Consider the following 72089-nt stretch of genomic DNA (forward strand, 5'->3'; position numbering starts at 1 on the left):
CAGAACAAGGGCATTAGGCAGAAAGTGTTGCAAAGGAAGAATCGCATAATCTGTATTTAAAATTCCTTATTAAGCAAGCATTTAAGACTTCATTGTACATTAGGAATGCCACACAAAACCAGCCATAAAAATCAGGGATTATTACAGGTTGTGATCTGAGTCCAGACCATAGTAAGATTATTGTAAAATATATTTTTTAATTAAAACATGGAAATTATATAAGGTTTCAGGTTTGCAGTAAATATGGCTTGATTTATCAATTCTCAGCTTAGTGTTGTGCAAGCTTATGTTTATAAACCACATTATTTTAAAGGACCAACCAAATGTTAGTCTGTGGTATGATGTACAGCCTTATAAAGCCAGAGTATTTAAAACAAGTTTATCTCTATAGCTATTGAGCAAGGAAAAAAAAAGCTACTTACTGATGCTTTGTAATGTTCCTCAAGAACCATGATTACACCTTTGCACCTGCTGAGCCCTGGATTACCTTCTGATACATGACTTTTTAAAATAGAAATAGAATTTCAGTTCCTGCCAAACTAATTTAAAATTATGTTATGTTACTACTGTTTTATTTTGAGCATCATTGCTTTGTGTGAAATATTTATTATTGTTAATGACACATTTTTGTGAATAAATGTTTTATTTAGTAAATGTATATTGAGTATGTACTATGCCAGGTGTACGCTAGGGATGTCAAAATAATATACTAAACTGTCTCCGCTATTAAAGCTCTTGTAGTCTGGTTGAGGAGATCCATGAACATAACCAATGTGGCAAATGCTGAGAGAGAAGCATGCGGAAGAGTCCACAGAAACACAGAGAGCATTAAGAGGGAGTGGGAACACTTCCAACATTTTTGGAGGAGCATAGAAGGACCAGCAGGAAAGTCTAAAACAAGGAAGAAGCATTTAGCAGCAGCAGAAGGACGCGGGGAAACAGAACTGGTAGAGGGAGGCTCTTAGGCCATGGGAATAGTTTGTACAAGGGAGACTTTGTGAACCACCGTGATACTTTTAGGGAACTCTCAGTCTCAGATTATGAAGTGTGAAATGTGTGTGTACATGTGGCGTGTCTTTCAGGGTGAGTGTGATATATGGTAAAAATAAAGCTAGAAGTCCATAGTGGTTAAATGATTAAAAATGACAAGAAACAAAGAACTCATGGGCTTCTTTAATCCGTAGCTAAAGAATTTAGGCTTATTCTTTGGGTGACAGGAAGCCACTGATAATATTTAATCAGGGGAATGATCATATGGCACTTAAGAAATGAGGGTAAGTGAATGAAAGGAACAGGTGAGTTTGAGGATCTTTCAACAATTTTCTTGCTCAGTGAGAACATTGCTGAGGTTTTTAGAGTTAATAGAGCCTGTTAAGATATTTAAAGTCACTTTTTAAGGGCAGAATATTCAATCATCAAATCAATATGTTAAAAACTTTTGTCCTTTATGCTGTCATTTATTTATTTTGTGTTATACACTGAAAGTTTGTGTCCCTTCAGAATTCATATGCTGAAACCTAATCCCCAACGCTACGGTATTTGAAGGAAGGGCGTTTGGGAGATGATTAGGTCATGAGGGCAGAGCCTGTATAAAAGAGACTCCAGAGATGTCCTTCATTTCTCCTGCTATGTGAGAAGACAGTGGGAAGATGGTCCTCACCAGACATTGACTCTGTCAAGGCCTTGATCTTGAACCCCCCAGACTCCAGAATGTGAGCAATACATTTCTGTTGTTTATAAGCTTCCCAGTCTATGGCATTTTGTCAGAGCAGCCTGAACAGACCAAGCTATTCAATAATTAAAACTCAGTTTTATTTCCCTGCTAGACTATAAGGAATATGCAGGTTGGGTCCATATATTCTCAGGAATCAGTATAGTACCTATTTATTGAAATAACAAATATTTCTTGAGATGATTGGAACTGATTTATATTTTGGTCCCCAGATTTTCATTGAAAGGTATTGTTAGGTCACCTTCAAGAAAAACAGAATTAAATGGTATATATTTTTATCCCATGTAGTTATTACACAATTCATACTGAGAATAATTGGGAGGTTCTCTTCCTGGATATCTTTAAAAAAACTTAGCAGCAAACCAGTATAGATAAAACATCATTCACTTCCTTGGAAGTGGGACCCATTGATCTCTTCAGTTCACTTTGAGGTTCTTCAAAGAGTAAACTGTTCACAGTACTCATGCTGGGAAACAAAGTGTCACTGATTTATGTGCTGAGCAGTGTTCCATAAGGCAATGGGACATTTTAGGGCAGCAAGCCAGGAGTGAGAGAGCCAAGGAAAACTTGGAAATACAAATTAGAGGCATATAAGAAATATGCTGATTATGGGAAGTTTCCAGAAGTTGGTGGTTAGACAACAAGGGAACATTGTGTTAAAAGTCAAAATTAGGCATTTACTCTTTTTTTTTTTTCTCTCTCTCTCCTTAGAAGCCCACTCTCACTATGAGCTCTTGACTGATGAGCTATAATTTTTCCTAATTGTGTGTGCTTAAGTTCTTCTTCATGTACAATTACTATCATTAGGTATATATGAGATAAGTCTCTTCCAATCAACTTCTCTCATTTCTAATCGAAAGGCTGTGAAGTGTGATCTAGAAGCATCCACAGTGTGCCAAATACTGTTTCCATTTAAAAAGAGATGTAGCATCCTTGCTTCCAAGAGCCCATGTTTTTTTGTTAAGAAAATAAATAAGTAGACCGGCCATCTAGGGTATTAAATGAAATGCATGACAGAGGATTGTACAGTGTGTTATCAGATGACAGTAGCACAGCTGCATTTTAGGCAGGTGAGCAGGTAGGCAAGAGTGAGTGTGAGTAGAGGTTAGTCAGGAAGAAGAGAGAAAATAGGTGCTTCATCCAGGCTGATAGAATCACAATTTGAAAAAGCAGGAAGAGATATTAAGCCATTACACTAGTCCTGTTTTCAGTATCTCCGTAGGTTTTATTTCACTTCTTCTGGGTTACTGATTTTCAAACCATTTGTTTCTGACCTCTTTGTATTTGATGATGTAATTTGTATCTGTTGTTCTACTTCTGCCTCTCTGTTTTTTGGCTGCTCCTCATTTCCGCTTCCACTCCTTACTTGTAAGATTACCCAAGGAATCTGCCTTTAATGTTCTTGTATTCTTGACCTGCTATGTCTCTGTGGGTTGTCTCATCTGCTTCCATGATTTCAGGTAGCATAAAGTATTGAGTCCCAAATTTATATAATAGGTCTGAGCATTTCCAAGCTCAGTATATCAACTGCCTCCTAGATATATCCAACAAGGTGTTCTACATGCTTTCCAAATTTAACAGAAATTTTATTTCTGTTACAAAATACAGTCTCCATCCAAAATAGTCTGTTCAGCTTCCTATAGTCTTAGTTTGCATTGACAACATCATTTAAATAACCTTATAATCTATAAATCTCTGTACCCTTTTTAATCCTCTCTTTGTCTCACTTCTACCATATCATTCACTAAAATCTTTTTCAGGTGATCCAGCTTCCTTTTTTCACTACTAATCTTAAGTTAGATTTTTGTCTCGTTCTTCCTTGCGTTTCTGGAATAGCTTTCTAAAATGAACTCCCTGACACTAGGGATTGTTCTTACTTCTTGTAGAATTATCTCCTACCCCTCACCCTCAAAAAACAACACTAAGACCGCTGCTAACAAACTTGATTACGTTCCTGCTACAGCATTAAGTAGCATTGCCTCAGTAAGTATTTGTTTGCAATTTTCTTTCAATACCTTGATTACAGCAAAGAGAACCAGTATATTTACTGTTTGTATATTTATGCTTGTGTGACACTTGATACTCCCCCTTCTTTTTGGTAAAGAAAGCACAAGCAGATATCAGTGGCAAAGCTTATGCAGGTAAAAATATTTAGCCATAATTAAGAAACATTACTTTGTTTTTATAATTATTTTAGGACATGCCAAAACCAGATTTGACTACCTTCTCTGAGATGAGCCCTGCCTTTATTATTTTAATTTCAATGAGATGGACATAGAGGAGAAGAGATACCGAGTAGTCAAAGACATTTGTGTTTTTAATACCCTCCTGCCCTGCTCCTTGGGTTTTACTACCTATACTGCCTTGGTTCCTTAGTCAAAGTGGGATAACTTCAATTGTAGGCAGGGCCGCTAAAGTAGGGAAAAGCACACACTCAATCCATAGCTTTGCTAAATGAGAAGGATCAGACAATTGCTATAAAGGGGTCCTTACTACTCCCCTGGAGGCAGAATCCCTGAGCCTGGGTAACATTCCATCCTACCTTTCAGTCTTCATTTTAGTCACGGTGTCATCCAGTCTTGACTTTTGGGAATGAGTTACTCTCAATTGACTAATATAAATATTAAAAACAGCAAGTTGGGCCAGGTGTGGTGGTTCACGCCTGTAATCCCAGCATTTTGGGAGACCAAGGTGGGTGGATCACTTGAGGTTAGGAGTTCGAGACCAGCCTGGCAACATAGTAAAACCCTGTTTCTACTAAAAAAACAAAAAATCAGCCAGGCATGGTGGCGCACGCCTGTAATCCCAGCTACATGGGAAGCTGAGGCAGGAGAATCGCTTGAACCCCAGAGGTGGAGGTTGCAGGGAGCTGAGATCGTGCCATTGCACTCCAGCCTGGGCGAGAGAGCGAGACTCCATATCAAATGATAATAATAATAATATTAAAAATAAAAATAAAAACAACAAAGTGTAATTTCTGACCTGAAAAGATTTTTCAGATATTTTTCCCCAAAGTACATATTTTCTTTCCTGTTGTAGTATGTATAATTTATCTTTCAGAATGGAGGAATAAATCTTGGTGTAACTTTAATTCCACTTTTTTTTTTTTTTTTTTTTCTCTTGCAAAAAAGAAAAAAGTCTTTTTCTGTATGGAGCTTCAGGAATCTCTAGGCCTTTTTGACTCAGGGTTTACATTGATACATTCTATTTTATTGAGTGATTCACACTTTCCATTGTGACCAGGTTGTAGATTTTTATTGCAATATAAAATTATTCATTTAAAATAATGAATATATTCAAAGACAAAATATTAAGAAAGAAATTCTGTGAGTAATACATGAATTCGATGAAAATCTTTAGGACGGTACATGAAAAATCCACAGTACAGAAAACACTGACTTAGAAGGGAAAGTATGACTTTTGTAGCGTATCCTTGACTTTGAATCACAGCTCCAGATCCAACATGAGCAATCATCAAATCTTATTTATTAGTTGTTATTCTGCAGTTACTCTTTCAGCTATTTTTTCCTCTGCTATTTGTTTTTCTTCTCCAAGTTTCTACAGAAAACAAGTATGTACCTCACTCCAGCTTATTTTTCCATTCTTATCTTCCACCAAATAATCCAGTTAGAGAAGAGATGTGCTTTTGACTATGTTCTCTGTCTCTCCACACCTAGGTATTGGTTACTAGCACTTGTCTGGCATCCTCGGTTGCCCAGTGTCACCTCAGTGTCACTGACATTACTTCTGCCTTAATGCAGAAGTGAAGCCACCAAATATATATCCCAGAATTCTCTTCCCCGCATGGATCTAATTTAGAGTTTGCCAAGAAGAAGTACAAATACAAGATTTGGAAGGCTTAAGAGAAAGCAAAGTTATTACTCTTCAAGCACAGTTGTAGCCAAACATGTGAATGGCATACTTGTGAGAATTCTCCCCACCTCAATCTAATGCCAGTGGCTTCTTTATTCTTTGATTCCAGGTCTTCCATTGGCTGCAAAAGCCGTGTTTCCTATATTAGACATTTCACACTTGATACATGGAAAGTGGCTTTTGTTTTTTTAGCTGACAGCTAACTGACTCATCTGGGATGTCTTTTCTCTTACAACTCTATCTAAGAATCACCCACTATTCAAGTCACACCCGCTATTCACTCTTCCCCTTCCTGCTTTTCTAACTTATTTTATTTCCTTGCCTTCTTTCCTTATTCCTTCCTTCATCTTTTCTTTCTTTCTCTTTCTTTCTTTCCTTCTTTCTCTTTCTTTCTTTCTTTTTTTTCTTTTTTCTTTCTTTCTCTCTTCTCTTTCTCTCTCTTCTTTCTTTCTTTCTCTCTTTCTTCTTTTCTTTCTTTGTCTCTGTTTCTGTCATTCTATCCTCTCTGCCTCTGAATTTGTGTCTCTTGCTCTTTCTCACATTTTGTCTTCCTTCTCTTCTTTCTCTCTCTCCTCCCTCCCTACCTTTGTTCTTCTTTTCATCCCTTCCATTGTTTCTAACTTTCTTCCTCAAATACTTATCAAGGGTCTACCTTTTTTTTTCTGGTTGTCTATTACTCTGTACCAAACCACCTCAAAGTCAGCAATACAAAACAGTATCTATTGCACTCATGGATTTTGTGAGTCAGGAATTTGGACAGGGCATAGATGTCTCTTATCACAAATACTGGAGCCTCATCTGGGAAGATTCAAATGTCTGAGTATTCTGGAGACTTCCGTAATCAAATGTCTTGTCTCAGCTTGGACACTGTCCATGTGTTTAAATTTCCTGACACATGGCTGTAGAGTTATGAGAGTGAGCATCCTAAGAATGAAAGTTAAGAGGCTGAGTTTTCCAAGAGAACTAACAGGTAGACGATGACCCTTTATGACTTAGCCTCAGCATGTACATAGTATCACTTCTGCCATATCTTACTGGTTAAATCAGGCACTAGTCTGTTTAGATTCAAGGTGTGGGGATAATGACCCTATTTCTTGATGAAAATAGGTCAAAGAACTCTAGAATTATGTTTTAAAACTGCCACATATATACCAATTCTCAGTGAGATACCATGTTTAAAAAATATGAATAATAGACTTGCCTTCCTCAAGGTCTTTTTCTTGCTACCATGAAACAACAACACCTTCATTAACATTTTAAACAGGTTCAGTTATTACTGAAACTGGTAATTTCTTTACTTAAATGGGGTGAATGGCTGTAGTGCAGAGTAATGTCATCACTGGATATTGTGAAAACAAGGCTGAAGAATTGACAGCTATCCCTCAGATGCAGGACCAGGTGCAGGGTTGACTCTTTCTGCATGTCATAATCAGGAAAATATGGCCACTTCTATCTGCTTGTCTTCAGAAATAAACCTCTGTTAGTCAGGGGCAATGCCTTGTTTTCCTGGGTTTTTGATCTTTACATTCTTAATGGTAAAACTGGGCTTCATTCCCAGACTAATTGTCTTGCTGGTCTGGATTATTAAGTGGCTAAGTGCAGTAACATGTTACAATAATTTTCTCTTTTCTGTAGTTGTATATTTTTATGGATTTTCTCATAGCAGGCACCTCATTGTCTATTGCACTGCTATTTATATGTAGCATTTTTCTTACTAGTTCTTTCAGGGAACTTAAGGGAATTTATACATTTGAGGGTAGCTTACACAGTGTTTTCTACCTACTATGATTTTCACAAACATTAATTGAATTGGATTTCCTTTATGCATAATTAACATTTAAAATTTTGTTTCATGAGAATGGCTCCACATCAAATGGCTTATAGAATGTTAATCAATATTGTTAAAATTCACATTTAAAGTTAGCGAGTCTCTTAGAAGTTCTACAGTTTATTGCAAATCCATTTCTTCAACAAGACATATTGAGCCCTTTTACCACACTGTGCTAGCCACAGGAATTAAACTGTGAGGTTGGCAGAGGTGGCTCCTACCCTTCAGAGCATATGATATTGAGGGGAAGTATAAATAACAGACTTGCAAGTGCTTTATAATGTTAAATGTGTAAAGTTCTTGGTGCAGTAGGAACAAAGATGAGGTGGCTACTAGTCTGAACACAGAAAAGAGGACGGCTTCTAAAAGTAGATGATATCAAAGATGAGGCATGTAGGACAGGTAGGAGTCATCTCTGTGAAGTACAGATTCAGATAGGACAGAGAGCTCCAGGCAGAAGAATAACTTACAATCAGTGATCTGGAGCTGGGAGAGCTCTAGTTCACTAAGGAAATGGGAAAAAGGCATTTTGTAGCAATGAATAAGGTTTAAGAGGAAGCAGAATAAACTTGTAATATAAGAAAATAAGTTTGATTTTATGTTACGGGAAATAGACAATAAGGGAATTGATAGATTTTGAGCCGTTAACTGATGAATAAAATTATGTTTAGAAATACAGAACAGATAATGAGAGGCAACTTTTAGGAAGATCTGTTGAAAGGTTAAAATGTGATCACGTCCTTATTTTTATAAGCGACAGTGAAGGTATAGAAAGATGGATTAGTTTGAAAAATATTTGGAATATAGAATCAGTAGAACTTGGAGATTGAATATGTAGAGAAAGAGGGTGAAGAAAATAATCAAGGATGACCCCAGCAAGTTTATATGTTGAACAACCACTATATGACATTATAACTCATTATGAATAAATACTGGAGAAAGAAAAGTCTTAAGGGGAAAAAAGGGGGTTCACCTTTGCACATTATGGTCAACAGAATAGTGGTACTCCAAAGATGTGCATGCTCTGATTGCCCCAAAAGAGTTTGCAGATGCAATTAAATTAAGGACCTTGAGATGAGAGAAATTATCTTGGGCAATTCAGGTCAGCCCTACATAATCATAAGAAAGTGGAGGTAGAACAATGAAAGTCTGAAAAGGATATGTGGCAACAGAAGCAGAGGTTAGAGTGATATGAGGAAAAAACTGAAAGCTGGAAAAGGCAAGAAAATGAGTTTTCTCCTACAGCCCCAGAAAAATTAGCTGGGCTAACACTTTGTTTTTAGTACTTCTGGCATCCAGAAAGATAAGATAATAAATACATTTGTATTATTTCAAGCTCCTATATTTGTGTCTAACAGCAATAAAAGGCAACATACACATAAGGCTTGCTTAAAATGTATATATTTAATTAACACATTATTATTGTACATATTTATGGAGTACAATTTGATGTTTTGATACATATCTATGCTATATAATGATGCAATCAGGATAGGTAGTATGTGTCACCTCATGCAATTATCATGTCTTTGTGGTGAAAAACTTCAAAATTCTCTCTTCTAGCTATGTTGTAATATACAATATTTTACTGTTAACCAAGTCACCCTACTGTGCAATAGAACTCTACTCTGCAATAGAACATCAGAATGTATCCCTCTTGTCTAATTGTGACTTTGTACACATCGATCAACCTTCTCTTTATTTTCCCTTTTTCCCTTGCCCAGCATTTTTCCTGCACTGTCTTCTGGTAGTTTCATAGTTTTAGGTTATTACAGTCATGTCTTCAATCCACTTTGAGTTGATTTTTGTATATGGTGAGAGGCAGAGGACTAGTCTCATTCTTCTGCATGTGTATATCCTAATTCCCATCACCATTTATGGAAGTTATTACTTACCAAATGTGTATTCTTAGCACCTTGGCCAAAAAATCAGCTGGCTGTAGGTGTGTGAATTTGTTTCTTGGCTCTCTATTCTGTTCCATTGGTCTATGTATGTGTCTGATCTTATGCCAATAATATGCTATCTTAGTTTCTATAGCTTTCATTATGTGTTTTTAGGTTAGGTAGTGTGATGCTTTCACTTTTGTTCTTTTTGCTGATGGTTGCTTTGGCTATTTGGGATCTTTCCTTGTTCCATACAAATTTTAAGACTTTGTTTCCTATTTTTCTAAAGAGTGTCATTGGTACTTTGATGGGGATTGTATTAAATTTGTAGATGACTTTGGGTCATATGACCATTTAGCAATATTCATTCTTCTGTGAATATGTGATATCTTTATTATTTGTGTCCTCTTCAATTTCTTTCAACAAGTTTATAATTTTCAGAGTAGATCTTTTTAACTCCTTAGGTTTATTTCTAGATATTTTATTTTTTACAGCTATTGTAAATAGAAATGTTTTTGTGATGTCTTTTTTCAGAGTTCATTATTAGTGTATGTAAATGCTATTGATTTTTATGTTAGTTCTGTGTCCTGCAGCTTCACTGAATTTGCTTACTAGTTCTAACAGGATTTTTTTTTTTGGTGGAGTCTTTTGGATTTTCTGTATATAAAATTATGTCATCTGCAAGAACGGACAATTTCACTTTTTCCTTTCCAATCTGGATTCTTTTTATTTCTTTCTCTTGCTGAATTGCTTTGGCTATAACTTCTAGTACTGTGTTAAATACAAGAGTTGAAAATGTGCATTCTTGTCTTTTCCTGATCTCAGATAAAAGGTTTTAAGCTTTTCCTTGTTGGGTATGATATTAACTGTGGGTCTGTCAAGTATAGCTTTTATTGTGTTGAGGTATATACCTTCTGCACCTAATTTGCTTAGAGTTTTTATCATGAGGGGATGTTAAATTTTGTCAAATCTTTTTTCTGCATCTAGTTAAATGATTGTATGGTTTTTGTCTTTCTGTGGTATATCAAATGTATTGACTTGTGCATGTTAAAACAAACCTGGGATGAATCCCACTTGAATCACAGTGAATGATCCTTTTAATGTGATTTTGAATTTGGCTTGATAGCACCTTTGTGAGAATTTTGGCATCTATGTTCAATTAGGAATATTGGCCTGTGGTTCCTTTTTTTGTTATGTCCTTGTCCAGTTTTGAAATCAGGGTAAAGTTGGCTTTGTAAAAATGAGTTTAGAAGTGTTCTACCTTCCTACATTTTTTGAAATAGTTTGATGAAAATTAGTTTTCTTGATCTTTTGAATTTTTTTAATCTCTATTTTGTTTATTTTTGCATTAAGCTTTATTTTTTCCTTCCTTGTACCAATTTCAGGTTTAATTTGTTCTTGTTTTTTAGTTCCTTGAAGTACAGAGTGAGATCCTTTATTAGAAATCCTTTTTTGATGTAGATTTTTATTAATATAAACCTCTTTAACATCAGTTTTTGATGGTTTTGGCATGATGTGTTTCCATTTTTGTTTCCTCAAGAACGTTTTTATTGTTTCAAATTTTTTCATTTCTTTATTTGTTGTTTAGGGGCATGTTGTTTAATTTCTATGTACTTGTAAAATTGTCAGAGTTTGTCTTATTAATTTCTAGTTTTATGCCATTGTCATCCGAGAAAAAATACTTGATGTGATTTATATCCTTTAAAATTTATTAAACTTGTTTTGTGGCCTAATGTGTGATCTATCTTGGAAAATGTTTCATGTGCGGTTGAGAAAAACGTGTATTCTGCAGCTGTTGGATGAAATATTCTGTAAACATCTGTTAAGTCTATTTGGTCTGTGGTATAGTTTAACTCCACTGTTTTTGTTGTTGCTGTTGATTTTTGTCTAGATTATGTGTCTTGTTGAAGACAAAAGGTATTAAGGTGTTAAAGTCTGCTACTATTTTTGTTTTGCAGTATATCTCTCCCTTTCGGTCTAATAATATTTGCTTTATATATCCAGGTGTTCTAGTGTTGGGTGCATGTATATTTATAATTGTTGTATTTGGTGGCATTGATTCTTGTTTTATTATATAATGACCTTGTTTGTCTCTTTTTAGAGTTTTTGACTAAAAGTCTATTTTATCTAATATAAAAATGGTCACTTCTGCTCACTTTTGGCTTTTGCTTTCATAGAATATCTTTTTCCATCCCATTACTTTCAGTTTATGTTTGTTTTTAATGGGGAGGTGAGTCTCTTGTAGTAAGCACACAGTTGACTCTTGACTTCATTTTTTAAAAAAGTCATTCAGCCACTGTATATCTTTTAATTGAATAATTCAATCTATTTACATTCAAGGTTATTATTCATAGGTAAGAACTTACTATTGCCATTTTATTGTTGTTGTTGTTTTCTGGTTGTTTTGCAGATTGCTTGTTACATTTTTCCTCCCTTGTGATTTACCTCTGTGGTTTGATGGTTTTCTGTGATGCTAAGTTTTGTTTATTTCTTCTTCATCATTTATTTATCTGCAGTAGTTTCTTTATTTTTGGTTACTATGATGCTAAAATAAAGAGTTATGTAGTTATATTATAGTACTTTAAGCTGAGAGGAACTTGTTTGTCACATAAAAATACTATAGACTTTTTCCCTCACCTACACAATTTATATTTTTCTTGCCTTAATTTGCTTCTTTATCTATTATGTGTTTCTTAGTCACTAATTGTAGCTGTAGTTTTTACTGACTATTTTGACTTTAAACCTTCATACTAGTAGATTGAGATATTTACATAACACCATTACATCATGGGAGTGTTCTGAGATTGATTTATGGATTTCCCTCCACTAGTTAGTTTTGTACTTTCACAAGTTTTCATGATAGTCATGATCATCTTTCTGTTTCCAATTGTAGCACTCTCTTAAGCATTTCTTGTAAGGCTGGTCTAAGGATGATAAATTCCCTCAGTTTTTGCTTGTCTGGGAAGGTAATTATTTCTTGCTCATTTCTGAAGCAAAGCTTTGCTAGGTATAGTATTTTTGACTGACAGATTTTTTTCTTCAGCACTTTGACTGTATCATTCCATTCTTCCATGGCTGGAAACGTTACTGCTGGAAAAATTTGCTGAATATTTATTTATTTATGTATTTATTTATTTTTGAGACAGAGTCTAACTCCATCACTCAGGCTGAAGTACAGTGATGTGATCTTGGCCCACTGCAACCTCTGCCTCCTGGGTTCAGGTGAGTAGCTGGAATTACAGGTGCACCATCACACCCAACAAATTTTTTAATTTTTATAAGAGAGAAGGTTTTGCCATGTTGGCCAGGCTGGTCTCAAACTCCTGAACTCAAGTGATCCACCCTCGTTGGCCTCCCAAAGTGCAGGGATTGCAGGCGTGAGCTACTGCCCCCAGCCTCTGCTGATAGTTTAATGAGGATTCCCTTATATGTGACTTGATAGTTTTCTCTTGTAGCTTTAAAAATCTCTTGTTGTCTTCAACTTTTGACAGTTTGATTATAATGTATCCTATAAAGTGTCTTCATGGGATGAAATCAGTTGGGAACTCTTGAATTTTCTGAATCTGGATGTCCATACCTCTCTCAACGCTTAAGACTTTTTCAGTTGTTATTTTATTAAATACATTTTCTGTGCCTCTCTTTATATCTTTCCCTCAGCCACTCCTATAAAGCAAATATTTGTTAGTTTAATGATGTCCAATAAGTTCCATAGCATTTCTTCATTTGTTTTTATTTGCCTGACTGGGTTATTACAAAAGACCTGTCTTCAAGTTCAGAAATCATTTCTTCTGCTTGATGTACACTATTGTTGAAATTCTCAATTACATTTTTTGTTTCATGCGTTGAATTCTTCAGCTTGAGTTTTTCCGTTTGGTTCTTTTAAAAGAAATCTATCTCTTTTGGACTTATCATTCACATGATACATTGTTTTTCTGATTTCATTGAATAATTTCTGTTCTCTTGTTTCTTGCTGCATTTCCTTAACATTATTATTTTGAACTCCTTTTCAAGCATTTTGTTAATATCCTTTCCTTTCAGGTCTGTCACTGGAGACTTACTGTGTTCCTTTGGAGGTGTCATGTTTCCTTACTTTTCTATGTTTCAAGTGTTCCCATGTTGATATCTATGCACCTAGTGGAATTCTTGTTTATTCTCCAATTTAAAGAAGTAGTTTTCACAGGAGGAGACAGTTTCCTGTATATAATGGCTTAGATTATCTGTCGAGTATTATGCATTGGCTTTGTTGCTGGGTGGACTCAGTGGCATGGTCTCCATATAGTTTTTTCAGCTGAAATCCTTGTCAGTGATGTCTGTGATTATTTCAGTGGGCTAGGCTATAGGAAGTTGTAATGGTGGTGGCATGGTTTTCCTAAGGGTACGAGTGCTGGGCTGGTTGTCTAGCCAGGTGCACTTAGGCATAAAGGATCAATAGGCAATCTGGCAGGATCTCCCAGGAGGTGATGTCCACCACTGGACTCGCTCTTATGGCAAGATTAGGTGTGTGTGGGGACAGCCCAACAGGTGGCTATGTAACTGTCTATTTGAGGAAGTACTGCTGCTATCAAACTGTCAGCTCTGCTGTGCAAACAGGCACAGTGGTGCCAGGCAACCCTGTGGCAGTCTGATTATGCTGCCAGGGCCACCACTGGACTGGCTGTTGGGCTGAGCTTGGGTATATGTGGGCTTGATGGACCAGCCAGCTGTGCAGCACATGTGCAGGCAGTTGAGGTGGCTGGGGAGCTCTTTGGTGGGTTCCCTACCATGCAAGTTAACCTGGTGTGGGGATGCTGTATGGGTTTGAACACTGAGGTCTCAGTAGTTCTTTCTGACCTATTTTCTATGCAGCCTCATGTGGTGCAGCAGGCACTCATGTGAACATGATGGGATTACGGCAGGGCCTCAGAAATGGAGAAAGTCAGTTGCCAGCAGCCCCCAGGGCTAGACAAACTGTAGTAGTGGGTCCAATTTCAAAATGGCACTGAGCCATAGCAGCTAAGGTTGTGAGAGTGAAGGTTGATGAAGATGGGCTCCTACTTTGAAGCAATTCAGCTGTGTAAACTCACACTTAACCTCCAAACTGGAATTGGGATCTGTGAGGACTGGGGAACTATCCTGTAGCAAGGGTTGTTGGCATTTGTGGTAGCAATGGGGACTGTAATGGATCTCTAGTTTACCTTTTCTCCATACAAAGAAGTCCCTGCTGACTTCTTCAGCATACTTCCTCAGTCTGTCTAGTTGAAATATATGGAGGGATGATTGCCAGGTAACTCTACTTGACAATTTTGCTGATATCTTATGATGAATTATTATATCTATGGGATATTCATATCAGAGGTCTGGTAGGTTATTGGATACCTGGTTTTCATGCTCAGGAGAGAGAGTGGCCTGGTAAACAAGTTTAAATCAAATAAGTATTGAAAGATGCCTAATGGATTGAAAGGAACCACTAGGGAAAAGTTAAAAGTAGAAGATAAAGAAAACACATCAAATGAGCAAGTCCCTTGAAAAAGAGGAGAAAACTGTATCTTAAGTGGAATTGGAGAGGTTGGGATCACTCCTGAGGCAGCGCACCACTGCTTTTTTTTGTTAGGATGGAGGAAGATGTGCATACAATAGCAAAGTGGAATACAGAACAATGTCTTAGAAATGGAAGAAAATTCATTCCTCACTCTGCTATAATTTTTAAATCCTTATTGTGACAGCTAGTGATTATGTAAGGTTTAATGCATATAATAATGAGTAAGTGATTTATGGAGGTTTCAAATTTAAATATTCAAAGAAAAACATGTTACTTTATAAGAAAAGAAAATTGACAAAAGAGTTGTAAGTAAAGGTCTCAAAACAATAGAACAGTTGAAAATACTTGATTAGATTCTAAATGAGGTTAAAAATGCAAACAAAATCATTAATACAAAAAAAAAGCCAAAACAAAACAAAACTAGTGTTATACTAATTGTAAGAGAAAAAAATTAAACAAGAATATAATTCTGGGTGAACTAGTAAATGATGAAAGGTTTTAGTTCAACACTGAAGACAAAAGATAAGGTAATGTTTTAGAAAGTTTAGATTTTTCTATTTATTCAGTTCATTATCAATATATATCAATAACCTACTATGTACCAGGAACTTTGGCAAATAAGAAAGGATAAAACATTAAGAAACAGAGGATATATTTATTATTTAGCTCCCACCAAAGTCATGTTGACTTTGTAACAACATCCTCACCACATTCTTGGTAATACAATTTTTTTTTTTTTTTTTGAAACAGAGCCTTGCTCTGTTGCCCAGGCTGGGGTGCAATGGCACAATCTTGACTCACTGCAACCTCCTCCTCCCTGGTTCAAGTGATTCTCCTGACTCAGCCTCCCAAGTAGCTGGGATTACAGGCATGAGCCCCATGCCCGGCTAATTTTTGTGTTTTTAGTAGAGATGGGGTTTCGCTATGTTGGCCAGGCTGGTCTCAAACTCCTGACCTCAGGTGATCCACCCGCCTTGGCCTCCCAAAGTTCTGAGATTACAGACATGGGCCACCACACCTGGCCCCGGTAATACAAATTTTAAGAATTGGTTTAAATGATAGGATATTTTACCTATTGAGCATAAACCAAAATACATTATATGATAAGAACAGAAAGGTACACACACACAGGCACACAAAATAGCTTAGATTACTCGAAAAATAGGTAAGCAAATGACTGAAATATAGGTAATTTTACTTACGTGCAACCAGCTGAGATGGCAAATGCTTATCTATGTATCTGAATACAGATAAGGACATATAGATATGGATATAGGAAAGTATACATGAACTATATGTTATCATCAATAAAATCGAAGTTTATCTTATTAGTCTAAGGTTTTCTAAATATTATATATTTGATCAATCCACATGTACAAGTATTCCATGAGAGAGAAACCAACCTGTGAATTACACTGTCAAGCATCAGAGATTAAATTGATTTGCTCTGTAATTCTAGTAAGGTATACACAGGAGAAATAATATGAAAGTATTTAGGGAGGCGAATGATAATGGGAAGGTCTTGACAGTTTGCTCTTGAAAGCAGTGAAGCAAAGCTAAGGGGAAGATTCATATGCTCTCTAGCATAAAAAAATTTCTTTTAAGTAATCAAAAGTTTAATTTTTCCCTCTGGCAAAGTAAGCAACTTCACAGAATCCTTTCTGAAATAATGATGAATTATAAATAGGTGAACTTCAATAATGATAATCAATTAAATGAAAAGTCTATGACCAATAAAAATGTGTAAATGGATATAATTCATTGCATTTAGCTAGTTTCTGAAACCGAATCAAAGCTCATGATGTGAATTTAAAAAACACATAACAAAGATTAGTCACTTTAAAATGAGAATTGGATGTATGCATAGACATAAATATACATTCTATAAATATATAAACATATTTCTATAAAAGTTGATAATGTCTTTTTCTTCAGAGGCAGTTTTATAAATATAATAGCACTCTCATATTAATATTATATAACTGGAGCACTTAAAATAGAATTTTTTTCATTATTTACAAATCCACCCCACAAAAACTTTTAATAAATAAACCTAATCATGCCGTCAGTCTTGGAATTTTATTTAGCAAATAATACTCATCAGAAATTTATTTTGTCAATTTTTATAGAATACCTTTACTGACAATATTTCCTAGATGTAGAAGTTCTTAAAAAGTAAAGTTCTTTTCAGCATTAGTCTGACTGTCCCACCAATGGCCTCTTGCCTAGGAAGAGGAAATGAGTAAGAGTTAGGAAGGTTACGCTTAAAATCAAATGCCATTTTGAAAAAAATAACTAAAAAAAAAAAATCCCTTTTCTTTGAGAAATAATGACCACATTACCCGACTAGGCTAATGCCTGGAGGGGATAATGAGCTGTGCTTGAAGAGTATCTGCTCAGTTCACGTCAAGGAGGTAAGTGATAAGATAGGAAGCCTTTAGCCTACTTGTATGCAAGTTCTGTACTTCAAACTAGGTCAGATATTATTTCAATTTAAAATAAGGAGTGCTCAAGAACCAGAAATTTTCTGGAAGAATGCTTAGAAATGTGTGACATGCAGACACACTCCTGATGAATGTTGTGACGCCTTTTTGCTTTAACCTTCATTAGCAGTAGCCACATGATGATACTAGAGGTTACTCTTTTAGAATTATCTCTTTCATACCACTCCTATTTTTGCTTATCATTTTGAGATTATAATAATAATTATCACCTTCTATGTTCTGGGAGATGTAAATACTATTATAAATACTTGTACCCTATTTTATCAAGTGTTAAAAAATAAATAATAGGATGGGAAGTAAATGTTTAAGAATGTTACCTGCACTTATCTCAGCTTTCCACTCTATGTTGTATAATGGTTTATTCCTAATTATTTAAATTCAGGTGTAGGTGAATAGAATTCATTCTTTCTAAGATTTTTTATACTACATTTACCACATACTTTCCATTTCAATAATTTTTATCTATCTGAGCCTAAAAATATGAATATTTTTCTTATGTGTAAAAAATTACTACCCTGTAGGCTAATTAGGATGGTTTTCTGTATTTTTTTTCTATGAGTTTAGAAAAAAATAAGAGTCACAATGACAAATATAAACTCAGAAATAGTTTAATTCAAAGTGAAATTCTTATGGAAATGATGTCTTAAAAAGGAAGCATTGCTTAGAAACAGATTCTCATATAAGTCTGTCTTTGTGATAATGACAATTATATGCATTCTATAGTGGAATCTTTTTTTCTTTTTCTATGATATTCGTTAAGATTTGTTTAAAGAAATTATTCCCTACCTTCAACTAATTTGTTAAGAATAACACATTGATTTACTGGTGCTTATATTAACTCTTACAATTCCATTGCAAAACAGCAAAAAGCATAAGTTCTGTTTTACCTTAATAGGGTTTGCAAAGTCTTAGGTATCCATGGGGTTTTGAAATGTTTTTTCTGGCAATATGTGCAACACTTTTTGTTATATGGAGGTGCCGAAGATTGAAAATTCATTAAAGAAATTGGAGTGGAGATTAAAAAATTGAGAGGATTGGTAAATAAATTTTTAAATAAAAATATAAGCTATTATGGGAGTGATATGATTATGGAAATAGTAATAGTAATAATAATAAGAAGAATGTCTACTTTGGACATATATTTCAACAGAATTAGTAAAGCGTTTGAAAAAGAAACTCATGGGGCTGTAAGTCAAGAAGATTTTTTTGATCTGAAGTTGAGCAAGGTGTTCTAATATTTTGCCTTGGTATTGAAAACAGCAGGGTTGACTACATGCTGGATAAAAATATTTCACTATTTTCCTTTAGACAGGCTTCACCAGGGCACTATCAAAGACAAGTTCAACACTTTGTGGTCAAGCTTGAAAGGCAGCATTGCAAAATGACAAAAATCTTTTCATAAATTCCAAGTGAATCATGGTTTAACCATTTACCAAGTGGCCTTCTATAATATCATACATTATTCATATCAAACAGAGAAAGTAATTCATAGCTAGTCCTGTTTTTTACTTTGTCAGTTGAAATGCTTGGTTTGATTTAATTGATCTCACTATTTTTTGATGGGAGGCTAGGGAGAGCTGGAGGAAACTGCTTGGTGCGTTATTAATTCTCTATATCTTTATTGTAGTGCCAACACTGTTTATTCCATTTTGAATTCTTTAGGTCTCCATCTCTGGCAGTGACAGTGATCATGGCTTTTGTGGCTACTTTTTCAATTTCTTTTTCTCCTGACTCAAAGGGCAGGGTGCAGCTGCTGTTCTTTTCAAGGCTGAGTAAGGGATCAGTTTTTGGAGGAACTCCAGTGGCTGAGAAAATGTCCCTCTCTCCTTTATCATCAGATGTCTCTCCTTGAGGAAGTGATCAAGATCTAGTCACTCAAGAAGCTGAGATTTTGAGATTGTTCTTTGGCCTGACGATCTAAAATCCTTTGCCGCCTTCCTGGACAAGCCAGTCATGACCTATTTTTAAAGTCAAAACTTTAACTCTTGCTTAAATCATTCAAGCACAGCTTCTGGGTTGTAGCTTTTGGGCAATAGTAGGGTTTTGTTTGTTTGTATAGAATTCTGTGGATGTTAATGCCCATTTTTTTTTGCTCTGTCATATTGCATTTCTGCAAATTTCCATGGTGTGTATTTTTATACAAATTTAAAGGTATAAAAGATCACTTTCAGGTAATCATGAGTAGTCAAGTTATTACATGACATTTTCATACCTAGAATAATCATTTTTCTTTTAATCCCAATAAAAATCAGCTATTCTTTTATATAAGTAAATATTCTTTTATATAAGCATGTTTTCATGCTTCTTACATTTTTATTCTATTGATTTCCAGTGCCAGATTTCCTTTTTATCAAGAGATACTCCCCATCAATTGCAAACTGTCACCCAAGTTTACAAAATATTACGTCCTTTCCATCACTGAGTTTCATTCAATTAAATATATCACACATCAGAAGTAGGAAGCATACCACAGAAAAATAATACAGAAGCAGGGATTTTGTTTTTATTGCCTGCCTTGAGAGTTAATCCAAATGAGCTAGATTAAAATGACTTTGCTGAGACATGTCTTTTCAAAAATAATCTCTGCAACTGGATGAGTATAATTCACACTTTTGGTAGAGTTGCACTTAAATATTTATTTTGTCAAAACGTATGATTCAAAGTTTTGTAGTGCTTTCTTGAAATACATTTCATCATTATTTCTGACTCCTTCAGCTTATTTGCATAGTTCTTTGTACCATAAATCATTATAGAAGTAAATCTTTTGAATCCTCGTATTAAGGCTGAATTAACCAAGCCTCATAACTGTCAAATAACTTGCTCATGGAATCATATAACCTGCAAGGGACAGAGCTGGAATTTCTATTTGGACTTCTAAATAAGCATAGTATTTTTTTTTCCTACCGTATTCTGACTTGTTTGCTCTAATAAAAGGATCATATATCTCATGATGTTTTTTTAAATGGTTAAAAAGGAAAATGAGTAACAAGAATGGGTTCTGTTGTGGCCCTAGGGTTAAAAATAATTTATGTAATTTTTCCCAACAAGATAAAAAGTTTCATTTATCAGCTTTAAGATTTCCACATTAAACAGTCTGGAGAAATAGGTAAGCATTATGGTGAGACTTCTGATATCTTTGTCTCATAAAGAAAACTATGAAGTTGAGATGTTTAATTAGCAGAACAGAAGACAAAGAAGAGATATATTTGTTTTAAAGCATTCAAAGGGCTACAATGTGTGAGAAAGTGTTATATTTTGTTTTTGTTGGAGAAATAGAACAGGATCATTGTGTAGAAGCCACAGAAGGTGAATCTGAGTTCAAATATCTGTACCAATATAAATGATAGATGATAAATACATGGATAGATAAATAGATAGGAGTTACACATTACAGTGAGTGTAAGTTTGAATAAGCTTCTTTTCTACCCTAATTTTCTATTATTTTATTGCTTATTGATTTTTTTGGCAAAGCAAGCCACCTAGTCACATCTGAGTTCACAGAATAATGAATTAAAACGCTTCTTCAGAGAGGAGGAGGAAATATAATATGAACGATTATATGTTCTAAACAAGCTTATTGTAGAATTTTCTTTTAAAGTTTTTATTCCATTTATTTTATTTGATACTAATGTTATTCACTTTAATATTAGTGTTTTTCACATGTTTTGAAATTTTGGTATACAGACTCCCACCTTAAGTTTTTTTCTTTTCTCTTTTTTTCAGGCTCAGTCCGATATTAATCTGCGCAAGAGTTTTCAGTTGCCTGCACCTAAACACCTGGGATCTCTAGGTCAGAACTGGCTCATTTTGCTTCTGTTTCATAGTGTTATTGGGGATATTGCATATTCCACTGATAAGCCGATGTTCAAGTCTTGGTAATGTGAATAAGTTTGTATTTGTCGTATCTTAAGTATCAGAGAACATTTGGTAATTAAAATTATTTTCCAAAAATGCTCCCAATTTTCCACACATCGATAATGTTTGAGAATACATGTCACAAACTCTACAAAATAAAATTTTTCTAAATTTCCTATTAAGAGATTAGAAAACATACAGAGATTCCAATCAGTTCTTCTCTTCAGGTCATTGTCTACTCACATTGCTCCATGAAGGACTCTCGTTTTACTTGTTTCCCACTTCACCAATGCCACTCTTTTTCCTTCTCCTCTCCTTTACCATAAACGACTTTTCAAATTGATTTGAAATATATCCTTCTGCCTCCTTAAATATGCACTTACCCTTTACAGTGTTGTTTTATGTGTATAAATTTGTAAATAATATATATAATTTGCAGGGACAGGGAGGAAGCGGGAAACCATCATTCTCAGCAAACTAACACGGGAAACCATCATTCTCAGCAAACTAACACAGGAACAGAAAACCAAACACCGCATGTTCTCACTCATAAGTGGGAGTTGAACAATAAGAACACATGGACACAGGGAGGAACATCACACATCGGGGCCTGTTAGGGGGTGGGGGGCTAGGGGAGGGATAGCATTAGGAGAAATACCTAATGTAGATGGTGGGTTGATGGATTCAGCAAACCATCATGGAATGTGCATACCTATGTAACAAACCTGCACGTTCTGCACATGTACCCCAGAACTTACAGTATAATATATATATGTATACATATATATTATATATACAAAGTTATCTTTGTATATACATATATATACACATACATATGTGTAGTTATATATATATATATATAGATCTAGTTATCTTTGTTTAAAAGGCCAACACTGTATTTTTAAGATATTCAAGTTGCTGCATTGACTTCTTGTTCATTACTGCTGTGGAGTATTTCAGGGTATGCAACCACTGCAAGGGAAACACTGCCCTGACTACCACAAGAGTAGAATTAACGAGTTTTAGTATGTACTGTATTTAATTTAATTTCATTAGGTCTTCTCAGATTTATTTCCAGAATGGCTAGACCTGAATATTTCTATCAGTAGTATGTGAAGTTTTTATCTCCTCATATTCTAACATGTGATATTATCTGATATTCTATTTTTGTTATTTTTTAATAAGTTTAGGGGATACCACTTGTGTTTCACATGTATTTTAATTTGTCTTCTGTAACAATCATTCTAATTGGCCTATTCCTAGTCTTTGTCCATTTTTATATTGGGTTTTGATATAATTATTTCTGTTTTTCTGGAGTTCCACTTAAATTCCAGGTGTTAATATATTTTAAATTTTAGACTGCAATTATATTCTTCCAATGTACTATTTGTTTGTTTGCAATACTTACAATAACTTGCATTAAACACAAAATTTTATTTTGTTGTTATCAAATAAATCTGTGTTGTTGTCTTGTTGTTGCTATGTATTTTGTGGGTTTTTTTAATATTAAAAGATACTTTTCCATCAGAAGGTTACAGACATATTCTGAAATTTCTTCTATTACTTTTATTTTTTTCTACAGTCAAAATTTTAATCTATCTGCACTTTATTTATGTAAAAATCTGTTTGATTTGTTTTCTCTATAAAAACAAAACAATGAAGATTTCCCCCACACAAATTAAGTAACTCTCAATTTTCAATTTCTCATTACAGTTCTGTCATCGTTTTACTGGATATCTTCTGGGGATATGGAGTTGGGTTCATAAGTATGTTTGAATCTCGTATTACATAGGTTATTTCTTTTACCAGTACCCTACATTCTTCTTTCTTTGTGTGTATGTGTGTACCTTTGAGTTATATTTATTTTCTCATATTAAAATGGTTACCTTTGTTTTGGTTCGTAACTGTGTGGTATATTTTTTCCTTTCTCTTTAATTTCAACCTATGACATTCTAGTTTTAATCCATAACATATATGATGTATAGTAGATACTAGTTTTATTATTCAGTATGATAGTTCATAATTTTTAATTGGTGAATTAAAAAATTATTTTAATTATTGTTATATTTGTCTCTCTTGCCATACGCCTTTTTTGTTTCTTTTTTCTCCTTTACTGCATATTTTCTATTGATTTATCTGCTGCTATGGAAGGTACACATTCTATTTGTATTCTTGCATTAAATAAATCTCTCTCTCTATATATATATGTTAATATCTTCATCCCAAATAAGACATCCTGTTTTCTCATTCCCTTTGCATTTTCTCCATGTTACTCTGTTTTCCACTATTCTTTCTAAAACAATTCTGAGTTGTTCTTTTTGTCTTTAGTGTTCTTAAATATTTTGCTATAATATATCTAGGCTCCATCTAGTATAAATCATTGAATTGTGTTTTTATTGCAGATTTTTCTTTTCTCAGTTATCTAGTTTTTTCTTGTTTTGTAGGAATAGTATGTAATAGCTACATTGGCTGGTGATGTGTAAATCAGGTCAAAAAGTCAAAACTCAAGACTTAGCTTATACATCTCTTGGTAAATTTAGATTGTGTGGGTCAAAGGAAGATGTAACATGATGTACAGAGTTTGTGCTCAATCACTTTATATTTACTCCTCCCCTATCCCCAGGAATTACATTCTCTAATCATTTTCTCTTAAGGGTATATTTGCTTACTTAGCCCTCATTGGTAGAGGGAGTGAAGGATAGCAGAGGGAATGCTCAGGGGCTTACTATTTTTAATTACTTACTATTTTTTCTCCTTTCTAGCTAGGCTTATTGTGCTATGTCTATGGTTGTATATGGCTGGTGTCATAATTTTTCTACCTCTACTGGTGATGGGAGTGAGGGAAGAGAAAACAATAATCTATACAGGATAGTTTGCAGACAGAAAAATAATAAAACTAAAATGTTACCCTATAACCCTTTCTCGTCTGTAGCACTTTCAAGGTTGGGCCGTGGTGGGAGTGAGGAGCTTGTGTTTATTTATCATCTTGCCAGGAACTAAAATTGTGCCACTCAATCTGGCACACTATTATATGCTGAGAAAGTCCTCTGGGAGCCAAGTAGGTCTTATGGTTTGTGAACTTCATATTTTTCACTTAGATTTAATTTGCTTAAGCAAACAAAGTGTATGCAAATTCTGACTTTTGAACCAGTTAAATTAGTGAGTAGTTATTTATCTTGCAAAACAATTTGCCATAATATTCCTATAAATAGTAAATCTCCCTAATGTATTTAAATGTCATACGATTCAAAAATTTCAACGTATATTTAGTTTTGAGGAATGCAGGTATTAGAGTGCATTATACAGAAATCCGGAAAGCAGAGAACTTTGATTCTAACTCAGCCACCAAGTAAATCAATATTTCACTTCTTCATTCTTTTCTCTGTTTCTTTATTCTTTCAATCAGTCTACCATTTATATATTTGATCCAGTTGTGAATCTGTGGCATCAGCTCTAAATCCACCCTTTTATTCTCTGCTTTGTTATGCTAGTGCTGGAACTCTTCATATCCCATTTCTACTCTGCTAGCTGACTCTGTGTTAGACTAAGCTAATATGGAATGTGAAAAAACGACTGGAAAGCTGGAGAAAGAAGAGATATGCTCTGCCTCCTCAAAGGTCTGGACCCCGTACCCCCTTTCATCCACCTGCAAGGCTTGCAGATTCCAACATCAGTCAAGGAGCTTCTCATCCTCAGAAGTCCGAATGTCAGATTCATGTGCTTCTTCTCTACTCATCCTCAGAAGTCCGAATGTCAGATTCATGTGCTTCTTCTCTAGCATCTGAGTTTAAGTAGTTCTAACCTATTCCCTTTGAATGATGGCTACTTTTGCAATGATATTTTACCTTTACCTCTGTGACACCTTAATGTTTACTTTCTGCACTTTTAATTCTTCACTATAACTCTGTTAAGATAACTAGTGTGGTTTATATCTCCTGACTGGAGTCTGACAGATAAAATATTCAACACATTTTTATTTAAAAAAAAATCAGATATGTATAAATATCTGCATTGTGCTGGTCACTATTAATGCTGGTCAGGTCACTCATGTTCTTTGCATTAAGATTTTTAGTATATATTAATTGTATTTCTGCAAACTATTTTAGAGCTTTGTATTTTTGTGTATAAGGGAAAATGTTATATGAGGCAATGTGATTATACTATGAAAATAGGAATATTAGACATTCATATGGTATTCTACAGATTGAAAAGTACCTTTATGTTCATTATACCTTGTAAAAGTACAAGGCAGCTATTATCTACATTTAGAGATGACAAAATTTGATGTTCAGAATTTTCCTCAAACATTTTTTGAAACTTGTTTCTTTTCATTATCAAAAATATTTAAAATCTTTAAAGTTTTAAAATGCAAAAGCAATATAATACTAAAATCATGCCCAGTCTCAAATTCCAGAATTTATTTTCTTCTACAATATGGGAAAATGGAAGTCATATATTTAAGAAAAAATATACATGAAAAAAAGTGGTAGGAGGTTGGAATAATTTTGGTGAGCCAGTGATATTTGTGTGTGTGAGAGAGTGTATGTAATTTTAAAAAAGACATTCAGGAGAAAAACCTGTAAATTTCAGCTCTAAAAACACACCAGTCTTGATGATTATGAGAATACCATAATTTATGGTATTTCCTTTAATTCAGTGCAGTGTTAATATCATGGGCCTTTTCACAACACACAAGCACAAAATTTGACAATCATTTACTGCCCATAAAAACTTCTACTTTCTAGGCTTCCACCCAAAAACTAATTTTGGTTGTAAGTGGGTGTGACAAAACCTCTTAAGAATAAAAACAAAAAAAGAAAGAAAAAAACTTTTCCCCAAAATTATTCAGTTAAATTTCTTCTATATGGTGATGCAGTAGATTTATATCCCTGGCTATCCTTTTTCCCTGATATATTGCTGCAAATCTCTTGGTGGGGCCCAGATTAAAAATGACATCCTTAATGCATTTTTTAAAAATTAGGACTCAGAAAAATTGCAAAGAACCATACTATTTGTTTATTGTCAAAATTTTATTTCAAAGAGACACTTTATAGTTTTAGTAGGGAGAAAGGCAGTAGGAGTAAGGGTTCAGCATACTTGTAACACTGGCTTTCTTTGTTAAGCCATTTGTTAATTATGAAGATTATTCATTTAAGAACTGAATATCTCTAAACATGTCAAGTGTTTTTTGCATGTTTTCTCTAACAGGTGAATCAGGGTGTCAGTGTCCCATAGAGCCTCAAAGAGTGCACTGAGGACATTTGAAACACTTTACCTCACTAGCTCTTATGAATGTAGCTTTTCAAATGACTTTGACTGACTATGGCAAACTAAGATAGGGAGAGATACTAAGCTGTTTTCCACCTTCTTTTTTCTCAGATTATGTTCTGTAAGTGATTTTTCTTTTAAATTGGCCAAAATATTTTCGATATTCTACATGAAAGTGGATTTTTACTTTCCCAGTCCCCTTTGCTGTTTTGAACATTTTTCCTTCTTCATTGTTTAAGCCAGACTCTGACTTCAAAGGAGGACATTACTTTGACATAAATTACAGCATGCTAGAATGCTTAATCTTCTTGGTCTCATTTTATTGCTGTCCTGTATAAATAACACATAATAATTTTGTTTCATTAATACAGTGATCCATCTTTATTGCCCTGTGCTTGTTAATGAAGATTGAAAATGAAAGTCCCTAACTATAAATTAGAAGTGTTTAAACAACTACAAAAAAAATTCAAGTTTTCAGGTATTAGAGTATATTGACTTTAAAGCTTTTGTTTATTGGCTATCTATACACATAGAATTTTGAATCCTCTTTGTTTGAAGAGAATTATGTTGTCATATGTCGGTCTGCTTAGAAATACGGTATCCATTAGTTGTATTAATCAATCAGAACATATTAATTTCAGATGAAAGGTCTAAGGTGAGCTTCGCTGAGCCACTAGGATTTGATTAATTCAGTTTCATGGGTCAAGAATACTTCAGACTAAACTGTTCAGCATGGAGAGTAATCAAGAGTTTGAATGGATTCCTTAGGGTTAGCATCTAAAAGAAAGAAATAAAAAGATCCTGAGAAACATTTCCTCCTTATTTGTCTGTTACCATTGACCTTCTTTTACTTTTCTGTATGATGACAATGAACAACCTAAAGTTTCTGAAATTTACCAAACTTTCTTTTGCGTCACATTTTTTGCATATGCCTTTACCTTTGACTATGACGTTCTCTCAAGTCCATCTTCCTCTAGACACCTCAGTACTGTGAGTCCATCAACCTTAACTTGTTTGCAAGAGCTCTTTCAGACTTCAGCTTAGATGCTATTTCCTCTGGAAAGTCTTTTCAGTCCCAAGACTATGATAAGTTTCCTTCCTATGTGCTCCCATAATATCCTCTTCTTGTCCCTATTGTAATATTAATACTTATCAATATATTTGGTTATATGTTCATTTATTTTTCTGGATTCTACCTTATAATATAGGCTTCTTGAAAGCACAGATGGAGTTTTATTCTGGGGTTATAGTCCTAGTACATATTACGATAGCTGACACATAATAAATATTGAATATCTATTGATTGTATTGACATCAGTAACTGGGAAAAGCGTGCAATATGTCTGAAATGCAGAATCGATGAGGCAGTACATTGTGATGGTTTTATGGTGGTTCAGATTACAGGCTGTGGAGCCAGATTGCTTGGGTTTGATTCTCAGCTCTGCTATGTACTTAGTCTATGACCTCGGGCAAGTTATTTTACTGCTGCGTGCCTTAGTTTCCTCATCTATAATATGAAGACAGTAAAGGGATTCTACTTCACACATTTTCATGTTAAAATAACTAGTATGTGTATAGAAGACTCACTAGATCATAGCAAGTATTAGATCAGTGTTTAGTAAAAAGTAAAAGTCTAGACAGGAGCTTTAATTGTAGGATTGTCAAGTGAGGACTTGGAGACATTGTAGTTAGTAAGAGATGGAGAGGCTGAGAGTCCAAAATTCCAGACTATAATTTACAGGAAGTGGGAGATTACCTGAATGTCTGGCTGCAGCCTGTGTTTCTCTTCTTCCTGCTCAGTGTTAGTTCCCAGGACATGCAGTTTTGTTACTTTATCCCTAGAGCAATATTTCTCACAAGATTGTCCTGCAATCTTCTGAATAAGACTCACTGGATTGACTTGGTAAAAGGTAGCTGCCCAAGCATCACTACAGAATCCTTGCAGGAGGAGTCTCAGGAGCTGCATTTAAACAGCATCACCGATGTATGAAGTCTGAGAACTACATATGGAGGTTCACAACACTTGTCATATATCTGGAAGTATGGATGGGTAGAAGAGGTGTGAAAAAGACTTCCTTTGCATGCTTTTTATCCCCCTACTGCTTTTGGTCATAACATTTATGGCTTTTATAGCATTTCTTATTTATTACCTATGCTTTGATGTTTGCAAAAAATGTAAGATATAATTTTTACCTCAGGTAGTTTATGGTATAGTAAGTTGAGAGATTGGTGTCAAACATATTAATAAAACCATGTAAAATTTAAAAACTTAGGTTTTCATATTGACTTTAAATTCATACAGTGTAATAGAGAAGGGCTATGTAGGCTGAAGTAGTCTGGGAAGATTTTGTAAAGTGCTTCAGCCATTAAACATGAATAGGGATTGGCTGGACAGGAAGGGGTGAGAATACAGTTGAGCAGGAATAAGAATGTGAGCAAAGGTATAAAGATGGGCTTGAGGATGTAACACTTTGGGAAGAGTGGAGAGCCCAGACTGTGATCCTTCCTGTTAAGGAGTAGAAAGAGTGGGAGTCAAAATAAACAGCATCATCTCCAATTATTTCCAATACTCTTAAAAACAAACAAACAAAACATAAGGGAAGACAGAATTTGACTAGATTATAAAGAATCATAAGAAAGTCTTTCTATAGGGATTGAAAATAACACCTGGAATCTAGGCCGATTATGACAGTGGGATAAACCGTCCACTTCCTCTAATATAAAAGTAGAATGCTTTCCTGGAGTATGTCTAAGCTAGTTGGAAAAATAAGCATTAGTAATTGAATAAAAACAAATAACCTAAATCAATGCAAATTAGCGGAAGAGCCAGTTGCTTGTAGATTGTGGCGATATTGATTCCTGATGAAAGGAATACAAACTGATATTTCTTAGATATGTTTGTGTTTGTTCATTCATGTGTGTGGCTGCAGGAAGAAAAGGAGCTGGTTTGAGAAAAGACTTGAGATCAAACAGAGAAATCATAGTAGTGGTTTTACGTATCAAAATGAAGGAAGGAGAGAGAGAGAAAATGATAAAGCTGGTAGAATCCAGATTTAGCTAATGGAAAATGGAAAGGTTAGGATAATCAGCTGCTAGAACAGTATTTAAAATAATGATAGGAGAAATAAAAGGAGAAAAAGAATAAAGAGATTCCTTCTTCCTCTTTTGAAATTTGCTCTACTCCCCTTTTATATTAGAATGTAAAACTTCTCATCCATTCAAAAAGTCTAAAAATATATCTACTATTAAGATGATAAACTTGGCTCAGAGAGTTTAGGCAATTTGCCCAAAAGCAAGGTTTCTGAGGGAGCATGTGCACTGAGGTCTATCTTATTGTGAAGGTCTCCTATTTTCTAGTCATGCACTGGCATTAAATAAGCTGAAATAACTTTGATTATAATTATTTTTGCATTTTCTTAAGCTAAAGGCCTCTTTTCTTCTTTTGTACTTGCTTGGTTCATTTCTTCAATTCTCACTATTCTCTTGCATTCTAATTTTTTTGCTTGGATTTTGGAATTTCTACCTTGTTCTGACACTCTATCACTTCTCTCTCCACACCAGTAACAAGCCATTTTTCTGACAGGTGGCCAGAGACATCCTTCAAAAAGACAAATTTGGTCATATCATTTTCTGAAGAAAAACCCTTTAGTGGCCCTTAGGGATTGGGAGATGTCAGTCTTTGGCTAATTCTTTACCCTCATGTCCAGTTACCCCTATTTTTATATGATCCAGCCTTGCTTACTTTTTTCTTTTCTTTTCTTCTTTTTTTCTTTCACTTACTCAGATAACTCAAGACTTTTATATTAGTTTTCTAAAACTTCCATAACAAATGATCACAAACTTAGTGGCTCAAAATGTTAGAAGTAGATTTTTTTTTTTTTCTAATCTGGAAGACAGATATATCCAAAGTCAAGGTGTCAGCAGGGCTGTATCCTTCTAGGGGTTCTTGCTGAGGGAGATTGCATTCCACCCCTTATCTCCTAGCATCTGGTGCTTGCAGGCAATCTTTGGCATTCCTTGGCTTTTAAATGCATCATTTAAATTTCTGCCTTAGTCTTCCTGTGGCCTTCTTCCCTGTGTGTGTCTGTGTTTTTTCCTCTTATGTCTTGTATTAGGATATTTATCATTATATTGAGGGCTCACTCTAATTTAGGATAATCTCATCTCAAAATCCTTACCTAGTTTATCTGCAAAATACTCTTATTCCAAATAAGCAAATATGCTGAACTTCTAAGTGAATATATCTTTTGTAAGGACACAGTTTGACCTATACTCTGTCTTCTGGCCCCAGAAACTTTATATCCATTCCACACGCAAAATACGTTCACTTCATCCCAATATATTCAAAAGTCTCAGTCCACTATAGCATTAACTCTAAGTCCCAAATCACATCAGAATATTATAAACTCAAAAAGTCCCAAATCTCATCACTGAAATTATCTACATCAGATATTGGTGAGACTATAGGGATGATCCATCCTAACAAAAAATTCCCCTTCGTCCGTGAACCTATAAAACTTGAAAACAAGTTACCTGCTTACAAAATACAATGATGATGTAGGCATGAGATAGATATTCCCATTCCAAAAGACAGGAAATGGAAGGAATAAAGGGGCCACTGGTTCTAAACAAGTGTGAAATACAGGAGGGCAAATTCTGTTAGATTGGAAGGCCTGAGAATAATGCTTTGCCTCATGGTTCTGCCTCCTGCACGCTAAGTGGCAGCTTCCCCACCCTCCGTGCCCTTGCCGGCAGCTCCATTGCCCTCTGAATCATTCTTCCTTTTTCTTGAACAAGAGCAGATGTTTGCAGTCAGGTAGCTCTATCAGCATGTTTTTTGCCTGCAGAATTTTGGAAGTCCGATAACCTTCCATCATTTCATCTGGTCTCTGTTTCTTTTTGTCCAGGCTGACAGTGTTCTGCTGGTATCACATTTTCAGAAACCTTACAGGCTTCCCCTCTATATCAAGGTGATTCATGCCACTGGACAAAAGGATTCTCCACAGCTCTTTCCTAGATAATTCTATAACTACACCTGGCTTTTGTCCAGAAGGTTGACTGGACTCATGAGTCACAAATATAATCTCTTCAGCAAAAGTTTGTTTAGCCACACACTTGGACTTCTCTCAGGAATGTACTTTCTCAACCATGATTTTCTTAATTTTAACATCCTTTGCAATCTGGATAGGCTAAGAATCTCCCAAACCATCAAGTGCTTGTTTCTTTCTACTTAACAGTTCCTTCCTCAATTTACCTCCTTCCTCTTGCATTCAACTAAAAGCAGTAAGAAGAAACCAGCCTACACCTTCTATGCTTTTCTTGGAAATATCCTCAGCTGAATATTCAAGTTCGTTGCTTACATGTTCTGCTTTTCACCTACCTGTAGAATACAATTCCATCATGTTTTCTGCTACTTTATAGCAAGAATTTACTCTTCTCCAGTTTCCAGTAACTTTATTCATTATCTTCTAAAAGCTTACCTTTAACATTCATACTGTCACCAAAAATCTCTTCAAAGTAAGCTTTTTCTATCCTGTTCCTCAAAAATTTTTCAGCCTTTATTCATTCCTCCATTCCAAAGCCACTTCTACATTTTAAAGTATTTGTTACAGTAATAGCTCACTTCCTAGAGCAAGAAGTTATATCAGTCAGCATTTTATTATGTTTATATTAGATATAGATATAGATTATACATAGAGAAAGGCTTATGGGGAAATAGAGGAATCACAATGTGTGTATATGTTTACGTGTGTATCTGTGTGTACATATATATGATTTATTGCAAGGAATTGGCTTACACAGTTGTGGGGTCTGGCAAGCATTACATAGAGCAGCCCAAAGGCTGAACTCTCAGGCAAGAGTTGAAGCTGCAGTCCAGAGGCAGAATTTCTTCTTCCTCAGGGAAACCTCAGCTTTTGTCTTAATGCCTTTCAACTAACTGAATGAGACCCATCCATGTTATCAAAGAAAATTTTCTTAAAGTCAACTGGTAGTAGATGTTAATGACATCTATAAAACACCCTCACAGCAATGCTTAGATTAGTGTTTAATTAAATAACTGGATACTATAACCTAGCCAGGTTGACACACACAACTAACCATCCAACCATTGAATATATTTTTTCAGCTACCTGAATCTGCTCTATTCCAGCTAACTTGTATTCATACTTCAGGTTGCAGCACTAATATCATCTCACTCTTGGAAGATAGCTTACTCTGAGCCCCAGACTAAGTTCACTCCCTGTTAAATGTCCCCAACAGTATCCTGTACTTCGGTATATCATAGTTTTTACTATTTAGTCAATATCTAAGTCACCTGCTGGATTGCAAATTTCATGAATTTCCATGAGTCTGTGTTGTTCCCCACATAGTTGGCACTCAATAAAGTCTGTTGAGTGAGAAAGTGAATAAATCACAGGTTAGGCTGATCCAGATGGCAGATTCTCTCTGTCCACAGCTCTGGGATTTAGGGCCAGCACTTGCTATTTTAATAGGAGCTGAAAAAAAATTAAGAAAAGCATTTTCTTCCTCAATCCTACTTGGCTTTTAAGAACATTGTGTCTAGGGACTAAATAAAATAAAACGAAATCTTAAAAGCAAGCTATAACAGTTAAAGTTGAGCAATAGTTTCCATTTCTACTCAGTATCTATCCTTCCCTAAGAGTACAGAAAACCACTGGAACAATGAGTGGGGAGCTCCAGGATAACAAGAATTTTAGGATTTGACATTAAATCTGAAAATAAGTTTTAAAACATGTTTGAAGAATGGGCTTTGAAGTGATATAGACAGGGATTCATGTCTTGATTACAACACTTATCACCAAGTAATCTTGACCAAATTACTTTCTTAAGCCCCCATCTCTTTACAATGTTAGTCAAGAAATTTCAGTAGACTCAGTCTGTTGGAACTGAATTATATTTGAGGTGATATCTATTTCAACAGAAGTAAAGAAGACAAACCTAGGTGCCAAAGGAAAGGGCCTCTATTTTTCCAGGACTTAGGCTGCAGAAGAGAATGAAGGTGTTCAACATATGCCTATACATGGAAGAACAATAATCCAGTGGGGAAGTGGAGATTCCACTGTTGATAATGGGAAATAGTAAAACACTGTTAAACACCATTTGCTGAACATGTTCTTTGGGCCAGGCAAAATTTACATACTACAATCTGATGTGCAAAACACTGTATTTTCTTCAGTTTCATTTAGAGAAAATAGAGCAAATTAATTGGGATAGTTATGCTTATACAACTTAAATCCCACTTATAATCTTCATTTGTAAAATAAATATAGTAATACTGTATAATAATGCTCTACTGACAGTCCAGAGCTTGTTGGAAAAATCAGAATAAAAATGAGATAATATGTTAGAAATTGGTTTGTACCCTGTGAAGAAAATAAAAGGTATGATTATTAAGGAGCGTGTATCTACATGTTTCAACAACAGAACAAATTTGTACTTAAAAAATAAATCACTCAAACTGGTTGTTATTTGGCGTCATGTGGACAAAACAATTGTTGATTTGACGATCCTTCACATTTTAACTGGTTGTCATGGCATCGTGTTGACTGAAAAGAAAAGTGATTCTCTCTCCTCCACATTTTTCAGATTCCATGAAACATTAAATAAAGAGATCTGAAAATAGAGGACAGTTTTAAAGTCTCCACTTGAGGCTTAGTCATAGGATAAATTTTAGAACATGTCTTTTGTTGTGTCCTGAATAAGCTGATATTGAACATGCCCCATGCTGTTTGTCTTTTGGAGATGCTCTAATTTAGACTCTGCTTTTGACCTTCTGGACAGATGTAGAAAAGGAATGGCTTGCAACTGGCCAAAAAAATGAACAGTGGTGGTTTCTCTTTTAGTTATCAAGAATATAAATCAAGAATGATATAATGTTATAATTGAAAATGCCTTTAAAACATTATTTATGCTAGATTTTCCAAAGATCATGTTTCAATTTAATGTAAGAGTTAGGTCTGTAATCCTGGTATTCTGATGCCGAGTTAAGTATTCCCCACTCCCACTTCTTGCCCTCAACTGTGCTGCACTGTAAAATAAATGGAAATTGTGTTGGCTTTAATCTTCCTTCCCTTTGATTTGGATCCTATGTAAAAATAGCCTGTAAAGTCTTTATAATTCTTAATAACCTCACCATGTTTTGTTTAGGTAAATTTGACAGAAGACGGCATGCACCTTCCCCATTTCTCAAAATGCTGGATGACCTGTGGTTTCAGTCTGCCTACTGTGGACACAGTTGGGGTTGTGCCTCATCCACCGTTGTACCCTCTGACAAGTTCTTAAGAAAACTTCTTAGTACATTAAACAAAGAGACAGAAGGTAAGGCCTTCTGTATGCCTATCTAATGATAGGAAGGCTGATCGGTCCCCATTTCAGAGCCCATTTATCTGGGTCAGTTATTCCGAGTGGATGGATCACTTCGCTGCCAAAAGTACTTATTTTCCTTTTACTCAACATTTTCCAGAGGCAATCAGGACATGAGTCTTAATCTTTGTTAACAGAAGGAGGCATGAACCTAATTTAAATGTTGCAGTAGTAACCAGTAGACCTATACAGCTAAACAAAACCAAACAAAAATAACCTTGATATTAAACCAACCAACACAGTATTATGAAAATAGCCAAATGGCTCTCTGTATATTTTGATGTGGGAAGGGCTGCAAAACCACTTGAATCACAGAAGTTTCAACTAAAACCAGAAATATAATTTTAATTACTGGCCATATCATGGGCTTGAGGAAATGAGGGTTCATTGAAGCTTAAACTTGAAGTTGAAAAATGGCTACCATGTTATCCATTATATAGACAATTGACCATCTTTTATCACCACTGATTAAAGTCCATTTAAAATCACCAATGTAGTTACCTGTTTTCATGAAATTATATTTGCAGAGCATTTTACAGCATACTCCTGTCCCACAGTCCCTACTAATTACATATATGTGTTTTAAAAGTGCCTGTGGATGTTATCTCAAAAGATATTTTTATTAAAATATTGGAGAAGTCTCAGGGACTTAAATGGATTGTCTAAAGCTACATAGCTAGTATATAAGGAGACCAGACTTTCTGATTGAAGAGCTATTTCCAACATGTTACACTGCTTCTAGTAGGGCTAGTCCTGGACAACTCATGTTTTGTTTGTTTGTTTTCCTTACCAGACACTGCATTGCTTCTTCCATCTGATGTTGCATAACTCCTGATTTCATTTTCTTTCTGTGTTCTATTGACTAAGTATTCTTTCGTGGTGGCCATACAACTACACAGCTTACATAAATAAATTGTAGCTTTTTAAAGGATTCCTTCCAGAGTGCACCTTGTAAAAATAATGTACATGTTAGCTTATGGACACTTCATGACTGGATTTAAAACATTTTTCAGAGAATCAGTGTTTAAAACATAAGCTTATTTGTCAATATTATGCATAGGATGAAGTAAAGGCTTCTGGTATGGTCCTGGGCAACCTGGAAGCTCTAGAGCTGGCATCAGCTAGAATCTAGAATGAAGAAATTAACCTTATTTTTCTTCCTGGTGTCTATGTTTAGGAGAATTAATGTTGTTTCCCTTTGTAGAGAGAATATTCTCCACAAAGACAAACATTGAATATGTGATTAGAGTGTGAGTTTCACAAAAGGGCAACTGTAGGGAGCATTCTACACTGCTTTTGGCCCACTTATTCTGAAAGGCTCACAGCTCCTCTTTCTCAGTGCAATGCTATGCATATTTCATGCAGATACCCACAGCCTGTTGTAATGTGTTGAAAAGCCCCAACAGATGATAGCTACTGTTTATAGTGCCTATTCTCACTGATGTTAATCTATTTCCTGTTTTTAAACCGCAATTTCTCTAACTTTTATTGGACAACAAAATAGTTTGGGGGGAATGGTTTGGATTTATTAAACCTGCTTAAAAATCTCCATTTTGCCATTTACTAGCTACGTGACCTTGGGTGAGTTACTTAACCTGTCAAAGGCTAGTCTCTTAACATGTAAATTTAAGTGGAGATTGATCACTTCACTTTGTATTAATATGAGGATTATGTGAAATATTGTACATGAGAATGCTTTCATATAAATTGCTTTATAGCAAGTTTCAGAATGTCTCAAGAAAGGAGGTTACAGAGCTTGTGTACAGTTCCCAGTGTTTTTGTTTCTGATCTCTCTTTGTTCTTTGTCAATAGTAAAGTTATATTCCATGCTTGTCATAGTACAAAGGACTTGGGAATCTTTTAAAATACAACCTTAGACAGAGATACTACACAGCAAAAATAATGGTTTCAGAGGAAATGAGGCTAGAAACTCTGAAAATCTGAGGCCTAGCATTAAACAGAATATGGAAAATTCATACTACCTATTGAATCATTAGTAGGGGAAAAGGGGAAAGCATATTCTGAATTCTCACTTTAAATTCTTGGGCAAATTGGGGGAAAAGAGAACTATGGAGGCAGGATTCCGAGGAACTGGAAGGAAAAAGCTATTGGGCCAACATCAGAAATGAAATGCAGATCTTGAACTGGACTCTTCTTCTCGTTTAGCATTTCTTGTTTTGAGTGGTATTTGACCAAATGAACTGAAAAATCAAATCTGTGGTGTGATGTGGCTATGATGGAGACAAATGTCCATTGAAACATGTGGGACCTAAAATGAAAGTAAGGGGATACAGAATTAATCCAATATATCACTACTCTCCCATATGTCAGCTTTAAAGATTTGGTCTCTCAGAAACTAAAGAAGTGAGAGGCTAGTGAATTAATCCAATGCATCATCACAAGATCCCTTGGTATCTATCTTTAAATTCTGGTCTCTAAAGGTACAGGGGACAAGTTTAGTCATGTTAGAGTATTTATGGATTTTGCAAGTTTCCCTTTAGCTTATTCATTGGAAGTTTTCCATAAAAGACAAATGCATAGACTAAATCAACAGCAGCATTAAATTAGAATCATAAACTAAAAATAGGAGAAATTTAAACAAAAACTAGGAAAAGCTCCATTCCCATATTATAAGAATAAATTCTAACCCAATTATTTTCTCCTACTCAATTCAGTTACCGTTTTGTGTCCTTGGGATGATAATGAGAATTTTACTTTCCTTTTTTTGGTGGCTCTGCCTGTCAAAGAAGAGCCCCATGGGAGCAGAAAGTATTATGTCTTATATTTGTGCCTACAACCTGTATTTACTCCTGATGAGGCTGCTGTGTATGGCTCTGATTTCCATTTAAAACCTAATTTCTCATTAAATAGTTTCTGTTTTTAATCAGCCAGTCAGCAGGCCATAATAGCTAATCTTGTAAAAGGGTTAAGTTTTTATCTGGTTCACATTTATTTGAATCTCACAATTCAAATAAGAGAGAAAAACATATCCAACTTTTCTTAGGCTGGAGACACTGAGTGGGATATGAGATGTTACATAGTCATGAGACAGTTGCTCTGAATAATAAGTGAAAATCATAAAACCTACAATATTTTGGCTTGAATAATAGATCATTAGGTAGTTATAAAAGGAAGGATCTTGATGATAGATTTAAACAGGACTTCTAAAAATATATTATATAGATAATTCCCCTGTAAGTGGGAAGCTAAAGCTTCCTTTCTTCATACGTGTAATCCTAAGAACAATATTTTGTTTTAATTTAAACCTAAAATTACAAAACTAAGCCATGCCTGATGCTGGAAAAGGCAACTATTTTCACAAATGCAGTAAAACCATCTTGGCTTGACAGTTTTGCAAATATTCATTTGGAAGCTGAAGTTATTAGCCTTTACTCCTGGTACCAGAATGCCAGCATAAATCCTCAGACCAATGTACACTGTAGTACATTCATTAAGATACCCCCAGATTTTTGGATTGCCTAGTTATTAGGTGACAATGCCATGCCATTTTGTGTCAAGGGGCAGTGGCAGCTGTCACAAGAACAGCAGGTGGTCATGCAATTGCTGTATCTCTAACTTTTCACAGCTCTTTGAGTTAGGAGTGAACAGTAGCAAATGGGACACCCACGTTACTCTCATTTATTTAACAAATTTGAAAGGCATATTGAGGTGAATTACTATCCCTTGTCAAAGCGGTCTAATGGCTGCTACAGTTACCTTTAAAAGGGTAGCAGTCAGTGGCCTGAGGGATTGAGTGGAAACCACATTGGTTTTAGTGGTAAAAGATATTTGCCAAGAAAGAAAGGGCAGTGAAGAATTCATGTTGATCCTTTGTCTAGGACTTAAAGTGCTATAAAACATTCTTATAACTCAGTTGGCAATCACATAGGGGAGAAAATAGAACTGTCTGGTTTTCCTTGAGTGGCAACCTAAGGTAAATTATATTTTAACAAGGGCTATTTGGGATTGGATGCAATTGTATAAACCCATGAGAATTTTTATTTGTTTTACTTTTGGATGGCTGTCCAATTCCTACTTTAAGTCCTTAAGACTTGGAATACTATTTCTTTAATCACTAGCTTAGCACAGTTTTCTGTGCAAATTTTGAGTACTGGGCCACTGGCATTTCCTAATTCAGAAGCAGACATTTTTTTGAATGCTTTGTCCTCTCCTTCAATTTCTCATGAGGTTGGAAAACATTTATTACATTTTTTCTAATTTATTAGAATCATTTACTTGGAATATTTAGATATTCGGAGATACTTTCAGGTATTCACAGACTATCTCCAAATTTTGCATCAAAATTTACAGCGTCCCCTAGGTCAGTGATCCCTAACCTTTTTGGCACCAGGGATCGGTTTTGCAGAAGACAATTTTTCTTCCAGAGGAGGTGGGGGGGATCATCAGGCATATCAGGCATATTAGATCATCAGACGTTAGACTCTCATAAGAAGCGAGCAAGTTAGATCCCTCGCATACGCAGTTCACAATAGGGTTCGTGCTCCTGTGAGAATCTAATGCCCTGGCTGATCTGACAGGAGGCGGAGCTCAGGCAGTGATGCTCCCTTGCCTGCCACTCATCTCCTGCTGTGTGGCCTGGTTACTAAAAAGGCCAAGTATGGCCCGGGGGCGGCGGCTCACACCTGCAATCCCAGCACTTTGGGAGGCCAAGGCGGGAGGAGCACCTGAGGTCAGGAGTTGGAGACCATCCTGGCCAACATGGTGAAACCCCGTCTCTACTTTAAAAATACAACAATTAGCCAGGCGCGGTAGTATGTGCCCGTAATTCCAGCTACTTGGGAGGTTGAGGCAGGAGAATCTCTTGAACCCAGGAGGCAGAGGTTGCAGTGAGCGGAGATCGCGCAAGGCACTCCAGCCTGGGCGACAAGAGTGAGACCCTGCCTCGAAAAAAAAAAAAAAAAGGCCAAGTATGGTACTGGTCCGCGGCCTGGGGAAGCAGAAAGGAAATTATCTTAAGATTCTGAGTTTGTTTCTTTTTTTTCTGCTGAGAACCAGCTGTTCCTTTGAAAATCACTTCATTCTCCTCAGTAAACTTGGCTGCATTCTCTTTCTGCTAGAATATTCTGTAACCATTTGAGTAGTTAGTGTAATGGGTCAGGAACTAAGAGATTGAATCAGACCAAAGGCATTCTTCAAAAACCTACTATGTGCCAGCACTTTCTAGGTTTGTCAGTGTTACCACAAAGAGGGAAGATTCTGTTTTATCTCCAAGAACAGTTAAAGGCTTATCTTTAAGTGCTGGATTGAGTGATTCAAGGTGTAGACACTACAGAGGCTCAGAGAAGGAAAAGACTGAAAATACTCAAGACCAGAATAATTTCCTTGAAATTAGAAACATTAGCGTTTATTTACAACCTTAGAAAAGTCCAAATAATGAAGTCAAATTGGTAACAAGATGAAAAAGCTGACACAAGTACTCCGTGTTCACATGAAAATAGTAGACTAAATAGTAGGTTGCTCTGATCCAGCTGTGACATTGAAAAATGTCACTTTTACTTCTTAAGTATCATTGCCTCTGAATTCTTTTCTATGTAAAACCAGAAGGTCAGCTGACACCATCAGGCAATTACTTCCTCTTTCATTATGCATGTCAATGGCTGATAAAGTACACATCATTACAGTTTAGGAATGCTCTATTCTTTTCCTTTTACACTGGCACCTCCTTGGTGATATGCATGATTTGGCTGGGGTAGAGAAAGTTGGTAGGAGTAATCACACAGTTGCATGCTGTGAAGAAGAGTGAGCTTTATTTACAGCACAGCACTCTGATTTGGCTCTAAGAGAATTACATCAACTAAAAATTATACATAATAGACTTGGCAGAAACACAAGCTGGTGGTCAGGCCTGATTATATCAAATAGAAACACTTGGAAAGTAATGTTTCCAGGCTCTTACTCGGATTTATAACAGGTGTCCACAGGACAGTAATCCTCATAGATCCTTAAATGCTTTCTAAATGCTAAGGTTTTGAGCTAGAGATATCCTGTGGCTGCTTGACAAAAAGCCTTATGCTAATTAAGATCTATCCAAGTCTCCTGATCTAAGATAAGTCAGAGCCTAAAAGGAAATCATGTTGGGAACTGATTCTCTCACTGTGATATAGTTGCCATAAATTTTGGAAGAATTTTCAGGCTACAGATATAAATCAACTTACAGAAAAAATTTAAAAATAATATTATTAGCCAGAAAAAATAGACATTGAAAAAACTCACTGATAATAAATAATTAGTGTATATAATCATTAGTATTGTTTGAGTTAAATTTGCCATTGTTTTCATCAAAATAATATGCTTAGGGCTTAATGTAATTGTTTTCAAAGGACTGGTTTGTATGAGTGGCTATATAACGTATGAGCCTTTGTTGTAGCAAATAAATTCTAAGAAAATAATAATTTGTCTGCTTGATTGTTTTTTGTTCTAGATTGTGAGTTTGATAATGGCAAAGAATGTCGATTATTTCCACCTATATTGACAGTACCTAGCACAATTCCTGTCTCATATTATATACTCAGAAAATGTTGGGTGACAATGCCGAACAAAAATATTTTCAATTGTGAGTTTTCTTAGGAATAACAAGAACATTAAGGAAAGCAAACAAAAAATGGATAGGGACTAGAAATTGTTAAGGCATTTAGTTGTCTGAGCAAAACAAGACCTATATTCCATCAGATCCATTTTTAAGTAAACTAGAAATGTAAAATAAAGTAGCAGAGTTCTTGAGTTAATGCAGTAATTCTTCTGTTTTCTTTACATAGCAATAAGCAGATTTTCAAGACCTATTTAGATATGATCTTGGATTTGTTTTGGATTTATCATTTGAGCAAGTTCTGCCACCTAGACTTCTGCATTTAGACTCTAGGAAATCATTTTGCCATATGGTCAGAACTTTTTTGAATTGGTCAATAACAACCTGAAAGGTCAAGAATAATGAAAATAAATTTGCAACTGTTGAGGAGAACTCTTTCATAAGAAAAAATGTAGCCAGGGATAGGCAGTTGATGTAATCATGTATGACAAGAAGTGTTCAATGTAATTATTCTAGCAGATAGAAAAATAGTTTATTAAATTTGCTTTGAATTTTACATTTGAGGATCTCAGAGATATTTAGTCTTGTCCGAAATAGGTTCTAACCTATGAGGACATACTGAATTCAATGACTAAACTACATATACACCTTTAAATTGATAGAGTTAATTTTCATTTTCAGATCATGATATATAGTATATATAAACTTCTCAGCTATAATATGAAATATGGTATAATATGGAAATGTAAAGTATATATTTGGGGAGTGGGACTGCATGTTTTCTGTCTAAATATTCAGCTTTTTAACATCAGGGTTGTATTTTTACAAATTATTTGAATGACCAAGGAGCCAGCCCTGCCTATTAGGTAGGTGTATTATAAACATTTTGTAGATGAGCAGCAGAGGGTAATATATTGTGGAATTCACACAAGTAGTAAATGGCAGAGAGAGAATTTGAACTCTGGCATTGGACTTAGAGATTTCTGTTTTTAAATTCAACATTATTTAAGTAGAAAAAAATGCTAAAATTCAGTATAATGACCACCATCCCAATCCCAGTCTACTTCTCCTTGATTTTCCTCAAAGGTAATTAGTGACCTCTCCATGTGTTACTTATTCTTCTAGACCTTTCACTGTGTCTTTGCGTATGTATATATGTACTCTTAAAGAATATTTAGTGTCAGGTCCAGGATACTAAATTTTATAGCCTTAATATATAAATGATGTAATACAGTTTTTGTCATTTTGAAACAACTTTAAATTCAACCATATGTTTTAGAGAGACACTTCAATTTTAACATATTTAGTTCTACCTCTTCTTTCTAACATGTGCATAGTGTTCTGCAGTGTCACCATATTTCCTTTATTTTAACCATTTCTTTCTGTGATGGTTAATGCTGAGTGTCAACTTGATTGGATTGAAGGATACAAAGTATTGGATCCTCTGTGTGTTTGCCAGGGTATTGCCAAAACAGATTAACATTTGAGTCAGTGGGCTAGGGAAAGTAGATCTACCCTTAATTTGGTGGGCACATTCTAATCAACTGCCAGCAAATATAAAGCAAGCAGGAAAACATGAAAAGTAGAGACTAGCCTAGCCTCTCATCTTACATCTTTCTCTCACGCTGGGTGCTTCCTGCCTGTGAATATCGGACTCCAAGTTCTTCCGTTTTGGGACTCAGACTGGCTCTCCTGCTTGCAGACAGCCTATTGTGGGACCTTGTGATCGTGTAAGTTAAACTCCTACATATATCTTATTAGTTCTGTTCCTCTAGAAAACTCTGAGTAATACACTTTCTTATGAACAATAAGGTTATTTTGGTTTGGGAGAGAAAAGATGCATATTTATGGTAATAACTTGATTTCTATTAATTTCTCAATTTTTAACTAAAATTGGACACTGATATTATTACTTGTTCTTCCATGTATCCATGTATCTATAGTTTTGTTTTCAAATTTGTGTTTTATAAATATTGAGTAATAGTCTTATTACATCAGTTCAACTCATCATGTATTTATTGAATATTTGCTATGAAGAATACTCTGGTTTAAGTATCATGAAAACTAAAATAGATATTTTATCTAAAAGCCTATGTTATAGTGAGAGTAAAAGACATTAATATAAAAAATTATGAAAAATTAATATGTGACCTAAGTTATAGAAAAAAGGCAACATTCAACTGGATTGTGGGGGAGAAAAAGAATACTCTAAGGGAGTTGTGAAATGCTTCTTGAGAGAGATGAAAATCTGAGAGACACATTAGTTAGAATACAGGAGGGAAGAGATTAATGGATTGGTCTATTTCCTTCTTATATGAAGTAGGCTTGGATGGTTTGTTCAGGCTGTCATTCTAGAGCTGATGGGTCTTTCTGGCATGAGGATCTTTCCAGAGTGTTACTAATGAATCTAAAAGCCCTTGTTATATGTCAGAACTGTATTGGAAAATCAAACATGCAGTCATAGTAAAGTGCCAATCCAAGGAATCCTCAGATAAGCAAAAGGCAGCTTTGATATAGTGCTTTACCAAGTGAGGGGCACACCGGAATGCATGATAGGAATTCTGGAAGATGAATATAAGTCAGTGTCTGGGGAAATATCATAATACACTAGAACTCAGAATCTGGTGTCTCTTTATGGGGTATTTCTAGCTGCACCATAGATAGAAGGAGAGATTTTATTTTATTTTATTTTTTTGAGACATGGAGTATAGTGGCATGAACATGGCTTACTGTGACCTCAACTTCCTAGGCTCAAGCATTTCTCCCACCTCAGCCTCCCAAGTAGCTGGGACTACAGGCACATACCACCAGGCCTGGCTCATTTTTAAATTTTTTTTGTAGAAATGGAGTCTTACCATGTTGCCCAGGCTTATTTCAAACTCCTGGGCTCACGTGATCCTCCTGCCTCAGCATCCCAAAATGCTGGGATTACAGGTGTGAGCCACCATACCCGGCCAGAAGGAAGAATTTTAAGATCATACCAAGGTTGTGGATTGGGGAAATTCAGAGGTTTTCATCAAGCAAGTGATATGTTTTAGGATGTATTTTGGGGTGATGCATGAAGGGAAGAAGATGTACAGGAGGTATAGGAGATGGTGAGGATGCTGGAAATGTGTATTACAGCACATTGTGACCAAATGCTAAGGTCGGTGAGGTTCTGATTTGAATAATAAATGATGAAGTATTAAATCTCTTCCATGAGGAGACACATGATCAACTCTCTTCTTAAAATAATTCTCTTGCAGGACCTATGGTTGGACTAAAGGAGGAAAGATTGGAGAGAATAACAGTAATGAGACTCTTAGACAAGGTAGTGGTACTGTAGTCTTAGATAACAATGGTGGAAGGGAAAAGAAGACTAAACAAATTTGAGAGACACTACAGAAATTGCCACCTTCGGATGATTTTTCAACTGATTTGATATAGGATGAGGGAAAGGAAAGAAGTCAAAGATGGTATTAACAACCACAGTTCAACTATTATTTAGTTAGCTATGTGCAGTTCATGTATCCATATGCTTACATGTTTAATTTATATTCATATTTTAATTTATTTATATATCATTACTACAAGTCCTTTTTTATTCTGAAGGAAACTGAGACCTTTTTTATTCTGAAGGAAAAAGAGGTAAAGTAACTTGCTGAAGGTCAAGATCAAAGTCCCTGGCCCATGTAACAGTATTAATTTAATCATGACCCCCTGAGGCCACATGTTAATATTTAACATCTATTCAGGAAGACAGCAAATTTTTGTTGAATATTTTCGTATTTAATAATTTGAGTTTATAAATTTCTTTTATTACTGTTGCAATAGCATATGCATGTAATATACAAGAATGAAACTTTTATGTCTTATATATTCTTATGTCTTAAAATGTTTTTCAAGAATCATAGCCACTAAGTTTCAAGGATATAATAGAATACAAGTCTTATAATCAATAAAGTACTAAAAAGAGACTAACTGACAATCTTTCTGATTTATTGTTTTCTTGATGCTTGAAACACTTTATGTCAGCTTTTTCAAAGAAAGGGAAAAATGACAATAATGTAATGTCCTAAATTCCCTTCAGTCTTTCAAAATGAAAGTCCAGTTCCAGATAATGAAGTTGTGCATGGTGGGTTTTAAATTCTATCCAAAATGGTTACATTAATTTGCATTTATTTATTCCAACAAAGAAGAAGGATCCCTGGATAATTGAAATCCATAGACAATCAAAAAACTGCAGTCAGCAATATTTCTCAACTTCAACCCATACCAAATTTATTTATTGGCATTATAATCAAATAACAAAAGCATCTCATTTAAATTTCACTTCATCTGCCTTTTATTCTCACTTAATGGGAAGGAAAATGCCTAAATTAATAAAGAGTAGAAAGTAAAAGGTGCCAAGTTACTATCCGGTGGAAAGTCAGAACCCAGATAGCTGAAGCACTTATATATGTAAAACAATGATAAAACCAAAAAGTTTTAAGTATAGTGATTAAGGAAATTTTGAACACTTTGAAATTAGAGAAATGAATTTTAACTAGTTTTTATTATCAAGTAGAGGCTGAAACTGATAATTCTTTGAACTAAAAAAAATAGTCATATTGGCCTTTCTGCTGCTTTTTATTAAGTAATAGGGTCTCATGAACAGAGTGGTAGATGTATAACCTGTCACTTATTATTTGGTAAATTTCTTAACATATCTACATTTCAATGTGGTATCACAAGGTAATGAAATCTATAGCAAGTTGGCAAATATACATTATGCCTTGTTCAACTAATTAAGAGTTCCAAGGTACATTTACAACACTGAGTTTGTTGCGTATTGTGTTTTAGGAACTCCAATATTTCATTAAATCATACAATATGTATTTACCGATAAACTAGTCTATTCCTGGGAGTAGAATAATGAATAATGAAGTCCTCGGTGACCCTTCTAAAACTGATATGTGGTTGGTCTCATGAGGTGAATAAACACAGGGTACTAAAGCTCTAGGTCAATGAAAGATTCCAGAGGAGATGTCCTATAAGATCAATTAGGAAATAATGTGGTTAAAACGTATTGGCATAATGAATGTGAGTATTCAAAATTATTCATACACTGTTTATTTGTTTATCACAGAAAAAATTTTAAAGTGAAAACATAGTTATCTTAACACAAATTCAGATAGTAATGATCTCCTTTTATAGAAGCATGGGTGGAGACCTGGAGCCTTTTCTTTTCAGCTTTCCATCCTTCTTTCCCTCCATTTATTCCCTAGATAGAAATGAATTTGATTGGGGATAGATGGTGCTAAAGTCACCACCAACTTGATAATCAGAGCTAACCCTAGATAAGACTTGTCTCTAATTTCCTATCACCTGCATTTCATATGTTTGCCACTCTCTCCCTTCCTCTTAGAGCATGGTAAACTTACAGAGATCCATGTCTGCTTAGTGCTCCTGCTCTGTTGCCACTACCAATGGGCAAGGTGCCTTTCTCTGTTTTCTGTGGGATTTTATACTGATTCATTGATTCATTCATTCATTGATTCATTCATTCACCTGATCAGCTTTATTAAACATGCTATGTGCTAGGCACTGTGTACAATCTAGGGGTTTTATTTTTATTTTCATTTTTTAAAATAATTTTAACTTTTATTTTAGGTACAGGGGGTACATTGGCAGGTTTGTTACATGGGTATATTATGTGATGCTGAGGTTTGGGGCATGCATATTGTCACCTAGGTAGCAAGACTAGTACCCAATAGGTAGTTTTTCAACCCCTGCGCTCCTTGCTCCTTCCCTGATCTAGGAGTCCACAGGGACTATTGTTCTCATTTTTCTGTCCACGTGCACTCAATGTGCACTCAACTTATAAGTGAAAATATGTTGTATTTGTTTTTCTGTTCCTGCATTGATTCACTTAGGATAATGGCCTCTAGCTGCATCCATGTTGCTGCAAAGAACATTATTTCATTCTTTTTTATGGCTCTGTACTATTCCATGGTTTACATATACCACATTTTCTTTATCCAGTCCACCGTTGATAGGCACCTGGGTTGATTCCATGTGTTTGCTATTGTAAATAGCACTGTGATGAACATATGAATGCATGTATCTTTTTGATAGAATGATTGATTCTCCTTGAGGTATATACCCAGTAAGGTGATTTCTGGGTCAAACAGTAGCTCTGTTTTAAGTTCTTTGAGAACTCTCCAAACTGCTTTCCATAGTGACTGAACTAATTTACATTGCTACCACCAGCTTTGAGCATTCCATTTTCTCCACAGCCGTGCCAGCATCTGTTATTTTTTGACTTTTTAAAAATAGCCATTCTGACTGGTGTGAGATAGTATCTTATTGTGGTTTTGATTTGCATTTCTCTGATGATTAGGGATGATAAACATTTTTTCATATGTTTTTGGCCACTTAAGTATTCTTTTGAGAAATGTCTGTAAACAACGTTGGTAAAAGTTCAGGATATAAAATCAATGTACAAAACTCAGTTGCATTTTTATGCACCAATAACATTCAAGCTGAACATCAAATTAAGAACACAATCCCATCAGAAAAGGAAAATGCTTGGGAATACAGCTAACCAAGGATGTGAAATATCTTACAAGGAGAGTTACAAAACACTGCTGAAAGAAATCAGAGATGACACAAATAAATGAAAAATTATCCCATGATCATGGATTGGAAGAATCAATATTGTTAACATGGCCATACTGCCCAAAGCAACTTACAGATTCAATGCTATTATTATCAAAATAACAATGTTGTTTTTCACAGAATTAGAAAAAACTATTCTAAAATTCTTATGAAGCCAAAAAAGAGTCTAAATGGCCAAAACAATTCTTAGCAAAAAGAACAAAACTAAAGGCATCAATCACATTACCCAACTTCAAAGTATGCCATAAGTCTACAGTAACCAAAACGCGTAGTACTGGTACAAAAACAGACATATAGACTGATGTGGAACCGAATAGCGAACTCAGAAATAAAACCACCTACAACACATCTACAACCGTTTGATCTTCTACAAGGCTGACAAAAACAACCAATGGAGAAAGGACTCCCTATCTGATAATTGTGCTGAGATAACTGGCTAAGCATATACTGAAAAATGTAATTGGACCCCTACCTTTCAACATATGCAAAAAGTCACTCAAAAAGGATTAAAGATTTAAATGTAGGTCCTCAAACTATAAAAATCCTAGAAGAAGACCTAGGAAATACCCTCTCAACATTGACTTTGGCAAAGAATTTTGGCTAAGTCCTCAAAAGCAATTGCAAGGAAAACAAAAATCAGCAAGTGGGGTCTGATCAAACTAAAGAGCTTATGTGCAGCAAAAGAAATTATCAGTAAACAGACAACCTACAGAATGGGAGAAAATATTCATAACATATGCATCTGACAAAGGTCTAATATGCAGAATCTATAAGAAATGTAAGAAAATCAACAAGGAAAAAACAACCCCATTATGAATGGGAAAATATGGGGGTTTTAGAGACAAATGAGACCATCAATCATATTTTAACAGCTCTATGAAGGTATAATTTTCATACTATATATTCAGCCATTTAAAGAGATTTTCAGTGAATTTACACAATTATGCAACCAGCAACAAAATTCAATTTTTGAACATTTCCATCATCCCCAAATGGTCTCTTGTGCCCACTTCTAGTCAATATCCATTCCCTCTCCCAATTCCCGGCAACCACTAATTTGCTTCTGTCTTTATAGATTTGCCTTTTCTGGACATTTCATATAAATGGAATTATGCAACATGTAGTATTTTGCATTCGGTTTCTTTTCACACAAAGTTTTGAGGTTTATTCATGTTGAATGATAAATTAGTAGTGCTAATTCATTACAAAATAATATTTTATTGTGTTGTGTATGTTACATTTTCTTTATCAATTAAGGCAATCATGTTTTGTCATTAAAATAAGCTAAAGGTTTTAATATCCTGTCTATAGAAAAAAATTAGTCCATATTTTCACATTTTAAAACATTGGAAAGCTGCTAAAAGTCATATTTGCTATTTAAGTCAGACCTTGGGGAGGCTGAGATTCTTATTCTCCTGGGAAAATTTTGAGGGAGAAGGAAAAGCTCCAAAGCTGCAGACACCAAGATGGAGCTATTACAATACCCTATTCTTGAAATGGTTAAAGGAAAGAATATGATTAGAGGATACAGGTACCACCTATGATAGTTAGAAAGACTGACTCAAAAACTAATAATAAGAGCAGAGGTTCCACTTCTGGAATGGCAACATGTGGAGCCCCACAAAAATGTTCCCCAGTGAAATAATTACTGTATATATATGTATTTATGTATGCATATTTGTACGTGTGTGTACACACACTCACACCCCTCCACCACTCCCCTAACTTAAAGTTTCTGAAAATTGTCCTAAGGGCATATAACAAATAAATGAAGAAACATTTATTCTGGAATTTGAGCTACATCCACTTTCTTCTTCTGCCTTCTCTCGACTCCCTTACCAGACCTTCGCCCACCAGCTCAGCTTGACAGAAGGGCCACCATTCTGGGTGGGTATGGCTAAGAAGACAGTGTTTCTCCTCCCTCCAGCTTCCTATCAAGGGACAGGGCATCTGATAGGAGGTGTGGGCCATCAGCATTTCTAATCCCCTCTAACTTTTAGTTTTAGAGGCTAAATTGTTGGATGAATTGCTAGGGGTTTCATTTCTCTATCCAGCCTCTACTTATAGAGCTCTACTTATAGAGCTCTAACCAGACGAGACAAGCTAAGAATATTACGGCCCTGATTACTTTCACTCTAGTTCACTCATAGGGCAGACTCTCAATGTCAGGAGAGGCAAAATGAGAACAAAGGCTACAACCCCCTCCCCCAGTATCCAGAGCAGCAGCCTAGAGACTGATAGTGCTCTCAAAAACAATGATTTAGATGATAAACATTTAAGAAGATGCTGTTAGTTCTATGAGAGAAACTAGCTAAACTGTAAGCCAGCTATTTTACCAGAGACAACCAGGGAAATAAACAACTAAGAAAAGCCCTTCTAGAGTCAAAACAAACGTCCAAGAAAGTACTGAAAGCCCATTCCTGCCCAAATTTAATTGGACCAGACTGCAGAGTAATTTATGCCCCAAGACATTGTCAAAAACAGTAAAGCACTCAGCTCACAATTAGTGGAGTCTTAACAGTTGGGTGTAATACCAATAGAGGCAAGATAGCTTAACAGAGATCAGAAAAAGAGACAAAGAGAGCCCTACTAAAACAAGTGTAATCTCATGAGGATTGTGCACATAGCAGAGGCTATACCCTGGGAAGAATGAAATCAGAGTCTTCACACAGCAGGGAGAATAGACTTCATTAAAATATTCCAGCCAAGTCACTAAACAAATAAACAAGCAAACAACAATAAAAATAATCCCTAGAGAGAAAGATGAAAATCAATATTCAGAGGTGTGACAATATATCACCTAAAATATTCAGTTTTTAACAAAAATTATGAGATGGGAAGAACAGAAAAATGTGACTCGTACATGGGGGGAAAAAGCAGGCAAAAGAAATTGTCTATGAGAGGGGCCCCATGTCAGATTACAGAAACAGTAATCCCTCTAGAAGGAACCAACTCCTGTCTAGCCAGAATGGAAAGGCTTTCTAGAGGTTCAGGTCTTTAGGTTCCTGGCGAAAGACTCCTAGAGAGGAACCAGAGTGACAGTAATGAAAAGACCTGTGATTGTGAGTAATGAGAAGCTGCAATATGTTGTGTAGCTTATCTTTTAAAAAAATTAATACTTTGCTTTGTAGATGTGTATATATATATATATATTATAAAACTAGAAAAATAATGAAAAAATAAAATTTATTTGTATCTGGAAAGTTAATTTATTCCTAAACCTCAAAAATGTTCCACCTTTTTCTAAATTCTAAATGGAATACCAAATAGAAACATTATTAGTTGGATTAAATTTAACGATTTAAGAAAATACATCACTAAAAATCCTCATCTTTATTATTATGTATTGAACCCTAGATACTTTCCTGCACTTATATCAAGAATATAAAACACAATTTATAAGATCATTTCCCACTTAAACTGATTTTTCTTCTTTCCTACCAAGAGATCGTTTTAATCTATGTTTTTTCAGACTACTACCATAGATAGTCATAGACATGCCACAACCATCTTACATATTTGACAGATTTGTTGTAATATGTTTACTGTGGGAAATAATTATATCTAATAACATAAATTATTTGTTGCTTCATTGCTTCTAAAACCCTCTAGTATATGAGTTTCCTCTGTATTTGAGACTTTGTGATGAGAATACCAGATGTTAAACTAATAAATCCAAATAGAAGTTCAAGGAACACAAATTAAAAGAGATTTCCTAATTTTTCCTCAAGGGACCAAATTAATAATTAAATAGAAACATGAAGGCTGTTCACTTAAGATTGGAAATAGTGGATTCTAAGATGTTTTCATATCTTACTGCAGAAAAAAGCCATGTAAAGGAATCTTAATGCTACCTATACATATGTAAAACTTTGTGCACCCAGGTTGAAAAAAAGAAAAAGAAAAAGAAATTTGATAAATATGTTTAGAAATTCTTCCATAGAAAAATTATAATATTATTAGAATATATTGTGTATTAATTCAAAGAATCGTGCAGATTACCTGTGAAATTAAAAAAGAAAAACATTTCAATCAAGATACAACTACGCTTTAAGTTCCTATCATTCTTTTTTTTTAAATCATGAAGATCTATACCACAAAGGTTAAAGATTTTAAATATTTAGCAAAATGTACCTTTTAACCTTCTCTCTCTCAGAAGGCAATCCAAACTCTATTTAATTCATTAAATTAATCCTTTGTGGCCACAGCAGAATAAAAATTTCATTTCTTTAGCATGCAAATGATGTTATTAATGCGTGGAAATATATAGCACAAAAGTCATTTACTTGTCTGTGTTAATTTTGTTCTAAAACCCACGATATAGTTCATATACAAGAAATAAAGATCAAAAGCAATGTACAACTTAATCTGTCAAAAAGTGCCAAACATTGGTTTTGTTTTTATGGATAAAAATTTTGTTTTAAAAATTGTTTTGGAAAGATTGTGGGTATTTTCTTTTGGCATAAAATTAGAATGGGCTGTCCACTTAGATTTACAGAATTATTTCAAAGAGAGTAAAGAGTATTTGTTCTGTTTACCCAGTTTTCTCTATAATTAACAACTAGAATTAGTGTGGTCCATTGGTCACAACTCATGAAATGATATTGGTACATTATTATTAATGCACATCCATACTTCATTTAAATTTCTTCAGGTTTTTTTCTGTCCTTCCCAAAATCACATCCAGGATGCCACATTACAATTGGTCATCATATTCGTTTAAGCTCCTCTTGGTTGTAACAAGTTTTCAGACTTTCCTTGTTTTTGATGACCTTGACAGTTAGAGGAGTACTAATCATGTATTTTGCAGAATGTCCTTCAATTGAGATTTGTTTGATGCTTTTCTCATGATTAGTATGTGGTTGTGGGTTTGGAGAGGAAGACTTTAGAGGTACAGTACCATTCTCATCACATCATATCTAGGGTACATATGATCAATTTGACATAAATTTTCATGTTAATCTTGATCACGTGGCTTGGGTAGTGTTGCTCAGGTTTCTGCACTGTAAAGTAATTATTTTTTTCTCCCTTTCTGAAGTGTACTCTTTGGAAGGAAGTTGCTATATATGAGTTTATACTTAAGGAGTGAGGAGTAGTGCTTCATCTCCTTAAATGTGGAATAATTACTTAAATTATTTGAAATTTGAAATTCTTTTGCTCCAGAATTTGTCTGTTCTCCCTCACTAATTTATTTTTTCAATCATTTTTAATATCAGGAGGTACGCATGGGTATTTAATTTATGCTTCGGGTTATAACCCAATACTACTTTATTTTCTTGCTCAGTTGTTTCAGATTTGGCCATTAAGAGCTCTTTCACTTGACTCCTGGGTCCCTTTGACAAAACCCCATTTTCCCCCTCTTTTGAGCACTTCCATACTTTCTGGCACTGCAAGATACTCTAGGCTCCTCCTGTATATTTCCTGTCCCATTCCTAGATTCAACAATCTTCTCAAGGAGCCCTGGTTCTTTTTATTGGAGAACGACATTGAAAATCAAGATCCATGCACTAGGTGTGCTCATTACTACTTGGTTCTTGTTGCTTCTATGCTCTCTAAGCTGAACAAATATATATATGTATGTATATTAGTCCATGTATATATGCACATATACAAATATATATACATACACATACAGGTATATATATTCATCTGCATCTATATTAAAGTAAACGAGTTCATTAGATTCTCTAATTCATTACTACGCAGGTCATTCTAACCTCCTTTTCGTGCTTGTATTCCTATTCCAACAGTGAGAAACCTGGCTCTCACCATCTGCTGTTCATTTACTTAATCATTCAATTTGAATATCCATGCACAGGAGTTGCAGAATTGCTAACACATATGCCAATGGGAAATAACTTTACCAAATAGAGAGCAGTGCTAGGTACAGTTACTTTTGCCTGTAGTCTTATAGATTTGATTCATTTCTAAAGTTATTAGGTTAGAATCTTTGTGTGTTTTATACTTTTAAAATATATTTAGGGTGTTTTATACCTTCAACATATATTTAGATTATTTTGTCATCTTCTCTATTCCATCTGAGGATCTACCAATTGGCTATAAATATGTATTTTAGATTTATATATGTTAAGATTCACTCTTTGTGCTATAAAGCTATAGGGTTTTAAATAAATGCAAAATGTTATGTATTCACTATTAGAGTATGGTACAGAATACTTTCACTGCCATAAAAATGTCCTGTGCTTCACCTATTCAACTCTAGGTCCTACTCTGAACCCCTGTGAACCACGGATCTTTTTCCTATCTCTTGTTTTTTCTTTGCCAAAATGACATACAATTGGAATCATATAGTATGTAGATTTTTTCAGACTAGTTTCTTTCACTCAGCAAAATGCATTTCAGATTTATTCATGTATTGATAGCACATTACTTAAAATCATTGAATAATGTTCCCTCATATGAATGTACCACAGTTTGTTTATCCATTCATCTATTCAAGGATATCTTGGTTGTTTCCAGGTTTTGGAGATTTTGAATAAAGGCACTATAAACATTCATGTGCAGATTTTATGGCGACATTTTTTCAAATCAGTTGGTTAAATGATTAGGAACATATGATTGCATTTTATGGTAAGATTATGTTTAGCTTTGTAAGAAATTCTCAAACTGTATTTCAAAGTGGCTTTACCATTTTGCATTCCCACCAACAATGAACAAGAGAACATGTTGCTCCATGTTTTACTGCTAATTGCTATTTTCAAGTTTTTGAATTCTAGAATTTCTAATAGGTGTGCAACAGTCACAAATTTAAAATAAATTTAATATAAATTTGTTAATGTGTACACAATATCTTTCTGATATTTTATTCGAATTGTCTTAAATCTACAGATTGAATTGAACAATTGTCATCTTAACAATATCGAGTCTTCCAATACATAAACATTTCATATGTCTTTATTTATTTAGATCTTATTTGATTTTTTTCTCCATCAGTGTTTTGTAATTTCCTGCATGTAGGTTTATACCTAAGAATTTTGGGTTTGGGGATGCTGTTGTAAATTATATTTTTAAAAATTCCAAATTCCTATTGTTTTTTGTTGATATGTAGGTAAGCAATGAACTTTTTTCTATTAACTTTTTATCCTGTGACCTTTCTATACTTTTTTTTTTTTTTAGTTCCAGGAGTCTTTATTTATTTGTTTATTTTTGCAAATTCTTTGGATTTCTGCAGAGACAAATCTATTGTTTGTGATTAGAGATGTTTTATTTTTCTTTTCCAATCTGTGTGTCCTATTTATTAATTGACATATAATAATTATATATATTCACAGGATACATCATGAAAATATTATACATATAATGTATAATGATCAGATTAGGGTAATTAACATATCTATCATCTCAAAAATTTATCATTTCTTTATATTGGGAGCATTTAATATCCTCCTTCTAGCAATTTGAAACTATACAATATATTATTGTCAACTATAGTCATTCTACAGTGATATAGAATGATAGAACACATCTCTCCTATTTAGCTATAAGTTTCTATCCTTTAACAAATTTCTCCCTATTCTTGCCTTCCCCCGTACCCTTCACAGCCTCTAGTATCCTCTGTTCTATTTCTTGCTTTTAGATCAACTTTTTTTAGCTTCCACATGTGAGTCAGAACATGTGATGTTTAATTTTATTTCCTTTTATTGTCTCAGTGAACTACCTAGGACTTTCAGTATGAAGGGTGATGCCATGTTCTTGACCTTAATAGAGGAAAAGAGTCTAGTTTCTTACCAAGAAGTATAATAAGTATGATGTTAGCTGTTTTAATATATTTTTAATTAAGTTAGGGAAGTTCTCCTCAGTTTCTAATTTGCTCAATGCTTTTATAATAAATATTTACTGAGTTTTGTCATACACATTAATACATCAATTGATATGCTCATATAATATTTCTTCTTTAGATTGTTGATGTGGTGGATTACACTGCTTGATTTTTGAATATTGAACCAGGCTGGCCTTACCTGGAACAATGTTCATTTTGTGATGCTTATAATTATTTGGATACTTTGTTGGTAATTTTTCATTCTTATAGTGTTTTTATCTAGTTTAGGTATTAGGGTAATGATGACCTCAAAGAGTGACTTAGGAGGTATTCTCTCTGATTCTATTTTTTGGAAGAGATTCTGTATATGTGTTATAATTTTACTCTTAAAACTTTAACAAAACTCTCTGGGCCTGGTATTTATTTCAGGGAGAAGAATATTAGCATTATTTCCATTTCTTTAGAAGATACATGGCTTTTAGGCTTCTCCTCCTCCCTCTCCTCCTCCCCCTCCACCTCCTTCCTCCACTAACAACAATTCCTCCTCCTCCGCCTCCTTCTTCTTCTTCTTCTTTTTCTTCCTCTTCTCCTCCTCCTCCTCCTCCTCCTCCTCTTCCTCCTCCTCCTCCTCCTCCTTCTTCTTCTTCTTCTTCTTCTTCTTCTTCTCCTTCTTCTCCTCCTTCTTCTTTTTTCTTCTTCATCTCCTTCTCCTTCTTCTTCCTCCTTCTTTCTTCTTTTTTTTTTTCCCCCAAGAAACAAGGTCTCACTATGTTGCCCAGGTTAGATTTGAACTCCTGGGCTCAAGCTATACTCCTGCATCAGTCTCCTGTGTAGCTAAGACTACAAGCATGTGCCACTATACCCAGTTTATTTCTTCTTATTAGAATTTTTATAGTTTGAATCTTCCAAGGAATTGGTCAATTAATTGATCAAATTTGTGGATTATAGACTTCTTGGATTATCCCTTTATTATTCTTTTAATTTTCATGGGATCAGTGGTGATGACTCATACTTTGTGTGTGTTATTAACAATTTGTGTCTTCTTTTTTTGGTTATTCTGGCTAGTGGTTGTTTAATTTTATTGACATTTTCAAAGAATAAAGTTTTGGTTTTGTTGATTTTCTCTATTGATTTTCTGTTTTAAATTTTGTTGAATTCTGCCTTATGTTTTATTTATTTTCTTTTGCTTGCTTTAGACATAACTTGCTATTCTTTCACTAATTTCTTCAAGTGAAGCAGAGGTTATTGATTTTAAATCTTTCTTCTTTTCTAATCTATGCATTTATTGCTATAAAATTTCCTTTAATTACTGCTTCACTGAATCTCCCAAACTTTAATAAGTTGTATTTTTATTACATTTGAGTTTCAAATACTTTTAATTGCTCTTGAGACTTATTTTGGGGCCCATGTGATATTTTAAAGTGTGTAATTTCCAAATGTTTGGGAGTTGTTTAGCTATCTTTCTGTTATGGATTTCTGTTTTAATTCAATTGTGGTCTGAGAACAAAGTTTGTATGACTTTTATTCTTTAAACTCAGTGGTGTTTTATACTTTATGATGTGGTCTACCTCATTGCTTGTTTTGTGTGAACTTGACAGAAATGTATATTTTTCTGTTGTTGTAAGGATTGTTCAAAAAATGTCTATTCAATCAAATTGGTTGATGTTGCTATTCAGATCAACGATACCCTCATATCTATTCTGTCTGCTTTATTTATCAGCTACAGAGGAAGGTGTTAAAGTCTCCAACTATAATTTCTCCTTTCAGTTCTATCATTTTTTGCCTTATGTATTTTGCTTCTTATTGCCAGGTGCACATATGCTTAAGATTGTCATGTCTTCTTAAGGAATAGCTCCTCTTATTATTATGTAGTGACCCTCCTTTTTCCTATTAATTTTCTTTATTCCGAAGGGCTTACTGTCTAAAATTAGATAAATATGTGAGCTTTCTTTTAATTAAAGCTAATTTTTAAAAAGTTTATTTTAATTAGAGTTATAACTTTCTCCATCATCTTTCTTTTAACTTATTAGAGTTTTATACATATAGTGGGTTTCTTGAAGATAACTTATACTTGACTCTTCTTTTTCTATCTACTCTGAAAATTTCTGGCTTTAAATTGGTATATTCAGGCCATTAATATTTAAAATGATATATTTTTATATATTTGGATTAATACCTACCATGTTTATAATTATTTTATATTCATTCCATTTATTTCTTTTTATTGATTTCTATTTTTTATTTCTCTGAATTTACTGAGCATTTAAGTGGTTACACTTTATCATCTCTCTTAGTGTATCAATTATACTCCTTTTGTAAGTTTTTTAGTGGTTGCCCTATGTTTAAAATATACATTTTTAGTTAATCTAAGCCCACCTTCAAACAACACTAATCCACTCTCATGTGGTGGCAGTACTTTTCAATAGAGTATTCCCAATTCCTACTTCCTTTCCCTTGTGATATACTTGTCAAACACTTCATTTATCCATATGCTATAATTACCCATATATTGTTGCTATTATTGCTTTAAACAATGGTTACCTTTTACATTAATTAAGAGTAATAAAAATAAAATAATTTAACCTTGCTTCATTCATTATCCAACACCCTTTGTATTAGGAATTATATCATTTTTTCTCTTGCCTTAAGAAATCTTTTAACATTTCTAGCAGTACATATCTTCCAACAGTGATTTCCGTTAGTTTTTATTATCTGAGAAAGCACTTACTTCTCATTAACTTTTGAAAGGTAATTTTGCTAGAGATAGAATTCTAGATTCTTTTTTCTTTGAACACTTTAAATATTGTATTCCATTCTCTTATTGCTGCAAGTTTTCTATTAAGAAGTATGCTCTGATTCTTATCCTTGTTCCTTTTTAGGTAAGTGTTTTTTCCCTTCGGTTTCTTCAAGATTTTCTGTGTCTTTGGTTTTCTGTAGTTGGAAGATAATATGTCTAGGAATAAATTTTTTTTGGTACGAATTCCACTGGATTTTCATCAAATTTCCTGGATTTGTGGTTTGAAGTGGTTTGTCATTTTTGGAAATATTTCACCCATTATTACTGCAAATATTCTTCTGCTGAGATCTCTTTTTTTCTATGCATTGTATTCCAGTTACCTCTGTATTAAACGTTTTGAAAATTTCCCACAGTCCTTGGATATTCTCTTCTTTTTCTTAAACTGCTTTTTCTTTGCAATTAAGTTTGGAGTTTCTACTGACCTGTCTTTAAGCATACTGACTCTATCCTTGGTCGTGTTGAATCTACCTATAAGCCTATCAAAAGCATCTTCATTTCTCTTCCAGTTTTTAAACACTTATATTATTTCATTTTGATTCTTTTTTTGTTTCATTTACCTACTTTTATAACTCATCTGTTCTCGCAAGTTGTCTATTTTTTTTTTTACATTAGAGACCTCAGCATATTAATCATGGTTATTTTCTGTCTGATGATTCCAAAATCTGTCTCATATCTGTGTCTGGATCTGCTGCTTTTCTTTTCTATTCAACGTGTTTTCCTTTTCCCGTTTAGCAGGACTTATATTTCTTAGTTGAAACCTGTATACAATGTATCAGGTAGTAGAAATTAAAGTAATAGGCATCTGGTGTGAGGTTCTTTGTTACTATGGTTAGGATTTGAGCTGTTCTTAATATTTGCTGTACTGGTAGTTCTGATTACAGCTTTTTCACCTCAGAATATGATTTCCCTTGCCTTTTGGTGTGCCTTGTCATTTTTTTGTTGTTGTAGATTTTGGAAGACCAGATGTGTTGTACTAAGAAATAGAAAGTGAATTAAATGGGCTTTCTATTTATTCATTAATTTCTATTTATTAATAGAAAGTGAATTAAATGGGCCCACCAAAAGGCAAGGGAAATCATATTCTGAGGTGAAAAAGCTGTAATCAGAACTACCAGTACAGCAAATATTAAGAACAGCTCAAATCCTAACCATATTAACAAAGAACCTCACACCAGATGCCTATTACTTTAATTTATGTGGCTATATGTTGGGCTTTGTTTAATATTTGCTATAGGTAGAAGTGGTAATGTCTTCACATTTCTCTGGTATTTTTGTTTCCATCTTCTAGACTTACTAAATTATTCTACTTAGAGAAGAAGTCTATGTATTGCAACTTTTTAAGTGGCAATTTACTATTACGCTGATGCCCTATTGGTGAGATGATGAGAGGAAGAACAACTTACAATCTTTCAATTAAGTCTTAGCATTTTAGTGGATCTGTATTTCTGACTGTGACCTTCAAATATCTTTCTTCTTAAACAGCTTCCCATCTTTCCATCTAAGCCACCCATACCTGTTGAGACAGAAAGACTAGAAGAGGCTAGAATAAATGGCTTTCCCTCGTGGTCCTGGAACAAGGCTCTGACAAATTCGTTCCCCCTAGGAAATGGTTTTGTTATGTAGACGACACTTAGCAGGTTTCACAGTGATTGCTTCTGTCCTCACTCAGCCATATTTAGAATGGCAGCTTTCTCAGATTTTCACTGGGAGAATCCGGTGTGACTTTAGACAGGAAATGAAAGTGTGAGGTTCCCTTAAGCCTGAGGCTCCCAACACTCTCTCACACTTGTGGTAGTTCATACTCAACATCCAGTAATTAATTAAAATATTTTTTATTTGACATTGTTTATATTTAATTTTTTGGGGACATAGTAGGCCTATATATTTATGGGGTACATGAGATGTTTTGATATAGACAAGCAATGCACAATAATCACATCATAGGAAATAGGGTGTCTACCACTCAAGCATTTATCCTTTGTGTTACAAACAATCCAGTTATACTCTTTTAGTTATTTTTAAGTGTACAATCAAGTTATTATTGACCATAGTCAACCTGTTATACTATCAAATAGCAGGTCTTATTCATTCTTTCTATTTTTTTGTACCCATTAACCATCTCCACCTTCCCTTTACACTTCCCCACTGTTCTTCCCAGTCTCTGGTAACCATCCTTCTACTCTCTACGTCCATGAGGTCAAATGTTTTGAGTTTTAGATCCCACAAATAAGTAAGAATATGTGATGTTTGTTTTTCTGCACCTGGCTTATTTCACTTACCATAATGATCTCCAGTTTCATACATATTGTTGCAAATGACAGAATTCTTTTGTTATAGATGAATAGTTCTTCATTCTGTATATGTAGTACTCCATTGTGTATATGTACTACATTTTCTTTATCTGTTCATCGTTGATGGGCACTTAGATTGTTTCCAAGTCTTATATATTGTGAACAGAGCTGCAACAAGCATGGGAGTGCAGATATCTCTTTGATATACTATTTCCTTTCTTTGGATACATACCCAGCAGTGGGATTGCTGGATCATATGGTAGCTACATTTTTATTTTGTTTGAAAAACCTCCAAACTGTTTTCTATAGTATTGTACTAATTTACATTCCCACAATGGTGTACAAGTGTTCCCTTTTCTCCACATCCTCACCAGCATTTGTTATTGCCTGTCTTTTGGCAATAAATGATTGCCAATAAAATAAGCCATTTTTACTATGGTGAGAGATATCTCATTGTAGTTTTGATTTGCATTTCTCTGGTGAGCAGTGATAATTGAGCACCTTTTCATATGCCTGTTTGCTATTTGTATGATTTCTTTTGAGAAATGTCTATTTGAATCTTTTGCCAATTTTTTGATGGGATTATTAGATTTTTTCCGAAGTTGTTTAAGCTCCTTATATAGTCTCATTATTAACCCTTGTCAGATGAGTAGTTTGCAAACATTTTCTTTCATTCTGTGGGTTGCATCTTCATTTTGTTAACTGTATCCTCTGCTGTGCAGAAGCTTTATTACTTGATGTGACTCAATTTGTCCATTTTGCTTTGGTTACCTGGGCTTGTGAGGTATTTCTCAATAAATTTTTGCTCAAACCAATGTCCTGGAGATCTTCTTCAATGTTTTCTTGTCATAGTTTTATAGTTTGAGATCTTAGATTTAAATCTTGAATCCATTTTGATTTCACTTGGTATATGCCAAGAGAAGAGGGTCTAGTTTCATTCTTCTGCATATAGATCCAGTTTACCCAGCACCATTTACTGAAGAGACTGTCTTTTCCTTAATGTATGTTTTTGGCACCTTTGTTAAAAATGAGTTCACTGTAGGTGTGTGAATTTTTTCTGAGTTCTCTATTCTGTTCCATTGGTCTATGTGCCTGTTTTTATGCCAGTTTTATGTCTGTTTTTATGCCATGCTGTTTTGGTTACTGTAGCTCTGTAGTATAATTTGAAGTTAAGTAATGTGATTCCTCCAGTTTTGTTCTTTTTGCTTAGAATGGTTTTGGCAATTTTAGGGTTTTTTAAAATTAATTAAACAAAATTAATGTAAGTATCTCTACAAGTTTGTGGTTCTACTGCTTCTGCTATAGGAGAGGAGATTTCATCTGACTATCTGAAGTCACCTGTCTCTCCCGATTTTGGAGTGGCTATTGTTGATGAATCCAAGGAAAGTCATTGATTTTTCAGTGTGTCAAGGTTTTTCTTGTTCTTCCTAGGCTTTCACATGTTGGAGTTAAAACTGGAAGTCTCTGGTAGGTTTTTAAAGCAGTTTAATTTCAGAAAATTATTAGAAATTTTACTAATTTTTTCCCAAGTGGTCATATGGTAAAATCTATAGTCATGTAAAGACCTCCAGTTTCAAATTTGTGATAAATTCTCACCTTGGACAAGGCATAGAAGAAATTGTTAAACTCCAGTAGGGTGAGGAAGGGGGCTTCAAACTCAGTGGTTACACTCAACATCTGAGATATTGCCTTCCAGAATTCTGAATTTCAATTTTGAGTTTTGAGTTAGATATATAAATATTTACTGAACAGATTTGAATTCACTTTAGCTAATGCAGGGCTTCAAATAAGATTAGATTTGCATAATGCAAGTAATCATAGAATCAGTATTTCCAAAGAATTGTTAATTGAAACAATATAGGAGGATTTTTTTATATTCAAGGAATATAATTTTTATCTAAAATATGGATGTTTAATAAGGGCATGGTTTAAAAATGTATTCCAGTTGCCTTAATCTCTTATTTCTGGAAGTGGTTTATTGAAATACAGGACAAAATTAGTCCATTTCTTGATTTCCCATTTATCTTCTGAGTTAACAATACTGGTAATAAGAATCCATTACTTAGATGTGACTTAAGTAGCCCAACAGACCGATGACCTCTCAGATTATGTTATGCTGTTACAAAGACAATTCTCAGACCTTTACTTACAAAATGAGTAATTATATGATTCTATTGTATGGGATTCAAGGCATTCTATACGATATCAAGGCATTCTATACTATAAACTATCTATATACTTCACTCGTGAAACATTTCCTTCTACATTCCTCAAGTGGAGCATTGAACATACACCAACAGACTTGTGCAATCAGTCCAACACCTTTCACTTACCTTGGAAAGACCTTTATAGAACTGGCACTCATCTTTTAAGATGTGGATAATTTACATCTTAATCCACCTAAAGACTAGAAGATTGTCTGTTAGCTCAGAAATCTGTAGTAGGCATAGGAAATACTGAGCTGGAGACTCAATTCATCTCACCAGCCCACTCATATAAATTCACAGCATAGTGGGAGAGACAGAGAAGGAACGGACAGTTACACTACTCTGAGATAAATATTTTGTTTGAGGTTAATATACAATCTTCCCCAATCCCTATGTTTGGAATAATTTGATCATTTTTCTTTGCTTATACTAACCTTATTTTATTTATTTTATTTTATTTTGTATTATGATAAATTATTTTCATAATCTGTTAATTCAATATAACATTCATGAAGACAGATAAAATGTTATTCATTGCGTTATTTAGTATAATGCTTTGACCAGAGAACAGCTTTGACCAGACAACAGCTGTTCAAAAAGTTTTGCGAAATAAACCTTTAATATTTTACTAGTATGTAAATAACATTTCTTATCAAAATAATCTTTCCATTATGAAGCATATAAAAATTTTTGGAAGTCTTTACAGTTAGTACTACATGATATAGCTTGTAGGTAAGTATTTTATGTTTAGAGTTCAATAGCTCCTTTCAATTAAAGTTTATGATTTATTATTGGAACATTGTTAGACATTGTATAAAAAAAAGAATAATATATCAAATGTAAAATGCTTCTAAAGAATATGACAATTATGAAATCTAAAGACACCTGGTGAGAAGTTTTAATATAGCTAAAAACAGAAAAAAGTTTAATCTGAAGTAAATATTAAGAAAACTTTGACAAAATCAAGTTCTTTTGAAAGTTAAAAATGAGTAAATATTGATATAAATTACGATATTGGTTGAATATTTAAAAAGTTATGTCAAAGTCCATATTTAATCACTGATTTTAAGACACCATTAACATTACTAGATGCAGGCCAATGAAAGCTAAAAAATAATGAGTTTAATAAAGATATTTAACTTCTATTCATTTTCATTTGCATTCATTTTCAGTCAAAAGAAGTAAAGTCCAATTGCCTGCATTGTATTGTTTAAGAACAGTAAATTTCCTCCAAAGTGTAAAATGTACCTACACAAATTGATTGTTGCTATGAGTTGATATTCAGCAATGGTTTGCGGTGGGGAGGGGGAGGAAGGAAAGGGAGGTTATAATTCAATTAGAGCTCCTCCTTGAAGAAGTGGACAGTCTGGTGTAAAGATAACATAAACATAACATCATTTACTTGAATGACATCCTAATGAATGATAATAGGCATGAGTGAGGCAAACCCTCTTGAAGATGTTTAGAATTAAGTAATATTTGCGTGTGTTTTCTTAATAGAATTGAGTGTGAAATCTCTTTTTTTTTCATTTGTTCACTCAGCATATATCTATTGAATACATAGTATATACAAGGCATGATGTCTGGTGAGAAGAGGCTTATGAAAATGTTACCTCATCCTTCTCTTTCTCTCTACTGTGCTCTTTTCCTTTGTGCAGAAAATGTGTAATGTAATATTTATTCTAGAATTTTTATGTGGATATTTGCTTTGTTTGTCCATCCTATTTTGGTAGTTGAAATAACTTTGTATAGCAGATGCTACAGCGTGTCAGCCAGAACACTCCCTTCAGAGAAGAGGCACTCCAAGCTATGGCTGGCAGGCAGCTCACAGTTGCATTCATTCAACTGCCCTCACCTAAATGCTGTATCCCTTCCTCTGGAGCAGCCTGCATCCAATGTCTGGTTGAGGTAGGGGGAACAAGGCTGGGTCCCTGTGCCTCTGTTTGGAAAAACCCTGAAGTGTCAGCTTAGCTCCTGCGCTGTCTGTAGAACTGCCTGAAGGTCTGAGGCCTCTGTTGCACTTCCATTGAATTTAAACTTAACCCTCTGCCTGTCACTTCCTGTCAAGGGTTGTCCCCAAGTATAGCCAGCATAATCTGCATACATAGCTCCTCAGTTTCTATATAGAGATGATCTAAAAGAGTTAGTACTAGAAGTGACCTAGAAAGAAGGCTCTAAAAGGAGATTTTGGAACTACATCACCTCTGGTCAACTGGCAGGAAGTACAGCTACTGGACTGTTGGGATGGTGTAATTGTTAAGAATTGTACTGATGGCAAACTGGATAGAAAGAAATGTGTTAATGATTGCACTATTTTGAGTATTTCAGAGATACAAGAAAATTAATAAATGTAAAGACAATTGAATTAAATGGCTGTTTCTGAGTAGTACTAATTTCTTAGAGAAAGACAGGCTGAGAGTGATTAATCATTAAATACAGCTCAAAAGTGAACATTTAGCAGTTTCCTTGGCAGCATATAAAGAGACTTCCATCTCCTGCATCCAGAGAACACAAAAAGCTGAGGATGAGGCGAGCTCCAGAGAAGATTCAATTCTCAATCCTAGGAATTTTCTCGTAGCAGAGTTAGGGCTCTAATTGAGAAGAAATGGGACTTGAACACTTGGATGGAGATATGTGATATGATGCACTTAAGACCTTAGAACTCAGAACGCATCCATGAACTTACATAAATGTAATTCTCCTCCTCGGTAAAGTCTAGCAAGTCCCTTTGCTAATGGAGAGACTTCTGCCTCATAAGACGACAGAAGGGTTGATCTGAGCCTTCTGATGGAGGAAAGGGACTATATGCAAATAGAGCTACAGGTTCTAGCCAACACGTGCTGGCCATAGCCGTAAGAGTACATATGGAACTGATCTTGAAGTGCTCAATCAAGATGGGGAGTTGGAATATAAAACTCAAAAAAAAGAAAGTTTATTGGTATGGAAACATTCTGTCTAGAAAAGAATTTAAAGTCCTACATAAGACCTCTAGTTGTATCATGCTGTGAGGATGGGTCTTGTAAGCTGGGGAAAAGTAATGGCCTATACTATGTTAGTATTAAGTAGAAATTTACGGCCGGACATGGTGGCTCACACCTATAGCACTTTGGGAGGTTGAGGCGGGTGGATTACTTGAGGTCAGAAGTTTGAAACCAGCCTGGTCAACATGGTGAAACCCCATCACTATTAAAAATACAAAAAAAATTAGCCTGGAGTGGTGGTGGGTGCCTGTAATCCCGGCTACTTGGGAGGCTGAGACAGGAGAATTGCTTGAACCCGGGAGGCGGAGGTTGCAGTGAGCCAAGACCACCCCACTGCACTTCATCCTGGAAGACAGAGCGAGACTCTGTCTCAAAAATTTAAAAAAATTAAAAAATGTACATATCAGATAGAGGAAATAATAAAAATGCTTAGAGAAGTGGGCATTCTAGATGAATTATGCGACCCTGGAAAATACACAAGCTGGTCATAATTCAAGGAGAGCCTGAAGGTCATGCCAGTTACCAACTTGGTAAAGAATGGTACCAGTGTTATTGAGAAGCTCAATGGTAGCTCTCTTCCATAGGCCAGGGATAAATTTGGGAGACACTGTTACAGAAATGGGCTCCCTAGAAAGAATGGATATAAAGTGACCACAAAATGAGAGAAAACAGGTTTAAATACTGGAAGCAATGTGGGAACAACTATTACAATCAGTGGCAAGCTTAAGGTGTCAGCCAGAGGACCTTTCCTACAGAGAGCTGTGAAGATACTTAGTAGACAGTTTTCAGAGGGGCAAGGTAGATAGTCAGTCAGTAAAGGTATTTATTAATTTATAAGATCAAAATGAATTAGAATTTGTAACTAGGAGGCAGAAGGCAATCATCCTAATAAAATTTAAAAGTTTATATTCTTAACTCAGTTCTCAGATCTGGAAGCCATTGACTAAAGAGGATGAGGCCCCTTGAGAAGATCCTAAAATACTGCAAAAATCATGTATAATAATGATTTCTCCAGTCTTTTTCCTGAAGGGAATTGTGGCTACTTGCTCAGATAAGCATTTATTGGAGAAAGAGGACTGCCTGGACATTTAGAGAACTATTAGGCACAACATCCTAGTTGACACTTATAACTTGATCCAAAATGCCATCATGATCTCATGTTAGAAAGATTATAGGTGTCGGTTGCGGCTGCCAAGATAGAAACTGCAGTTTATTCAACTATTTTTTGTTCCTGTAAATTTCCTTAACAAACAAAACAAATTGGAGTCCTGATCTGTCCAAATATTCTATTAGAAGAGAATTAGCAGCATAAGAGTGTAATAAGTAAATTGAAAGTGATATACTTCTCTGATCCCCCATTCAGTACAGAGACACTCACTCAGCTTCCGAAAATATGGGTTGCTGAGAGCTCACATCAGTTACCCTCATCAGGGTTTGTCTTTGGCTTAAAGAAGCTTTTCTCCCTTTTGCTTTCATTTCATTCCTAAAGTCAGAATCCAGATATGTCAATTTAGAACTTGAGAAATCTGCAATTGGAATCAGATGCTGTCTGTTCCAAAACATGCTGCCACACTACTGCTGCTGTGAAACAAGCCAGAAGCCCTGGTGATGCCAGTGAAAATCAGACAGTTCAAAGAACTGCTTTTGTTTAATTCTGCAGCTGCTACTATTGATGTTGAATTGTGTGTCTTGGATGGTCTTTTTTGGCACTAGACCTGTAACTCAAACATAATCCCTTGAGGTTGAAAGACCACCAAATTGCTACCAGATACTGATTGCTCAAGAGCCTACCTGGCTTTTTTCATGACATAACTTAAAAACACACATACACATCACACAGCACAACCATTTTCCCACTATTTGCTTTTAGATTTACATACTGGGCTTGATCAGAACCAGATCATTTGTCCAGGCTCTTTCTAAAAAGGAAGAGGTTGGGATCCAAATCATTTTCTTTCCCGTTGGATGTTCATGCCTTATGCTAACTTTCTCCCATATTGCCCAGAAAATTTGAATTCTACATACCAAAAAGTCTGGGGTGAAGTTGTTGAAAAAACAACAGAAAAAAAAAACAAAGAAAATCTGTTAAACGTTCTCCAAAGCAATGGGTACTCACAGTCTTTTGTCTGTTTTTGAAAAGAGATTACGTGAGTGATTTCTCCCAATGCAAAAATGGTAATACCAAGGAATCTTATCTCTCTGTGTTAGATCTAGAAGCTTAAATGTCAGGTTTTTAATAATAATGTTAATCAAATATTTAACGGACCACCTTACCAGACATGCTTTAAGATATATGTGAACTTTATCAGTGATAAAGGAAAGACAAAGTAGATATATGTTTGAAAGTATATTAATCAATATTGTTATGCTGTTAAATTAATCAATTAAAAATAAAATCCAGTCCGATGGCTTGTTTCATTTAACTATTTCATACATTTGCAGTCTAATCGTCACCTAATGTTTGCTATAAAGTTGGATTTTTTTTTTTTAAGGCAGAATATCATACAAGCAAAGTAAATGGTGGTAAGTTTGGAGTAGAAATGAAATGTTAGAACTTTGGCTATACAGACAGGTAAGTGAAGTCAAAGTTTAAATAAAGGATTTTTCCCTTGAAATACACAGATTTGTTGCCTGCATTTGATAAATATATTTTTATAATTGCTCAAGTCATATTTCAAGCTGCCTTTATGAATCCCTGGAATAGTTTAAATCTTTCAATGCTTTTATTAGGTGCATATATTATAAAGTGTGAAATGATTATTTAATGAACTTTCTCTTCTGCTTCAGTTCCTACTATGATGCACCCACCCACAAAACTATATTGAAGTGAAAGTAATGTGTCATATATAGAACATTCCTAAAAACTGTGATACAGAATAATTTTAAACTTTAAGTTGCTAACTGGTGATAAATGAGGTTTCAGATGGAAATAAAAAACTTCAGTTGATATTTTATTGGATGTCAATGGGTAGCCTATCTGATACAGGAAAGCAGTGTTTAAAAATAAAGCCTGGGGCAGTGGCTCACGCCTATAATCCCAGTACCTTGGGAGGCCGAAGAGGGCAGATCGTGATGTCAGGAGATGGAGACCATCCTGGCCAACATGGTGAAACCCTGTCTCTACTAGAAATACAAAAATTGGCTGGGCATGGTGGCGCTTGCCTGTAATCCCAGCTACTCGGGAGGCTGAGGCAGGAGAATTGCTTAAACCACAGAGTTGGAGGTTGCAGTGAGCCGAGATCATGCCACTGCACTCCAGCCTGGCAACAGAGCAAGACTCCGTCTAAGAAACTAAAAATAAATAAATACATAAATAAATAAATAAATAAGAAAGCCTGGAGCTGCTGTATCCAGTGGGGGAGTATGTGTTACACAGGCAGTGTGAGGAGGTTCATGACTTGTGCACGGACAGAGGTGATTTTTTTGGTTCAAATACAGAATGCAAGTTCCTTATAAAAGGACAGAGACTATAAAATTTTCCAATTACTTTAATAAAATTCAGAAATGGCTATTAAAGAAAGGCAGAAAACTACAACCCCATGCAAAAAGACCGATGCTATTTTCTAGTAGCAACTTGTCCTTGCGTTTTGCAGAGGGTATTGGAAGAACAATCTCCTTGATATTGTAAACAAGGTCTCTTGATTCTTATTTATGTCTTTACTTTGTAATTTTTTTTACAGGGGTGGGAATTTCAGAAAATGAAAAGCATTATACAGAGGTAAGTCCACAGGTAGCCATTGATCTGTACACTGAATGCCATACCAACATGTTTTAATGGAATACAGATAGAAAAAGAGAAGTGGTGAGAAGCATATTCTCTGCAACCCTCTGCCATATATATTGTCATTGGCAATACCAATAATTTACTTTAAATATTCTTTTCTCAGGTTTTTGTTGCTCTTACAGGAGAATTAACTGTCTCCACAGAATCAAGGATGGGGGTGGGGTAGAAAGGGCATACAGAGTGGGTAATTCATTTGATCCCGCTAAATCTCTGGCACAATTGATTCTATGTATCTTCCCCCAAGCAAAACAAACCAGACATTTCGGGTTTACATAATGGTGTCAAAGCCAAACAATGAACAAGGCCCGTTTTAGTTCAGAATAATTAATGATCTTTCAGTGTAACGACTTCTGATTTAATCTTAAAATTTTCTTCAACATTAAGGATGTAAAACTGAAAATACAAATTAGACCAGAGTGATACTCATTAATAAAAGAAACACGTTTGTGAAATTATACCGCATCCCAGTTGACCCTTTTAATGAGCTTGGAGAATCAAAACTAGAATAGGAAGAAAATTGCTATTAAAATAAAATCATAAATTTATTTTTTATTACATTATAAAGTATAACATTACTGGGTGCAGGATTCATTTAATTTCAACAAACAAATATTAGAAATTATTATATGCCAAGAACTGCACAAGTTGCTCAGGATAAAAATGTAAAAAAGACACTATTTCCTGCTCTTAACTTGCTTACTGTGCAGCTATGAAGCCAGAGATGCGTAAACCAGATCAATAAATGGTATCTAGCATCTATCCCATATCGGTAATTCTGTGAACTAAACTAACCGTAAATATGGTAGCAAAAAAGCAATTTTTTAAGCCATAGTTCTTGAAAATTATTAATATATAGACTGGGAAGGAAGGAATACTGTCAATTACTACCCTGAAGTTCAGGCAGAAACAGATAAAAGGAAAAAGAGAGGGACTGCCAACTTGTATCAGGTTTTAACAATGTAGTTTCATTATTTGAAAGGAAGTGAATTTTTAAGATTATTAGAAATACCTATATAGTAAAGCTATACTCACACCCAACAAAACCATAAACATTTTTTGAATTATCTGATACTTTGTACTATTTACGCTTCAGCTCCTCTCCATTAAAATAAAGACTGTATGTTGAATACTGGTGGACTTGCTTTCCATTTCCCCTCTGTCAGTGTGATTAAAAGGTGAACACATATTATTCAGCCCCAGGCAACATCTTGCACAGGATCTCTGGCATTCAGTGGGGAATTATTTTGCAGTTAATGAACTACTGAAAACCTTTCTAGCCAAGCAAAATGTTTTATCAAATTCGTTTTCTACTTTTAAAATATATGCTCATAATTTTTGGCACATGAAGGAAATGCCAATTTTAAAAAAGTCGTTTAAAGTTAAAAATGGTTTCTAATCGAACACTGTTGGAGGGTTGAGGTGAAGTAAAGAGCAAAATATTAAAGCAGCACTGCCCCAAACAGAAGCATGAGAACTCCTCACTGCTAAGTGCTCCTGTGATTGACTGAAAAAGCAGATGACTTTGAACTTCGCTTAGAAATGTGATTGTGTATTTTTAGGAAACTAAGCATCGTTAATACTCACTGGAGAGAAGGTAATTAAAAAGTGAGTAACATTATTTTCGTCTTTCCAAATGTAAATATATTTGCTGTTTTCTATTGTAAAAGTACTTCACGCTAATTGCAAAAATCCAAACCATATGAATGTGTTCAAGTATGAAAAACCAGTGTCCATGAAACCTGCCATGCATGACCAGCTGGGTGTTAATTCACTCTGTCCCAGCCACCCTGGTCTGCTGTTTCTCCTGGAACCATGAGAGCATGCTCCAGCATCAGGCTCTTTCATACGCAGTTCCCTCTGCTTGGATATAAGAAGTGCTCACTCCCTCACTTGTAGTTTTCTTCTGAAGCTTTTGGGAGGTCTCCTGTAACCACTCTAACTGAAATACCACTTCCCATACTGTATCTCTTTATTTTCCTCACTCTATTAATTTTTTTTTTTTCATTGCGCTCTACCGCTGAGAAAGTATAAGTAACTTGCCCAAGTCCACACAGCTAGTGAGTGGCAGACCCCAGATTCACTCCAGCTATCTGGCTCAGGAGTCAGCGCTTGTAACTGCTGTGCTATGCTATCCTTCTGTACTAGGCACTTAATCAGTATTTATGGAGTGAATTTAAGATATTTCCAGACACATTCCTATGTATCTATGCTTCTTTA

This window comes from Pongo pygmaeus, chromosome 1, assembly GCF_028885625.2.
Source record: "Pongo pygmaeus isolate AG05252 chromosome 1, NHGRI_mPonPyg2-v2.0_pri, whole genome shotgun sequence".
Taxonomy (NCBI): domain Eukaryota; kingdom Metazoa; phylum Chordata; class Mammalia; order Primates; family Hominidae; genus Pongo; species Pongo pygmaeus.